The 72,089-nt window shown below is 48.1% G+C and overlaps 2 protein-coding genes and 1 pseudogene across 12 annotated transcripts in view; 1 reads left to right on the top strand and 2 right to left on the bottom strand.

The window, feature by feature from the left end:
• LOC147024721 (sister chromatid cohesion protein PDS5 homolog A-like) overlaps positions 1-2,625 on the bottom strand; it is a 197,904-nt gene extending 195,279 nt beyond the window's left edge. For 2 of the 9 annotated variants that reach the window (XR_015059167.1, XR_015059166.1), the window contains exon 1: positions 2,323-2,625. Coding sequence is in view for 5 of the 9 variants with exons in the window: in XM_085884895.1 (XP_085741021.1) it covers positions 2,323-2,382 (60 nt within the window). In the remaining 4 variants the exon portion in view is untranslated. Of the gene's footprint in view, positions 1-1,468; positions 1,727-1,746; positions 1,773-2,322 lie in introns of those variants that run through there. The other 7 variants (XM_085884890.1, XM_085884891.1, XM_085884895.1 and 4 more) reach the window with 6 other exon arrangements.
• Positions 2,626-25,593: 22,968 nt separating this feature from the next.
• LOC147024720 (uncharacterized) lies at positions 25,594-45,117 on the top strand. 3 transcript variants are annotated; one of them, XM_085884904.1, is made up of 6 exons: positions 25,594-25,733; positions 26,161-27,083; positions 29,465-29,592; positions 35,979-36,067; positions 39,908-39,984; positions 40,287-41,872. In XM_085884904.1, the coding sequence occupies exons 2-6, from the start codon at positions 26,269-26,271 to the stop codon at positions 40,414-40,416; spliced, it is 1,239 nt and encodes a 412-aa protein (XP_085741030.1). In that variant the 5' UTR covers positions 25,594-25,733; positions 26,161-26,268; the 3' UTR covers positions 40,417-41,872. The 3 variants fall into 3 exon arrangements, with proteins under 3 accessions (XP_085741030.1, XP_085741029.1, XP_085741028.1); XM_085884903.1 differs by lacking the exon at positions 40,287-41,872 and adding an exon at positions 42,634-45,117 and having other exon boundaries at positions 25,622-27,083; XM_085884902.1 differs by having other exon boundaries at positions 25,624-27,083.
• Positions 45,118-56,585: 11,468 nt separating this feature from the next.
• Positions 56,586-60,333, bottom strand: LOC147024719 (uncharacterized; annotated as a pseudogene).
• Positions 60,334-72,089: the final 11,756 nt, after the last annotated feature.

Below are 72,089 nucleotides of genomic sequence, written 5' to 3'. Positions count from 1 at the left end.
GCTCAACTCGACGGTGCAAATGTACACGGAATGGACTGCCTTGCATGAAAGCATGTGGATGCAAAGCCCTTTGTAGGAACCCGTTCAGTGTACAAGCCGATCAATAGCTCTGAAAATTGTACTTGGGTGTTCTCACAACACTTTTCTCTTCTGCAAAGCAACGTAATTTTGTGTTAGAAAGAATCTGACAGCTGTTGAAATAACCTTTGACTGACTGTAAACCCATCTCCATCAATAGTGCTAAACATTTTCTTTTTCACATTTGTTGCTCGTATGTGCATTTTCAATTTCGTCTTTAAGTTGTCAATTATGTGAAAAGTTGTGATCCAGTACAAAAATAAAGCACAAAATAGTGTTCCTCGTGTCAGATTACATAGTATTTCACAATCATGACAAATTTCTGGCTAGTACAATTTGCAGTAAGAAAAAGACTAAATCTGATGGCGGCCATTTTGATTACTGTCATGGCGGCCATAATATTCAGATGCAGACTTGGCAACAAGTGGAACTAGACTTGGTCATGCCTAGACTCTTCAAAAACACCAGTTGCACCATTCTAACATGAAATCAGCAGCGAACCTATTTTCTAGGCTAGCTACAGATTTTGGCTTCTAGACTATTTCTTGCATATTTCAACCTGGCTTTGCAGTGGCGTTTTTGAAGGAGGGGCTTCCTTTGTGCTCTGCAGCCTCTTAGTCAGTTTCGGTGTAGGACCCTCTGGACGGTGGACAGTGACACCTTCGTCCCTGAAGCCTCCAATTCTTGGTAGTCTTGGGGTTGAAGTGCACCTTTCTGACCAATGCCCTCTCATCGATTGCGTCAACTTGGACTTCCGGCCTGATCTTGGGAGGATTTTGGTTGTCCCTAGGTCCCTATACTTCCGCACAATCGTCTGGAAAGATGACCGTGGCACTTCTAATTGCCTAGATATAGCTCCTGGAGAAGTCTCTGACTTGTGCAACTGGATAATGCTCTTCCTCAGGTCTTGAGAGTATACTTTTGCCTTCCCCATGCTGGCTCAAGTGGAAATAGGGCCTGAATAGGAAACCTCGGCCCTTTATACAGCCATGGGAGCACGGGCTGGCCTATTACATAACAATTATAAACAGCAGAGAGTGGAGGACACAACACAAGTGATAGAAGGCCATTTCAGAACATTCTAGGCCTTTCGAAAGCCAATCATGCAGCAAGTCACCTTGGTGTATGTAAACTTTTGGGCCCGACTGTATGTACAGGACAGAATACGATACCATGTGGGGGCATTCTAAACGTTCTACCAACAATATACTCCGAATAGTGTAAGACGCCAAAAATACGTAAATTGAGAGGGGTATACAAACAAAAGATGCATTTATATATTTTCTTACCAACCCTATAGATTATACATGATACAGCACTGAAAAATATAAAAAATAAAAACCAAAATAAAAACCAAAAAAAAAACGTCGACTTGTCTTGGACAACGTACCACGTTCTCAGGATATTTTGAACGGCAGTTAAACGAGAGAATCTGGTTCAAGTTGAAACTGACATCATGACACAAAATAATATTACTGTTTCCCGTTGAGTCGCCTGGGAGATGAGATGCCCTCAACGTGCTGGACACAATTATATTAAAAAGGAGATATTTTGTATATTCTGGAGCTTCACAGAAAATCCGTCATTATAACGCGTACATAATTATTAAACTGTTAATTTACATGTCGTTATCAAGTTTATAAGACGAATATTAATCCTTTGTTTTACCACACGTGACGTCACGTCACGTGACGTGTCCAAGATGGAAAATGTATGAGCACGGACAAAATGCGTGGTTGGTTGGTTGGTTTTTTGTTGTTGCTGTTGTTTTTTGTTTTTTGTTTTTTTTTAAATAACATATTCATCGACGAACCGATTACAACACTCAGCTATTTAAAAACCCATGCAGAAACGTTAACAGTCCACAATCGATATATTTTCCAAAAAGAAACGGAAATAATTATATGCCCTTGAAAATGTTTTATTAACCATAATGAAATGATTCTTCGAATATATTATATTTCAAGCGCCATTTAAAGATTCAATGATCGTTCGACGCTTTCTTACTTGACGATTGCAAATTTAATTTATGTTTATCATTGTCGGGTGAAACGGCAGACGTACCAAATACACCGCCTGAGAACTCTTCTCCCTTGACAAATTAAATCCTCACGATAAAATCCGTATATTAAGTACTTATGATATTAAATGCTGTGTTTCTCACGATATTTTGTTGTTGGTGAAGCCATTGGTGAGGGAGGGTGGTTTTGAGAAGGCAAAATTATAAATAACAATCAAGAGTACCTTCCCGATGGACGATCTTGTTCCGAGCGAACGACACGTTCTTCTGACGCATACCCTCATTTTGGCGGTGTATAGGAAACTGACAGATCTACATGGCCAAAAATAAATAACCCGGATTTATTTAAATAACAAAAATAATATGGAATAGGCAAAGCCGAGAAGCGAACGTAGAATTCTTCTTACATTCGCTTCTGACTTTACCTATAACTTGTTCACAACTGTATACTTGCCAACTATACCGTGGTACATGAAAGCGCCGCACAGCTGATGATTTTGACGCAATTTCCGGTTACTTCGGCCTGGATTCGGGATCAGCGAACAAAGAATGTAAATCACGATTAAAAAATATTTTTGATGATCCGGGAGATATCTTTATTAAAATTAACTTTGGGAAAAAAATAATTGAAGAAATAAATAAACACTTCCGGTCATGATCTCCCGGCATGCATCATTCCCCATGACAAAAACCGGAAACAAAAAAAAATCAAAAACAAAACAAAAACGGAAGCAAAATGGTCATAGCCAACGACACGGATTCACAATTGCCAGGGTATTGTGTTGTTGTTGTTGTTTCCTATTCTCTCATGTGCACGCGTTAAGTAATATTCACAAGATAGAAATAAAACCCAATCGTGTTTATACACCGCACAGCGTTTAACAACAACCAGAAGCAAAAGGTCATAGCTAACGACACAGATTCCAAATAGCCAGGGGTATTGTGTTGTTGTTGTTGTTTTCTATTCTCTCACGTGCACGCGTTGAGTATGAAGCTCACTGTGTTCGCTAATAAGCGTGCATGAAGCAAAAACTTACCTACAGCTTAAAATTCAAAAAAACCTCACTGTTCTGGAAAACGTGGGGACAGAAACACTGGACTGTAAAATGGTGGAGACTTGTAATACCTTCCCCCACCTGTAGGTGGAGCTACATGATAGACATTTACATAGAGAAATTGCATGCCCCTCCAACGCCAAGACCACCAACAAAGATAAAAGCATCCCGATCCATTAATTGGGGTCATGCTGACCCTACGTAGCAAGCATACACACACACACACACACACACACACACACACACACACACACACACACACACACACACACACACACACGTACACGCACACGTACACACACGTACACACACACACACTAAGGGTAAACGCCTCTCCTTCCTTCGAAGCAAATGTCCAACCAAAAATATGTTAAGGGTTTTGTTGTAGTATCAGCTTTAATCACCACACGATAACATGACGATGAGCAATCAGGAGCACGTGAAGTAAATAACTCGGTAAGCCAAAAGAGAGTATGAGAAGGACATGGCTAACAATATAAGCAAAACAGCAAGGCATTCTTTAAGGATACAAGTAAGGTTACCATACAGTACGTCCGGTTTTTCCCGAACATGTCCTTTTCGGTCCTTAAATCTCTGTCCGGCCGAGTTATTTAAATACAGTAGATTAGGCGTAAGTCGTCACCATCGGGACCGAGAAAAAAGTGACGACTTAGAAATGTGACGACTTACACATATGCGAACATTCATGATGACTGTGGGGTGAAGGATGAAGTCGCGCGTGGCCTGGACACGTATGTGTGAGAGCCGGCTATTGTACCAAAAGGAAAACACAATCCTCGGGGCATAGGTGGGGGTTCATTGGTGAGTTGGAAAGTGATCAAGCAAAGATGGAATTCATGAATCAGTTTATCAAAAGTAAAGATAATGAACAACTGTAACACAACAACTTCGCCTGCTTGTCACCATGATGGGATTGACCAACGAACCGCAGAGACTTTTCTGGCAGCATCTGCCAGAAAAGCCCAGTCTCATCGGCATTGTACACGTCCCTAGGCTGATAACTTTCCAAGATGTCTTTCAATTTGCCATCCTTCCAGTGGTGCACCACTGCCGAATCCACGCTGCCTGATTCGCCGTACCTCTTGACCTTGCCGATTCCCCACCTCACTTTGAATCTGTCTATCCAGTGGATCGGCAAGGTCTCGGCATCATCATGCCCGAGGTCCGCAGCGAATTTACGTGCCTTCAGCAGCAACATTTCACCGTCCAACCGAATATTTGGCTGAGCCGACATTTGCCGAAACCAGATGATGAGCGCATCATCGACATCTTCAAAGGACACACATTTCACGCGTTTCACACTTACCACCGGCCTCACGATCTTCTCCATTGTCCAAATATCTTGCCCTTATTCTTCAAGATATCGTTCAATGTGTGCCGTTTGATGTCCAACTTCTCAGCTATGGCTGTTTTCTTCATCAGTGGGTTTGCTTCGCAAAACTGAATAATGTCGTATTTTTCTTGGTAGGTTTTAGTTGTAAGCTTACGCTTAGTCGCCATTGTCCTGCCTGCAGTGCGATCAACGTGTGTACGCAGTTATAAATAGCCTATCACTGGCGGTGTAAACCAATGAGCGAGCATCACGATTCCATGAAATCGGGATTCTCACGAGGCAGCAGTTCCGTGTGACGAGTTAGGAGTGGTAATTTACTTGAGTTTCCATTACGTGGAATGGACAACATCTGACGACTTAGACGAAGTGACGACTAAGAGATGACGACTTACAGAGGGATGACCCTTTATTCATAGGGATTTAACATGAGATAAATTTGGGACTTTTTGACGCTGCCGACTTACGCCTAGTCTACTGTATCTCGAAATATCTGTGATTTTGCCTTTTCTTTTCTTTTTTTTTTTTGCTTTTCCATTTTTTAAGGAATAAATTTCAAGATTTGGGGATGCTTTTTGACCTTATTTAAAGGGTTAAATTATTTTTGTACATTTTCTTTTGGTGATGAAATGTGGTCATATAATGTTTGGACCACGACAGTTTGGTACAAGTATGTACTACTCCGTCATGGCGTAATGGACACGTTTGAACATCAACACCAACTGTACATATCATTTAACTGTCCAACCTCGCAGTGAGAGAATGGTGTACTCAGTCCGTGATTCAGTGTCTTTTCTGAGTCCGTAGTGTACACACTTTTTTTGTATACCTTGTCGAGGCTCGTGTGAGAGCTAACACACAATGCACAGCAAGGGGGGCATGAGACAAGAGGGACGGGAGTGGGAGGGACAAAACAGTGGGGAACAGAAACATAAAGAGATCTGTGGAAGGGAGAAGGATGGGGCAGGGAACATGAGGAATACAAGATGGACATTACAGGGACTTTCACGAAGGAAAGCAGGGAATTTGAAGGAGGTGGGCTTGGGTGTGGGATGATAAGAGGTGGTGGTGAACAGCTGATTTGAAGGCCTGGAGGGAAGAATGGGATTGAACAGAGTGAGGGAGTTTATTCCAAAGGCGGGAAAAAGAGGAATGAAAGAGTGAAGGTGAGCAGTGATTCGTGATTTGGTAGTTTTACCAGAAAGGGGGTTGTTGGCGGACCTTGAGCACCCTGCGGAAATGTGGTGGGGACAAATTTCAGAGAGAGCGGGGGGGGGAGGGCGGTGGAGACTGGAGAGGAGACGGTAGAAGACAGAAAGACCACCGACCTGCCTGTGGTGAGAGCGTGAGAGGCCCAGAGACTCAGTGTCATCGTGGGATGCCTCATCGTGGAGGACTCAGCCTCATCGTGGAGGAGGCCCCAATCGAAAGGACTTGGACCCCAGAGCGACACCGGGAGGTGCGAGCTCCTGTACTTGTTTGATTTTCCTCTCCAAACGAGATGGTATTCATAGAATACTTACCCCACACAGTCTTGAGAAGGACTTGGTGCGAGCCAACTATTCTGGTAGCAAATTTGTAATCAAAATTTTTCAATTCAAATCGAACGAAACACCAAATCGGTACAGTCCTGCATTGGAATCATCAGAAGGAACCCGAACAAGCAAAAAGCAAAGATGAAGTGATCAGGAAGAACCTGGATAGGACTCGTGTTTCAACTACTACTCCTCTACCTTCAAACCCATCCAGGCACAGCCAAGTGAGGCTTATTCAAAAAAATATAATCAATAAGAACACAGATTCAAAAAATTGAATAATTATGGCCGCCAGACCATGCGTCCGATCAGGTTGAAATTTAAAACATATATTCTCAATCACGACTCGATCATAACTTTGAAGTTTCACGTCGATTGATGAAGCGGTTCAAGACAGAGAATTAAAAAATATATTTTCCTTCAATCCAATATGGCTGCCAAACTACGTCACCTATGACATCATAGGTGGGGAACTTTTTGTTCCTCGTGGATAGGTGGTCATACTTGGAAAGTTTCTCCTCGACCTATTCAACTGTTTCGGAGATTTTTGAAGGTAAAAAAAAAATTATGTGTATATGGCTGCCGAACCACTTGACCTTTTTTTTGACTTGACTTGACCTTTGAACCACTTGACCTGTATGACGTCATAATTTTTTTTTTTTCCTCTTTACCAATTTATCCCCAGATGACCCGGAATCATTTTCATACTGATTGGATGTAGCATTGTACGTATTCAATGATGGCATCATAATGAAGGCACCTATGACTTAATTAAGAAAAAAAATACTTATTCCCCATGAAGAGTACTTGACCATGTGCAAGGTTTCCACTTTTTCCATGGAGCAGTTTTTGTTTTGGATAAACAGAGGTCCAACAGTTCTCCTTTTTCCCCGACATTAAAACATTCCACATGAGTGTTTGTACCAATGGTAAAAAATTTTTGTGTTATTCCGATAAGCGGTCCCAGAGAAAAGGGAATAACAAATTGTTCGCACGTACGAGACCGATCGCTTAACCTGGTTTTCCCCCAATCTTTCAATGTGTAAACGGGAATTCCTAGTTGGACATGATTGCTTGATGGCGTCACGTGACTTTGGCATCCTCTCCCTGCACCATGACGCGGCGTGACGCTCCGGGAAACATCCACCCATCCACCCACCCGTTCCCCAAAAGCATCATGAATTACGCATACGGCTCCTGCACATCCAAATGTCCGGTGGCAACCACAGTAAGAGGAATGAATCCCACATTGTTGCAAACAAAAGTGAGGGACATGTTTTTCTGTGCATCAAAAATGAATGCATTGATCCTACGATGCAGACGTCATTAAATAATAAAAAATAATAATAATATTAAATAATAAATAATAAAAATATTAATAGCGTCATTAATATTAATAAAAATAATAATATAAATCTATTCGTTTTTCTGACTTGCGGTGGTAATTCGAGCACGAAATTGTGGCACAATAACGTGCTGCTGCTACGTACTACTCCATTATGGATTTCAACAGGATGAAATATTTAGGAACCCTTTATTCACGTACGATTTCCAAACATTATACGTGCAGGTAGATTGTACTTTTACGATGCACGTCTTACAATCCTGTACAACGAAACGGTATTTTTTGGAACTATCAGGAGAATTCTTCGGCGATGGAGCGTCTGAATTGGATGCATTTCGGTGATGATCGTTTGTACGTTTTTGAAGGAGGGGTGTGATGAATTAAAGGATGTGACGCGTGATCACGTGTCGCGCGGCTCGCACACGAGAAAGATAAAACCGTGATGCCGCGCGGTCGGTGGGATTGTCCCTGGGGCATTGTCATTTACGGCGGTGGTTCACTTGGTGATCGTTGAATGGTGAGAATTGAGAGTATACCGGACTCCGTGCTTATGCTGGCTAATTGCTGATTTATTTTGCGGTGATCGGCTGCACGTGTATTCCTTGCTGCACATGTATTCCTTGCTGCACATGTATTCCTCGCTGCACATGTATTCCTTTATGTGTCTGTAGAATCGGCTTCAATCAAGTGAAATAAAGTCTACACTCCGAAGGTTTTTCCCTCGCATTTACTTCAATGTATTTCACTTGATTCCTTCGGCTCCCTCAACCGACTATGGACAAGATCTACAAGCCGGAGAGGTTCGACGCAGACCCCAACGCTACTGACTCGGAAATGAAGTGGTCGCATTGGTTCCGTTCCTTCTCACACTATCTGACCATCATTGAAGAGGGAGCCGACAAACTGGCCGCACTTGTAAACCATGTCTCGCCAAGCGTATTCAGGCTCTTCTCGGAGTGTGACACTGACGACGCAGCGATCGATGTGCTGCAGGCGCTCTACATACGACATCTTCTCAACACACGCAGGCAAGAAGCCGGTGAGACAATCGATCAGTTCCTGCAAGCTCTGAGGCAGATGGGAAAAGACTGCAGTTTCCGGGCTGTAACCACCGAGGAACATCGAGATGAAGCGACCCGAGAGGCGTTCATCCAGGGGCTCCGGTCAGCCCCCATTCGGCAACGCTGACTGGAAAAAGCACAACCCACTCTTGAAATGGTAGCTGACCAGGCCCGAGGTATGGATACGGCTCAGCAGCAATCTGAGTCATATGGGACACCGGTGTTGCTAATGAACGCTGCTACGGCGGAAACTCAAAGAACCCCCGGGACACCTCCGACACTGAGGATGGAGATAAACCCGAGGAATCGGATACCCAGACCTCGTCAAACTCCTCAGCCACTACTTCGGTTGGTAAATGCTTCTTTTGTGGGTATAAAAGACACCCCTGTAATAAATGCCCCGCTAGGGATGCCACATGCATGAACTGTGACAAGAAAGGGCATTATGCCAGGGTATGCAAATCTACTCTTAGAAGAAATAAACCCACTTCTGCGGCTCTCTACTCACAAAAGAAAGTAACAGCAGCTTCACCGGGGAATCTATCCAAAGTTATCATCAACGTACGAATTAATGGGCACATGGCTGAAGCTCTGATTGATACCGGTAGCTCTGAAAGTTTCGTCAACAGCTCACGAGTGAAGGGCAGGAAATGGAAGATCCACCCGACAGACAATACGGTATGCATGGCCTCCACATCACTACAGTCCCGCGTACGAGGGTACTGCAATGTTGAGTTGGAATTAAAAGGCTACACGCATCGGGAGTAAGGGTACTGGTGCTTCGTGATTTATCCGCAGATGTAATTCTGGGTCATAATGTCCTCAAGCAGCACACGAGCGTCAAAATACCCTTTGGAGGAAGCAAACCTCGTCTAATTCTAAATGCTCTGACCACCGCAGAGGTATCGTCCCCCCTGCTGTTTGCTAACTTGTCGCCGGACTGTAAAGCGATAGCGATCAAATCGCGACGATATACCACCGTCGATATGGACTTCATCGCTTCCGAGACTAAGCGATTACTGGAAGAAGGTATTATAGAACCGAGCGATTCGCGTTGGCGCGCGCAGGTGTTGGTGACCACCAGTCAGAACCATAAGAAACGAATGGTTTTCGATTACTCTCAAACGGTCAATCGCTTCACCCATCTCGATGCCTACCCTTTGCCGCGCATAGACGAGATGGTCGAATGCGTGGCCAACTACAAAATATTCAGCACCATCGATTTGCGAAGCGCCTATCATCAAATTCCCATTCGAGAGGAAGACAAACCTTACACCGCGTTCGAGGCAGGTAGACGCCTCTACCAATTCAGGAGGATTCCGTTCGGTGTCACAAATGGAGTAGCTTGCTTCCAACGAGTTATGGATGACATCATCTCGGATGAAAACCTCAAAGACACTTTTGTTTACGTGGACAATGTCACGGTGTGCGGTAAGGATCGGGGGGAACATGATATGAATCTGGACGAACATGATATGAATCTGGACAGATTCTTGAGCATTGCTAGAAAATATAATCTGACTTTCAATTACGACAAATGCGTATTCTCGGCAAGGTCAATTGATCTTCTCGGCTACACAATAGCCGACGGCACGATTAAGCCCGATCCTGAACGATTGCGCCCACTTCGTGAGCTACCCCCACCTCATGACCTGCAGACATTGCGTCGAGTGATTGGGATGTTCGCTTACTATGCGAGATGGATCCCCCAATACTCCGAAAAAATACATCCCCTGGTGCATTGCAAAAACTTCCCGCCAGATGCCGCTGTTGTAAAAGCTTTCCACAGCCTCAAAGATGATATCAGTAATTCCGTGGTATTATCGATCGACAGCACGGTGCCGTTTGTGGTGGAAATGGACGCTTCCGATCACGCAATCGCCGCGACGCTCAATCAGTCCAGACGACCCGTCACGTTCTTCTCGAGAACTCTCTCAGGAAGCGAGCAGAGACACTTGGCGATAGAGAAGGAAGCGTACACTATTGTCGAAGCCCTACGTAAATGGAGACATTATTTACTGGGCAACCACTTCACACTCGTCACTGACCAGCGATCCGTTGCCTTCATGCTTTATGGGAAAAATAACGGGAAAATTCAGAACGAGAAAATAATGAGATGGCGGATAGATCTGTCTTGCTATAGTTACGACATTGTTTATCGGCCCGGGAGGGAAAACCCTGCTGCAGACACCTTCTCTCGGGTCTACTGTTCGGCGACAATTGGTCGGGCTTTGCAAGACCTTCATGTGTCTCTGTGTCACCCGGGGGTAACCAAAATGGCACATTTCGTGTGCAGACAAAACCTTCCCTATTCTATCGAAGATATTAAACAAATGAATGCTTCATGCCCAGTTTGTGCTGAACTAAAACCCAGATTCTATGGCGCCGCTCCCGGCAGATCGATCAAGGCTACTTCCCCCTTCGAGAGACTAAATATCAACTTCAAAGGACCCCTGCCGACTGAGACAGACAACAGATATATACTCACGGTTGTTGATGAATACTCAAGGTTCCCATTCGCATTTCCGTGCTCGGATATGACCTCGGGCACTGTCGTGAAATGTCTCTCTGACCTCTTTGCCATGTTTGGGAAACCGTCGTACATACATTCAGACAGAGGGCAGTGTTTCATGTCGGTCGAGCTCAAACAGTTCCTATATGAACACGGCATGGCAACTAGTCGAACGACAGGTTACAACCCACAGGGTAATGGGCAGGTGGAACGATATAATGGAGTTATTTGGAAAGCCGTAACCCTGGCGCTGAAATCGAGAGGACTGGGGCCCGAGCGGTGGGAGGTTACCCTACTCGACGCTCTGAATTCCATACGCTCTTTGCTCTGTACGTCCATCAATGCTACTCCTCACGAACGAATGTTTACTCACCAACGACGTTATGTTGACGGCCAATCGGTGCCCAACTGGCTAACCTATCCCGGAACAGTGTTCATGAAACGCCCGGTACGACAAAGCAAGTATGAACCAATGATGGAGAAGGTCGAACTCATCGATGCTAATCCTGAGTATGCCCATGTTAGACTTCCTGATGGCAGGGAGACCACTGTGTCGGTTCGCCATCTGGCTCCCACAGGTACTCCTCCTGCAGGAACTCCTCCATCCGGCACTCCTCCCTCTGACATTCCCTCCCCAGGTGTTTCCCCCCCAGGAACTCCACCCGAGAATGGTGGCGACGGAGCTACCGCATTCCACCCGAGAGCGATCGAGGAGTCATCCCCGGCACGAGTCGAGGCTCCCCAAGAGGATCGGAAGCCTCCCTCAAGTGAAACCACCATTTACTCCCGGAGAGGTCGACGGATAAAACCCCCTCGCCGACTCGATCTGTAAAGGGGATAATCGGCATCCCTCGATGGCACCTTACCATGCTCCTATAACTCAAAATAATCCTCACTGCTTGGAATGTATGCTTCTGTAGTTTAAATAGTTCGCGCTGCTTGAAATGTATACTCCTATAGCGTTGAAGTAATCATTGTGCGTTAGTTGAGCCTCTAGTTATATTTTAAAGACGGGGAGAATGTGATGAATTAAAGGATGTGACGCGTGATCACGTGTCGCAATGCTTGCACACGAGACAGATAAAACCGTGATGCCGCGCGGTCGGTGGGATTGTCCCTGGGGCATTGTCATTTACGGCGGTGGTTCACTTGGTGCTCGTTGAATGGAGGGAATTGAGAGTATACCGGACTCTGTGCTTATGCTGGCTAATTGCTGATTTATTTTGCGGTGATCGACTGCACATGTATTCCTTGCTGCACATGTATTCCTTGCTGCACATGTATTCCTTGCTGCACATGTATTCCTTGCTGCACATGTATTCCTTTATGTGTCTGTAGAATCGGCTTCAATCAAGTGAAATAAAGCCTACACTCCGAAGGTTTTTCCCTCGCATTTACTTCAAGGGGATTTCATCGAGATGATTCAAGTGAATGAAAGGTTGAAAAACAGAATATAGGTCGTACAGAGTTTTTCAGCAGAAAACACAGCGACAGGATCAGGAGCCACATCGAAGAAGAGGGTTAGGATGGTATTAAAGCTAGAGTCTTTCACTCTCAAGTAGTTAGTGCACGGAATGCTCGTCCTGGGAAGGTGGTGGCAACCAATAAACAGTGGGAGATAGGTTTAAAGTGGAATTTTTAGATTTTTTTTTAGAGTTTCCCCACAGGTATTGTGGATCGAGGGGGCAGAAATGCGCAGGCAAGATGACCCAAACACCCCCGGCTGAAGTCGCTTATATTTCTCTTTCATTAAACAACAACAACAACCCGATTGCGGAATTGATTTGGTGTGGTCTTTATCATTAAACAACAACAACCCGATTGCGGAAGTGATTTCGTTGACTGGTCTTTGTCATTAAACAACAACCCGATTGCGGAAGTGATTTCGTTGACTGGTCTTTATCATTAAACAACAATGAGATGAATTGAAGGACGTGACGCGTGATCACATGTCGCGCGGCTCACGCACGGGATCGATAAAGCCAAGATTCCGCGCGGTCTGGGGGATTGTCCCTGGGGCATTGACATTTACGGCGGCAGTCCACTTGGTGCTCGTTGAATGGTAAGAATTGAGAGTATACCGGAATCCGTGCTAATTGCTGATTTATTTCGCGGTGATCTACTGCACATGTATACATTGCTACATTTGTACTCCTTGCTGCACCTGTATCCCCTGATGTGCCCGGAGAAGCGGCTTCATTCAAGTGGAATAAAGCCTACACTCTGAAGGTTTTTCCCTCGTTTTCATTTCAATTTATTCCACTTGATCCCTTTGGCTCTCTCAACCAACGATGGACAAGATCTACAAACCGGAGAGGTTCGACGCAGACCCAAACGCGACTGACTCGGAAATGAAATGGTCGCATTGGTTCCGTTCCTTCTCACACTATCTGACCATCATTGAAGAGGGAGCCGAAAAATTGGCCGCCCTTGTGAATCATGTCTCACCCAGTGTATTCAGGCTCTTCTCGGAGTGTGACACCTACGACGCAGCGATCGACGTGCTGCGGGCGCTCTACGTGAAGCGCAAGAACGAGGTGTACATACGACATCTTCTCAACACACACAAGCAAGCAGCCGGGGAGACAATCGATCAGTTCCTGCAAGCTCTGAGGCAGTTGGGAAAAGACTGCAGTTTCCGGGCCGTAACCGCCGAGGAACATCGAGATGAAGCGACCAGAGAAGCGTTCATCCAAGGGCTCAGGTCAGCCCCCATACGGCAACGCTTACTGGAGAAAGCGCAACCCACTCTTGAAAAGGTAGCTGACCAGACTCGAGCAATGGATACGGCTCAGCAGCAATCTGAGTCATATGGGACACCGATGCTGCTAATGAACGCTGCTACGGCGGAAACTCAAGGAACCCCCCAGGGCACCTCCGACACTGAGGATGGAGAAAAACCCGAGGAATCGGATACCCAGACCTCATCAAACTCCTCAGCCACTACTTCGGTTGGTAAATGCTTCTTTTGTGGGTACAAAAGACACCCCGCAACAAATGCCCTGCCAGGGATGCCACATGCATGAACTGTGACAAGAAAGGGCATTATGCCAGGGTATGCAAATCTACTCTTAGGAGAAATAAACCCACTTCTGCGGCTCTCTACTCACAAAAGAAAGTAACTGCGGCTTCACCGGGGAATCTATCCAAGGTTATCATCAACGTACGAATTAACGGACATATGGCTGAGGCTCTGATTGATACCGGTAGCTCTGAAAGTTTCGTCAACAGCTCGCTAGCGAAGGGCAGGAAATGGAAGATCCACCCGACAGACAATACAGTATGCATGGCCTCCACATCACTACAGTCCCGCGTACGAGGGTACTGCAATGTTGAATTGGACGTAAAAGGCTACATGCATCGGGATGTAAGGGTACTGGTGCTTCGTGATTTATGCGCAGACGTAATTCTGGGTCATAATGTCCTCAAGCAGCACACGAGCGTCGAAATACCCTTTGGAGGAAGCAAACCTCGTCTAATTCTAAATGCTCTGACCACCGCAGAGGTATCGTCCCCCCAGCTGTTTGCTAACTTGTCGCCGGACTGTAAACCGATAGCGATCAAATCGCGACGATATACCACTGCCGATATGAACTTCATCACTTCTGAGACCAAGCGATTACTGGAAGAAGGTATTATAGAACCGAGTGATTCGCCATGGCACGCACGGGTGTTGGTGACCACCAACCAGAACCATAAGAAACGAATGGTTGTCGATTACTCTCAAACGGTCAATCGCTTCACCCAACTCGATGCCTACCCATTGCCGCGCATAGATGAGATGGTCGAACGCGTGGCCAATTATAAAATATTCAGCACCATCGATTTGCGAAGCGCCTATCATCAAATTCCCATCCGAGAGGAAGACAAACCTTACACCGCGTTCCAGGCAGGTAGACGCCTCTACCAATTCAGGAGGATTCCGTTCGGTGTCACGAATGGAGTAGCTTGCCTCCAACGAGTTATGGACGACATCATCTCGAATGAAAACCTCAAAGACACTTTTGTTTACGTGGACAATGTCACGGTGTGCGGTAAAGATCGGGGGGAACATGATATGAATCTGGACAGATTCTTGAGCATTGCTAGAAAATACAATCTGACCCTCAACTATGAGAAATGCGTATTCTCGGAAAGGTCAATTAATCTTCTCGGCTACACAATAGCCGACGGCATGATAAAGCCCGATCCTGAACGATTGCGCCCACTTCGTGAGCTACCCCCACCTCATGACCTGCAGACAATGCGGCGGGTGATCGGAATGTTCGCTTACTATGCGAGATTGATCAGCCAATACTCCGAGAAAATACATCCCCTAGTGCATGGCAAAAACTTCCCACCAGATGCCGCTGTTGTAAAAGCTTTCCACAGCCTCAAAGACGATATCAGTAATTCCGTGGTTTTATCGATCGACAGCTTCGGTGCCGTTCGTGGTGAAAACGGACGCTTCTGATCACGCGATAGCTGCGACGCTCAATCAGTCCGGCCGACCCGTCGCGTTCTTCTCGAGAACTCTCTCTGGAAGCGAGCAGAGACACTCGGCGATAGAGAAGGAAGCGTACGCTATTGTCGAAGCCCTGCGTAAATGGAGACATTATTTACTGGGAAACCACTTCACACTCGTCACGGACCAGCGATCCGTTGCATTCATGTTTGATGGGAAAATAACGGGAAAATTAAGAATGAAAAAATAATGAGATGGCGGATAGACCTAGCTTGCTATAGTTACGACATTGTTTACCGGCCCGGGAGGGAAAACCCTGCTGCAGATACCTTCTCTCGGGTCTACTGTTCGGCGACAATCAGTCGGGCTTTGCAAGACCTCCATGTGTCTCTGTGCCACCCGGGGGAACCAGAATGGCACATTTCGTGCGCAGACAAAACCTTCCCTATTCTATCGAAGATATTAAACAAATGAATGCTTCATGCCCTGTTTGTGCTGAACTAAAACCCAGATTCTATGGCGCCGCTTCTGGCAGGTTGATCAAGGCCACTTCACCCTTTGAGAGACTAAATATCGACTTCAAAGGGCCCCTGCCGACCGAGACAGACAACAGATACATATTCACTGTTGTTGATGAGTATTCAAGGTTCCCTTTCGCATTTCCGTGCTCGGATATGACCTCGGGCACTGTCGTGAAATGTCTGTCTGACCTCTTCGCTATGTTTGGGAAACCTTCGTACATACATTCAGACAGAGGGCCGTGTTTCATGTCGGCCGGGCTAAAACAGTTCTTATTTGAGCACGGCATAGCAACTAGTCGAACGACGGGTTACAACCCACAGGGTAATGGGCAGGTGGAACGATACAATGGAGTCATTTGGAAAGCCGTAACTCTGGCGCTGAAATCGAGAGGGCTAAAGCCCGAGCGGTGGGAGGTTACCCTTCTCGACGCTCTGAATTCCATACGCTCTTTGCTCTGTACGTCCACCAATGCTACTCCTCACGAACGAATGTTTACTCACCAGCGACGTTATGTTGACGGCCAATCGGTGCCCAACTGACTAACCCATCCCGGAACAGTGTTCATGAAACGCCCGGTACGACAAAGCAAGTATGAACCCATGGTGGAGGAGGTCGAACTCATCGATGCTAATCCAGAGTATGCCCTTGTCAGACTTCCTGATGGCAGAGAGACCACTGTGTCGGTTCGCAATTTGGCTCCCTCAGGTACTCCTCCCGCAGGTACACCACCATCTGGCACTCCTCCCTCTGACATCCCCTCCCCAGGTGTTTCCCCCCCAGGAACTCGACCCGGGAATGGTGACGACGGAGCTGCCGCGTTCCACCCGAGAGCGATCGAGGAGTCATCCCCGGCACGACTCGAGGCTCACCAAGAGGATCGGAAGCCTCCCTCAAGTGAAACCGCCATTTACTCCCGGAGAGGTTGATGGATAAAACCCCCTCGCCGACTCGATCTGTAAAGGGGATTACTGGCATCCTCGATGCTCATGCTCCTATATGCTCATTATATCATATATCGATGCTCATTACCATGCTTCTACAACTCAAAATAATCCTCACTGCTTGGCATGTATGCTTCTGCAGTTTAAATAGTTTGCGCTGCTTGAAATGGATACTCCTATAGCGCTGAAGTAATCATGGTGGGTTAGTTGGGCCTCGAGTTACATTTTAAAGATGGGGAGAATGAGATGAATTGAAGGACGTGACGCGTGATCACATGTCGCACGGCTCACGCACGGGATAGATAAAGCCAAGATTCCGCGCGGTCGGGGGGATTGTCCCTGGGGCATTGTCATTTACGGCGGCGATCCACTTGGTGCTCGTTGAATGGTGAGAATTGAGAGTATACCGGAATCCGCGCTAATTGCTGATTTATTTTGCGGTGATCTACTGCACATGTATACATTGCTACATATGTACTCTTTGCTGCACCTGTATCTGTGGTGTAGTCTGCGGGCCTACGGGGAGGGGCATGATGATGATGCATGATGGGCGTGATGATGGGAGGAGTGGTCGTGGTGGTCATCGTATCTGCAAGGGATATAAGGTGTGCGCGCCGCCTGAGGCGTCATAGTAATGCTGGAGTCGTCCGGCTCATGAGTGTGCTAATACGCAATAAAAGGAGAGCCACGAGCAGAGTACGCTCGCGCTCGTGCTTGTGCACCACAGCCCGGCTCGACTGTTCCTCCGCATCGTGTCTGCCTGCTAGGCGTCTTCCATTTCAGTACATTACAGTTGGCGACGAGGATCTTCGGATCGGCGTGGGGAGGGCGACAAATGACCCGTGCGCTTCCAGGCTACGGAGCCAAGGGTCTCGCCAGCACGAGCATGGCAGAGGGTCGGTGCACGGCAAATGTACGCGTGCCCGCCTTCGTCGGAATCGACTTCGGCCACGTTGAGTGGGCAACGGCCGCGCTTCCGGGCTACGGAGCCAAGGGTCTCGCCATCACGAGCATGGCAGAAGGTCGGGGCACAGCGCACGGACGTGTACCCGTGTTCGGGGGAGATGAGTTCGAGTTGTTTTCTGAACAGTTAGGTTGCTACTTTCGGGCGAAAATGAAGACCCACTTGGCGCCAGAGGAGTCGTTATATCTCGCGCGGTTCCAGTTCGATCATCTCGCTAAGAGTGGCGAGGAGCGCGTTGCGGACTTCGTAGCATGGGTGAAGCATTCGGCTGTGCCGTGCAAATTCACGACAGAGGAGCGTCGGCTCAGAGATCGTTTTATTTCTGGTCTGCGAGACGCAAAGATGGTAGCAGCCATCCTGCGGTTGACCGACATCACATTCGACTCGGCGGTCGCGACTGCTTCGTCTGTCGAGCAGACACTCACGGATGTCCGCGCCATTGCTGGCCAGGACGTAATGAGTAGCTCCAGCTGGGGCATGGCGGCTAATCCCGAGGTCCACGCGGTGACCGCACAAGTGCCGCAAGTTGCACGCACGCCTGGCGGTGCGGGACGAGGGCGCGCACCGCAGCACGGTCGCACCGGGAGCGAAGGGGCACCGCAGCACGGTCGCACCGGGAGCGAAGGGGCACCGCAGCACGGTCGCACCGGGAGCGAAGGGGCACCGCAGCACGGTCGCACCGGGAGCGAAGGGGCACCGCAGCACGGTCGCACCTGGAGCGAAGGGGCCTCCGTTGGAGTCTTGGATGACGAGGTGCGGGAGGACCCCAGTGACCTGGAGATCGGCCTGCAACCGGGGCATGACGATGCCGGCGAGCCGGAGCAGTAGATGCAACCACGGTTGAGTCTGTTTTCCGTTGGTTCGGAGATGACGACGCCTTTCACGATTGAGGTCGAAGTGAATGGCCAACCGACTGTGTTTTGCGTGGATACCGGGGATGCAGTGTCGGTCATGGGTGAGCAGGCGGCTCGTGGTCTTCGCGGTATTCGCCTGGTCAAGACGGCCTTGTCGTGGCTGGCGCACCTCGGACTGGATCTCCGGTTCTTACCTCCAGATGTGCCAGTGCTCTCTTCGAGACCTTCGTCGAGTACCGAGGGCGAGGCTCTGGCGGCGGGGGCCGCGTCGATGCAGCGGGAGCGACCGTTCGTTGCTGCCTGCGGCGGTGATGTGCGGTTCGGGAGCGGAGAGAGCCGTATCAGCTCTCGCGATGAGTTCCCGCGCGTCGGCAGCATTCGTGAGGCCATGCGCGTCGGTGTTGTTCGGGCAGCATCAACAGGTGGCGGTGAGCCCGTGGCGTTAAAGGGAGTCGCGAGTCACAACATCGAGTCGACAACCAAGAAACGGACTCGTGATGTGGGTTGTGGGTTGTTGTTCATGGCATATGTGTTTTTCCTTGCTCTAGTGATGCAGTTTAACGTTGTTGAAATAAATGCCAGCAGTTCTCGTGTGAAAGTGGATTTGGCGGAGATCAGTCAATGGGGTTGGTATTATGATCAATGTGATGTGGGGGCAAATAAAGACGGGTTATTGGCCTCCAGTTGCCCCAGGCCGCAGGTGGTTGCTTTGTCATGTGCTGGGGGGTTATCAAAAGACCGCGCTGTACGGAAAAATGAGTTTGCAATACTTCAAGTAATATTCGTAGTGATTTATAACGAGTCTATGATTGAAGTGTGGTTTAAATGGAATTGCGCCCGTCTAGCTGCCGTGGGGGTCTCGGGGATCGACTTGAAACCAAGACTGGTGCACTGGTCGGCGTTACCCCCACCTCTGGTTGCGAGTGCAGCTCTCTGTGTTCGCTCAAGGCCGTTTGGACGGGCGTTGGCGTCTCAACTGATTGGGGTGCGTGGGTTGTTTTGGAGCATTAAATGCGTACAGCCAGCGGCGCTGTTCAGCGCCCCCGGCCAAGGTCGATCAAGGCTGGCGCCACGGCTTCCAGACAGCGGGCTTCCGGCCTCGGAATGTTTATCTACGTCGGGTCTGCCTGGGGGGAGTGGGCCGAAGGCGTTTGATGGTGCCGGGGGAGGTTGGCTCGAAAGGTCGCCACGACCTCGGCGAGGGCCATGTCAGCATGGGCCGCCTGGGGGCGTTTTTGCTGCGTAGTGCTGCTGTGCTTCTCGTTTTGCTGCTTCATATCGGTAACGCGGTCAGAGTTTGGTGGGTGCTTTGTGCACCTCCATCTTTGGAACCTGGCCTTTGCTGCTCCACTCACTCGCATCAACACATTACATGATGTGGTGTGCTGTTATACTTCGCTGTTTTCATTTTTGGTGCCTTGTTTATGTCGAGGTTTATGTTTATGCTTAGGATGAGGGTGATCATTTAATAATCATACTTTTAGGAGGGAGGAGTGTGGTGTAGTCTGCGGGCCTACGGGGAGGGGCATGATGATGATGCATGATGGGCGTGATGATGGGAGGAGTGGTCGTGGTGGTCATCGTATCTGCAAGGGATATAAGGTGTGCGCGCCGCCTGAGGCGTCGTAGTAATGCTGGAGTCGTCCGGCTCGTGAGTGTGCTAATACGCAATAAAAGGAGAGCCACGGGCAGAGTACGCTCGCGCTCGTGCTTGTGCACCACAGCCCGGCTCGACTGTTCCTCCGCACGTGTCTGCCTGCTAAACGTCTTCCATTTCAGTACATTACAGTATCCCCTGATGTGCCCGTAGAAGCGGCTTCATTCAAGTGGAATAAAGCCTACACTCTTGAAATGAGAGCGAGAGAAGAACCTTCAGAGTTTAGGCTTTATTCCATTTGATTGGAGCCGCTTCTGTGGGCACACCGGGGAATACAGGTTCAGCTAGGAGTACATAAGCAGTAACGTATACATGTACGATTAATCATTGCAGACTAAATCCGCGTAAGCACGGAGTTCGATATAATCTCCATTCTCACCAGTCAATGAGCACCTTCAGTTAACGAGCATCAAGTGAACAGCCGATGTAAATGGCAATGCCCCGGGGACAACCACTCGTGCCGCGGAGACCTCCCCTTATACGCGAGATGCACAACATGTGATCCCGCGTCATGTCCCTCAATTCACCACATTCTCCGCACCTTTAAAATGTACCTAGGGGCCCATCTTACACACCATGATTGCTTTAGCACTATAGGAGTATACATTTCAAGCAACGCGGACTAATAGATCTACAGAAGCATACATGCCAAGCAGTGATTATTTTGAGTTGTAGGAGCATGGAAATGAGCATCGATATATGATATAATGAGCATATGGGAGCATGAGCAGCGAGAATGCCGATAATCCCCTTTACAGATTGAGTCGTCGAGGGGGCCTTATTCGTCGACCTCTCCGGGAGTAAATGGCAGTTTCACTTGAGGGAGACTCCCGATCCTCTTGGTGAGCCTCGACTTGTGCCGGGGATGACTCCTCGATCGCTCTCGGGTGGAACGCGGCAGCCCCGTTGCCCGGCGGAGTTCCTGGGGGGGGAAATGTCAGAAGGAGGAGTGCCAGAAGGTGGTGTACCTGCGGGAGGAGTACCTGAGGGAGCCAGATGGCGAACCGACACAGTGGTCTCCCTGCCATCCGGGAGCCTGACATGAGCATACTCTGGATTAGTGTCAATGAGTTCGACCCCCTCCACCAGGGGTTCATACTTGCTTTGTCGGACCGGGCGTTTCATGAACACTGTACCGGGATGGGTCAGCCAGTTGGGCACCGTTTGACCGTCAACATAACGTCGCTGGTGAGTAAACATTCGTTCGTGAGGAGTTGCATTGGTGGACGTGCAGAGCAAAGAGCGTATGGAATTCAGAGCGTCGGGAAGAGTAACCTCCCACCGCTCGGGGCCCAGTCCTCTCGATTTCAGCGCCAGAGTTACGGCTTTCCAAATAACTCCATTATACCTTTCCACCTGCCCGTTTCCCTGTGGGTTGTAACCCGTCGTTCGACTAGTTGCTATGCCGAGCTCTAGTAGGAATTGTTTTAGCCCGGCCGACATGAAACACGGCCCTCTGTCTGAATGTATGTACGAAGGTTTCCCAAACATAGCGAAGAGGTCAGAGAGACATCTCACGACAGTGCCCGAGGTCATATCCGAGCACGGAAATGCGAAAGGGAACCTTGAATATTCATCAACAACGGTGAATATGTATCTGTTGTCTGTCTCGGTCGGCAGGGGCCCTTTGAAGTCAATGTTTAGTCTCTCGAAGGGGGAAGTGGCCTTGATCAGTCTGCCAGATGCCGCGCCAAAGAATCTGGGTTTTAGTTCAGCACAAACAGGGCATGAAGCATTCATTTGTTTAATATCTTCAACAGAATAGGGAAGATTTTGTCTGCGCACGAAATGTGCCATCCTGGTTACCCCTGGGTGGCAGAGAGACACGTGTAGGTCTTGCAAAGCCTGACTGATTGTTGCCGAACTGTAGACCCGAGAGAAGGTATCTGCAGCAGGGTTTTCCTTCCCGGGCCGGTAAACAATGTCGTAACTGTAGCAAGCTAGGTCTATCCGCCATCTCATAATTTTTTCATTCTTAATTTTCCCGTTATTTTTCCCATCAAACATGAATGCCACGGATCGTTGGTCCGTAACGAGCGTGAAGTGGTTTCCCAGTTAATAATGTCTCCATTTCCGCAGCGCTTCGACGATGGCGTACGCTTCCTTCTCTATCGCTGAGTGTCTCTGCTCGCTTCTAGAGAGAGTTCTCGAGAAGAACGCGACCGGCCGCCCAGACTGATTAAGTGTAGCAGCTATGGCGTGATCTGAAGCGTCGGTTTCCACCACGAAGGGCACCGAGCTGTCGATCGATAAAACCACGGACTTACTGATATCATCCTTGAGGTTGTGGAAAGCTCTTACAACAGCGGCATCTGGTGGAAAGTTTTTGCAATGCACTAGGGGATGTATTTTCTCAGAGTATTGCGAAATCCATCTCGCATAGTAAGCGAACATCCCGATCACCCGGCGCATTGTCTGCAAGTCCTGAGGTGGTGGAAGCTCACGGAGCGGGCGCAATCGTTCAGGATCAGGCTTAATTGTGCCGTCGGCTATTGTGTAGCCGAGAAGGTCAATTGACCTTGCCGAGAATACGCATTTCTCGTAGTTGAGAGTCAGATTATATTTTCTAGCAATGCTCAAGAATCTGTCTAGATTCCTATCATGTTCCCCCTGATCCCTACCGCACACTGTGACATTATCCACGTAAACAAAAAAGTGTCTTTGAGGTTTTCATCTGAGATGATGTCGTCCATAACCCGTTGGAAGCAAGCTACCCCATTCGTGACACCGAAAGGTATTCTCCTGAATTGATAGAGGCGCCTCCCTGCCTGGAATGCAGTGTAAGGTTTGTCTTCCTCTCGGATGGGAATTTGATGATAGGCGCTTCGCAAGTCGATGGTACTGAATACCTTATAATTGGCCACGCGTTCGACCATCTCGTCTATGCGCGGCAGGGGGTAGGCATCGAGTTGGGTAAAGCGATTGACCGTTTGGGAATAATCGACAACCATTCGTTTCTTATGGTTCTGACTGCTGGTTACTAACACCTGTGCGCGCCATGGCGAGTCGCTCGGTTCTATAATTCCTTCTTCCAGTAATCGCTTGGTTTCTGAAGTGATGAAATTCATGTCAGCAGTGGTATAATCGCCGCGATTTGATCGCTATCGGTTTGCAGACCGGCGACAAGTTAGCGAACAGCTGGGGGGACGTCACCTCCGCGGTGGTCAACGCATTTAAAATTAGACGAGGTTTGATTCCTCCAAAGGGTATTTCGACGCTCGTGTGCTGCTTGAGGACATTATGACCCAGAATTACGTCTGCGCACAAATCACGAAGCACCAGTACCCTTACATCCCGATGCGTGTACCCTTTTACGTCCAATTCAACATTGCAGTACCCTCGTACGCGGGATTGTAGTGAGGTGGCGGCCATGCATACCGTATTGTCAGTCGGGTGGATTACCCATTTCCTGCCCTTCACTAGCGAGCTGTTGACGAACCTTTCAGAGCTACCGGTATCAATCAGTGCCTCAGCCATATGCCCGTTAATTCGTACGTTGATGATAGCCTTGGATAGATTCCCCGGGGAGGCTGCAGTTAATTTATTTTGTGAGTAGAGAGCCGCAGAAGTGGGTTTATTTCTCCTTAGAGTAGATTTACATACCCTGGCATAATGCCCTTTCTTGTCGCAATTCATGCATGTGGCATCTCTGGTGGGACATTTTTGACGAGGGTGCCTTTTGTACCCACAAAACAAGCATTTACCAACCGGAGCAGTTGCTGAGGAGTTTGACGTGGCCTGGGTATCCGGCTCCTCGGGTGTTTCTCCATCCCCTATGTCTGGCTGTGTCTGTGCCAGTGGGGTTCCTTGGGTTCCCATCGTAGCAGCGTTCATTAGCAGCATCGGTGTCCCAAATGACTCAGATTGCTGCTGAGCCGTATCCATCGCTCGAGCCTGATCGACTACCTTGTCAAGAGTGGGTTGCGCTTTCTCTAGTAAGCGTTGCCGTATGTGGGCTGATCTGAGTCCTTGGATGAATGCCTCCCGTGTGGCTTCCTTTCGGTGTTCCTCGGCGCTTACGGCCCGGAAGCTGCCGTCTTTTCCCAGCTGATTCAGAGCTTGCAGGAACTGATCGATTGTCTCCCCCGCTGCTTGCTTGCGTGTGTTGAGAAGATGTCGTATGTATACCTCGTTCTTGGGCTTCACGTAGAGCGCTTGCAGCACGTCGATCGCTGCTTCGTAAGTGTCGCACCCCGAGAAGAGCCTGTACACGCCGGGCGAGACATGATTCATGAGAGCGGCAAATTTGTCAGCTCCCTCTTCGATGATGGTCAGATAGTGTGAGAAGGAACAGAACCAATGTGACCATTTCATTTCTGCGTCAGTCGCGTTTGGGTCTGCGTCGAACCTCTCTGGTTTGTAGATCTTGTCCATCGTTGGTTGAGAGAGCCGAGAAAACTAAATGGAATAAATTGAAATGAGAGCGAGAGAAGAACCTTCAGAGTTTAGGCTTTATTCCATTTGATTGGAGCCGCTTCTACGGGCACACCGGGGAATACAGGTTCAGCTAGGAGTACATAAGCAGTAACGTATACATGTACGATTAATCATTGCAGACTAAATCCGCGTAAGCACGGAGTTCGATATAATCTCCATTCTCCCCAGTCAATGAGCACCTTCAGTTAACGAGCATCAAGTGAACAGCCGATGTCAATAGCAATGCCCCGGGGACAATCACCCCGTGCCGCGGAGACCTCCCCTTATACGCGAGACGCACCACATGTGATCCCGCGTCATGTCCCTCAATTCACCTCAATTCACCACAACTCTGAAGGTTTTTCCCTCGCTTTCATTTCAAACAACAACGCGATTGCGGAAGTGATTTCGTTGACTGGGCTCTGTCATTAAACAACAACAACCTGATTGCGTATGTGATTTCGTTGACTGGTCTTTGTCATTAAACAACAACAACCCGATTGCGGTAGTGATTTCGTTGACTGGTCTTTGTCATTAAACAACAACAACCTGATTGCGTATGTGATTTCGTTGACTGGTCTTTGTCATTAAACAACAACAACCTGATTGCGTATGTGATTTCGTTGACTGGTCTCTGTCATTAAACAACAACAACAACCTGATTGCGTATGTGATTTCGTTGACTGGTCTCTGTCATTAAACAACAACAACAACCTGATTGCGTATGTGATTTCGTTGACTGGTCTCTGTCATTAAACAACAACAACAACCTGATTGCGTATGTGATTTCGTTGACTGGTCTCTGTCATTAAACAACAACAACCCGATTGCGGAAGTGATTTCGTTGACTGGTCTCTGTCATTAAACAACAACAACCCGATTGCGGAAGTGATTTCGGTGTCTGGTAGTAGGCCGTACGTCTTGTTGAAAAAAAATAATAATAATAATAATAATAATAATAATACAGGGTAGGAAAAGGTGAGTTTCAAATGAATGAACCGAAACAGTTATTTTTCAAATTTTAATTGTTTCTAAACGATTTTAGGTCTTGGTCGGAAGATTTTCGACAGATTTTGGCAATTGTTACAAAAGGACCGTTTCGCGTTGTTTAAGCTCCTAAAGCGAAAGGCCGTTTACAGTAGTTTCCTCTTGTGTACGTACAGTACCGCGGGAGTTTTGCGAGAATGTCGTACAGTAATTTACAGTGCAAGCATAAATACAGATAGTACCTTCCATAACTGTCTTGTAAAGGTATTAGCGATACATTCGAACCAAGGACTTTTTATCTATCGCCTCCACCGGCTCTTGTAATCCTTCCGAACTTCCTTAACGGCTAAAAGCGATGACCGAATTTTCAGAAGGGACGTTGCAAAAGCTCGAAAGTTTAACAGAACGGAATGAAAAGTGTGCCGCAGATGTCGTCAGCAAGACTGAAGACGATGAACAAAGTCCCCACTCGAAGGACCTGCTCTCCGGTGAATCATCGCTAGTCGGTCAAATTGAGACTGATGGCATGAAAACGCATGAACATTCAATACCAGGTTATTCGAGGAAGCACGGGCCTTGCGAAGCTGCTGCTTACAACGGTGCTGGGACTCCAAAAGGAAGCGACGATGAACCTGCGGCAAAGAAACAAATGGTTTCCGGGCAAACAAAGGATCCGGAAGATGTACAAACCATGAAATGCTTGCACGACACCTTGGATGATGAAATGTTAAGATTTTACCGAGAGATTGAGCAAGTGAGCAGGGATGATGAAATACAAGCACGGGAGGGAATTGGTCTGAGATTGTCTGCGACAGAGGCCGGTGGAATGTCTGAGTGGAATGCGCGACGGCGATGTCCGAACGGTGGCGATGAACGGAGCAAAAAAAACCTTGGGTACCAACTTCCCGCAAAAGACTGGGGGAATTGGCTGGACCCGTATGGTAAGAGGAGCATTTCGAGAGCACGATATTTTCCTCGCTTCGGGGGTCACCTAGACCATTGGGCTCCTACATTTTTTGGTGCTGGACATAGTGACGCCTGGTATTGTGGCTTTGGGACAAGAGGGCATCCTGAAGACTTTGTGGGATTTTCACGTCCTCAAGCTGCTTGTACCATGGAAAGATATGCAGACCTGGAAGGTGAATTTGGACAACAGTCGCACTGTGGACGAGGCAAAGGATTCCACGGTGTTTGGGGTGATTGCCATGGAGGAGACGTAAGGCAGGAATCGAAAGGATTGAACGGTCCTTTGAAAGATAAACAGAGCTCTTCGGTTTGGCCAGTAAAAGAACTGTATCTGATTCGTGGCCTTCCTGGCTCGGGGAAATCCACTTTCGCCAGGTGAGGTGACAACCGTTTGTTATACATGGGGATTTGTCAGAGGAGGAGTTGTTGGTCTGTTTCCCCCCCCAACAATTTTTGAAAATAACGGGGGGATATTGTGATCGGCTCTGAATGTCTCGTCTGTCTGTCTGTCACGCTATCTCATCCTAAACTGTTGGACAGAAATTCACTCTCTATTGGGTGCAACCTGTGGCTGCTGGTTGCATCATTGGTTGGGACGCAGCTATACCGCTGATGCAGTGCCCCCCTTACCAGTACACTGGTACTCATTTTTCCGACCTTGGAAGGATGACAGGCTGAGTCAACCTCCTGGTGTATTTTAATTCAGCGGCCAACGGGGCTTGAACTCAGGACCCTAGGATCCCAAGCCACCACCTTAACCACTAAACCAAGACCAGGCTAGAAATTCACTAAACTTGGTAGTTATGACCACCACATGGCAAGAAGGCCGGATCTGCTGACCTGAACCAAAATCTAATTGGCTTGTTTTTGTCATCTAAGCAACTCGTCCACCAAGTTTTGTCATAATCCATCTGAAACTTTTCGAAATATCATGCTATCGTTTTTGGCTTCATTTCTCAATGGTGAAGAATCACTTAAAAAAAAATCTTCGTATCCGGTTGTGGATTTTCACCAAAATCAAATCATTTCATCCTTGTCACACACACACCCCACCTGTCCACCAAATTTCGTCTGAATCTGTCCACAACTTTGAGATATGCTGTTCACAGACAAACAAACGGACAAGCCGGTCGGCGACATGGGTGGTCGCTATATAATTGCATACTAGTCATACAGTTTTTGACGGATCGGGCTGAATTTTTTTGACAAAGAGGTTGATTATAGTGCGCATAAAAGCACGGAAGCCGATTTTTGATTTTCGAAAAAAAAATAAATTCAAAGTCCCTTTGCTGGGCAACAGTGGCATCCATAGCAACGGTGCTCAAAAGCATACAACTAGATCCTGGTATGAACCTACCAGTCAAGTTTCATCAAAATCGGTTGACTCCTCTGGCCTCCAGAGCTGTCCATTACATACATACAGACAGACGGAAAACCTGAGAAAAACGGTAGTCGAGCGACCACCCAACAGGGGTGAAAAACATTACCTCCGTCTACCTTATGAAACTTTGTATATGCAATCAACATTGGGAGACATGATATATGCAACGATGTTTTTTGGGATTTGACCCCCAGGGTAGTGACTTAGGGTCACAGGGGTCAAAAGAGGGAAAATTTTTTTTAACTCATTTGATATTGAGTCATTCCCAGTGGAACGTTTTGCAATCTTTTTCAACTTTGCTTTAGGTGGGAAGTGTGGGGATTTGCGATGACGTTTGCTGTAGTCATAAATTACCCTAAGAAATTGATACTTCTTTTAAAAAAAACATTTTCATGATGCACTTAATGATAATCAACGACCTGTCATTTTGAAGAATTTAGGTTGGCCAACATCAGCTTTTAATTATGATTACACATTGATTGTCCTCTGCTCTGAGAGGCTAGCTACATGTTAGGCTTGCATGAGGTGGGTGAGAGGACTAGGTTACAGCAGAAAGAGAAGGGGCATTCCATGTCAAGTGTACACACCCTCCCGACACTAATACCTCATTTTTTCCCCATGTGTTGGTCATTTATTCACTTGGGTGAAAAAACTCAAAATACCCCAAAAAAAAAAAGCACGTGCATGTGGAAAATTTATGCACAATATATTGATATAGTGTATTGGAAATCTTGTGTTCAAATATTGTGCTGTGTATTGTGGCGTATTGTGTGTCCAGCACCCGAGTCCCCCAACATAAATCTTTGCCATGCGTGAACCCATTGGGATCCCATTTTCATTTATGCTGAGGTGTTGGAGTATATGAAGAGGTATTCTCACACGAAAAAAAATCGGGATCATCGGTTTGGCTGGGGAGCGGGGGCCCGAGGTCAAAGGGCACCCCAAACTATAACTTTTTGAATTACTGTTTCGGAGTGATTTTACTTTACGTGATTCGAAAGATCTCGCTTTTACGAGCATTTTGATACCAAGATCAGCCAAATCGGACCACTACAACCTGTGATATGGCCTCTGGAAGATTGTGGGGCAGCCGAGGGCACCCAAATTTGGGGGGCCCCTAAGATGGGCCCCGATGGGCCCACAGGTCTAAAAGTTGGTATTTTGAGTTTTTTTCACCCAAGTGAATAAATGACCAACATATGGGGAGAAAATGAGGTATTAGTGTCGTGAAGGTGTGTACACTTGACATGGAATGCCCCAGAAGTAAGACAAGAGGCAGAGGATGTGGGTGGGTCGAGTCACAACCCACAATTTTGTGTCTATAAAATGTAGATGTCCTCTGCAGATGATTTGCTGACCATGTGTTCTGATGCAGCTGGTTATGTGAACGAGGCCCCAACGGGATAATTTGCAGCACGGATGATTTCTTCCGTTCTGCTGATGGGAAATATTGCTACGATAAGATGCGTCTTTCAGAAGCCCATTGCTGGAACCAGGACAAGGGTATGGTTACTAAAGTGTTGTAGCAAAAGGGAAGCTATTACTTGATGCAAGCTGGAAACTCTCTTAACAAAATGAAACTTTCTGCTTTTCTTACTTTGATTCTATTTATTTATCATCTATATATTATTTCTTTCCCAACTGTTTCCCATATTCATTCACCGTGTCTCCATCCGCTCTGTCCCATTTTTATTTATTTATTTTTGTATACCATGTCGAGGCTCGTATGAGAGCGAACACACAACGCACAGCAAGGGGGGCATGAGACAAGAGGGGTGGGAGTGGGAAGGACAAAACAGTGGGGAACAGAGACTTTAGGATATATGTGGAAGGGAGATGAATAGGGTGGGGAACATGGGGAATACAAGATGGACATTACAGGGACTTTCAGGAAGGAAAGCAGGGAATTTGAAGGAAGTGGGTTTGGGTGGATTAACAGGGGAAGAAAAGATTGAGGATTTGGATGGGGGGTGATAAGAGGTGGTGGTGAACAGCTGTTTTGAAAGCCTGGAGGGAAGAATGGGATTGAATAGAGTGAGGGAGTTGATTCCAAAGGTGGGGAAAAAGAGGAATGAAAGAGTGAAGGTAAGCAGTGATTCGTGATTTTGGTGGTTTTACCAGAAGGGAGTTGTTGGCGGACCTGGAGCACCCTGCAGAAATATGGTGGGGGTCAAATCGCAGACAGAGCAGGGTGGCGAGGCTGGAGAGGAGACGGTACAAGACAGAAAGACCACCGATCAGCCTGTGGTGAGAGAGTGAGAGGCCCAAAGACTCAGCCTCATCGTGGGAAATGCCAATGATCCCAAATGCCTTGGTTTCCACAGCGTGAAGCCGAGAAAGGTGGGAGGCAGGAGCACCAGCCCAGAGGGGAGAGCAGTACTCCATCAGGCTGTGGTCAGGAGCTCAGGTGGGCCGAGGAAGGACTTTGCACGACGGAGGATTCCCAGTCGGAGACTGACTTTAGAGGCCAGGTTTGAAATGTGGCTTTCCCAGGAAAGGTCATGGCAGATAGTGAGACCCAGAGGATTGTTGAGAAAGTGGATGGGGTAGCGGGGGGGGGGGCTTCCAAACGGTCCTTTCGGAGAGACATAGTGAGAGTGTCAGATTTGTCCGGATTGAAAGGTATGTTCCACGTGTTGGACCAGTTTTTGATTTTACCCAGATCTGCAGTGAGCGAAGAAGCTGCTGCTTGCCGGTCTGAAGGATGACCGATGGTACGGCAGAGGGTGGAGTTATCAGCAAAGAGATATAGAGGGTTTTCCAGAGAGTCGGAGAGATCATTGATGAAAACCAGAAAGAGAACAGGGCCCAGAACGCTACCTTGAGGAACTCCAGCTTGGACAGGAAGAGGGGATGAAAGAACTCCATTTAGGGCCACACGTTGACTGCGACAGGAGAGGAAGTCTGCGAGCCATGAGTGGAGATGGCCTTGGATGGATACCATAGGAAGAGAGTTTGGTGAGCAGGGCAGGGTGCCAGACCATGTCAAAAGCACATGATATGTCTTGGGATATGGCTCTCATTTCATGTCCGGCATTGAGGACCTCCATCCATTGTTGTGAGAGCAGAAGCAGCATATCCAGGGTAGAGTGACCTGGTCTGAAACCAAATTGATGATTGCAAATCAGGCCATTGGAGAAGAGGAAGTATTTAATGATTGAAGCGATGATGGATTCCATCACCTTGCTGATGATTGGCAGAAGGCTGATTGGTCTATAGTTGCAGGGATCTGTTTGTGCACCTTTTTATGCAGGGCATTATTCACCACCCTTGCTTGAATATCTTCCTTTTACCTTCTGTTTAATAATATTTTTTTTTTAAAACGCCCAAAAAAACTTTCTTTACTTTTGGTTTTGTTTATTTTACTCAGTTTTCTGTTGACCATGAGTTCCACACGCCCTGTCCCCTTACCCCCGTCTTGTTAAATACCCCCCTCGTCAAACCCATCCCTTTGTAACCTGCATCAAAATTCCCTTTTTTCCTTTCTTCCTTCTCAAAACGACCTCAAATTATAACAATTAAATGTCATTCATCATCATTAATTCTCAACTGATTTCTTAATTAATTTAGTTATGAACTTTTGTTTCTCTCCATTTTTCTTCCTCCCCCCCCCCTCTCACTTCATAAATTTAAACCTTTTAAAATGACAAATTAAAATTGTTCAATCCTCCTACATACTTGCTGTCAAACATCTTTCTCCCATTCTGCTTTCTCTTCTCCCCTTCCTTTTTCCTCCATATCTGCGCTCATTGGGGGAGGGGGGTCTACAGGATGGTTTTTGACCCCCCCAAAATAGGTATTTGCTCTCTTCTCCAAAACTACGCACACAGTTTCAATGAAACTTGACCACCTGACATGCACCGAAGTTTGTTCACGGCATAACAAAGAAATCAGGGTTGAAGGGTGTTTGCGGCGGATTGGGGGGGGAGGGTTTAAGCTCCCCAAAATATGCATTTGCTCTCTTCTTGGAAAACTACACACACAATTTCAATTAAACTTGAAAACTCTCTGGAAAATCTTCTTTATCTCTTTGCTGATGACTCCACCCTCTGTCGTACCATCTGTCATCCCTCAGACCGGCAAGCCGCAGCTTCTTCGCTCTCTGCACATGTGGATAACATCACAAACTGGTCCAACACGTGGAACATGTCTTTCAATCCTTAGCAATCTCACACTCTCACTATGTCTCTCTGAAAGGACCGTTTAGAACCCCCCCCCCCAACCCCATCTACTTTCTCAACAATCCTCTGGAAGAAGTCCTTTCTTTCAAGCTTCTGGGTCTCACTATCTGCCATGATCTTTCCTGGGAAAGCCACATTTCCAACCTGGCCTCCAAAGCCAGTCACCAACTGGGAATCCTCCATCAAGCAAAGTCCTTCCTCGGCCCACCTGAGCTCCTGACCACATACAAAGCTTTCGTCCGCAGCCTGATGGAGTACTGCTCTTCCCTCTTGGCTGGTGCTCCTGCCTCTCACCTTTATCGGCTTCGCGCTGTGGAAACCATGACATTTCGGATCATTGGTATCTCACGCGATGAGGCTGAATCTTTGGGCCTCTCACTCTCTCACTGCAGGCAGGTCGGTGGTCTTTCTGTCTTATACCTTCTCCTCTCCGGTCTCACTCCCCTGCTCTGTCTGCGATTTGTCCCCACCATATTTCCACAGGGCGCTCAAGGTCCACCAACAACCCCCTTCTGGTAAAACTATCAAAATCACGAATCACTGCTCACCTTCACTCTTTCATTCCTCTTTTTCCCCACCTTTGGAATGAACTCCCACACTCTCTTCAATCCCATTCTTCCCTCCAGGCCTTCAAAACAGTTGTTCACCACCACCTTCTATCGTTCCCCATACAAAACCTCGATCTTTTCTACCCCCGTCAATCCACCCCAAACCCACCTCCTTCAAATTCCCTGCTTTCCTTCCTGAAAGTTCCTGTATTACATGTAATATCCATGTAATATATACCACATGTTCCCCGCCCCATCCCTCTCTCTTCCAAAAATCTAATGTCTGTTCCCCACTGATTTGTCCTTCCCTCTCCCGCCCCTCTTGTCTCATGCCCCCTTTGCTGTGCATTTTGTGTTAACTCTCATACAAGCCTCGATAATGTATACCAAAAAAAAAAAACTTGACCGCAATCTTCATTGCACATGATGTACCAAAGTTTGTTCACGGTATTTAAAAAAAACAGGGTCTAAGGGGTGTTTGAGTGACTGTTGCTCCTGATCCTGGTGAGCTTCAGGATGCACGATCCTATTTATGTGTGTTGTATTACGGTTATAAACTCCCCTCAGGTCAGTACTTTCTCCCATGCCATCTTCACACCTGGGTTCCCCTACACCTGCTGTGCTCCCACAATTCTGTGTCGCTCTACTCCATGCCTCGAACCCCTCTCTGCTTCCCTCACTCTCCACCCCACATTGCTCCCTTCATGCCCCGCATCCGCTTTGCATCCTTTACATCCCATCCCCTCTCTTCTTCCCCTGCGTCACGGTCCCTCCATTCTTACCCTGTGTCCTGGCCCCTCCCTTCTTCCCCTGTGTCCTGGCCCATCCCTTCTTCCCCAGTTTCCTAGCCCCACTCTGCTTTCCTATCCCCACTCTGCTTTCCCACTGTCGCCACCCCTCTCTGCTTCCCCATCATCGTGGCCCCTCTCTGCTTCCCCATCATCGTGGCCCCTCTCTGCTTCGCCATCGTCGTGGCCCCTCTCTGCTTCGCCATCGTCGCGGCCCCTCTCTGCTTCGCCATCGTCGCGGTCCCTCTCTGCTTCGCCATCATCGCGGCCCCTCTCTGCTTCGCCATCGTCATGGCCCCTCTCTGCTTCACCATCATCGCATACCCTCTCTGCTTCGCCATCGTCGTGGCCCCTCTCTGCTTCGCCATCGTCATGGCCCCTCTCTGCTTCGTCATCGTCGTGGCCCCTCTCTGTTTCGCCATCGTTGTGGCCCCTCTCTGCTTCTCCAGCACCGCGGTCCCTCTCTGCTTCTCCAGCACCGTGGTCCCTCTCTGCTTCTCCAGCACCGCGGTCCCTCTCTGCTTCTCCAGCAACGCGGTCCCTCTCTGCTTCTCCAGCACCGCGGTCCCTCTCTGCTTCTCCAGCACCGCGGTCCCTCTCTGCTTCTCCAGCACCACGGCCCCTCTCTGCTTCGCCATCGTCGCGGTCCCTCTCTGCTTCGCCATCGTCGTGGCCCCTCTCTGCTTCGCCATCGTCGTGGCCCCTCTCTGCTTCGCCATCGTCATGGCCCCTCTCTGCTTCGTCATCGTCGTGGCCCCTCTCTGTTTCGCCATCGTTGTGGCCCCTCTCTGCTTCTCCAGCACCGCGGTCCCTCTCTGCTTCTCCAGCACCGCGGTCCCTCTCTGCTTCTCCAGCACCACGGCCCCTCTCTGCTTCGCCATCGTCGCGGTCCCTCTCTGCTTCGCCATCGTCGTGGCCCCTCTCTGCTTCGCCATCGTCGTGGCCCCTCTCTGCTTCGCCATCGTCATGGCCCCTCTCTGCTTCGTCATCGTCGTGGCCCCTCTCTGTTTCGCCATCGTTGTGGCCCCTCTCTGCTTCTCCAGCACCGCGGTCCCTCTCTGCTTCTCCAGCACCGTGGTCCCTCTCTGCTTCTCCAGCACCGCGGTCCCTCTCTGCTTCTCCAGCAACGCGGTCCCTCTCTGCTTCTCCAGCACCGCGGTCCCTCTCTGCTTCTCCAGCACCGCGGTCCCTCTCTGCTTCTCCAGCACCGCGGCCCCTCTCTGCTTATCCAGCACCGCGGCCCCTCTCTGCTTCTCCAGCACCGCGGTCCCTCTCTGCTTCTCCAGCACCACGGCCCCTCTCTGCTTCGCCATCGTCGCGGTCCCTCTCTGCTTCGCCATCGTCGTGGCCCCTCTCTGCTTCGCCATCGTCGTGGCCCCTCTCTGCTTCGCCATCGTCATGGCCCCTCTCTGCTTCGTCATCGTCGTGGCCCCTCTCTGTTTCGCCATCGTTGTGGCCCCTCTCTGCTTCTCCAGCACCGCGGTCCCTCTCTGCTTCTCCAGCACCGTGGTCCCTCTCTGCTTCTCCAGCACCGCGGTCCCTCTCTGCTTCTCCAGCAACGCGGTCCCTCTCTGCTTCTCCAGCACCGCGGTCCCTCTCTGCTTCTCCAGCACCGCGGTCCCTCTCTGCTTCTCCAGCACCGCGGCCCCTCTCTGCTTATCCAGCACCGCGGCCCCTCTCTGCTTCTCCAGCAACGCGGTCCCTCTCTGCTTCTCCAGCACCGCGGTCCCTCTCTGCTTCTCCAGCACCGCGGTCCCTCTCTGCTTCTCCAGCACCGCGGCCCCTCTCTGCTTCTCCAGCACCGCGGCCCCTCTCTGCTTCTCCAGCACCACGGCCCCTCTCTGCTTCTCCAGCACCACGGCCCCTCTCTGCTTCTCCAGCACCGCGGCCCCTCTCTGCTTCTCCAGCACCGCGGCCCCTCTCTGCTTATCCAGCACCGCGGCCCCTCTCTGCTTCTCCAGCACCGTGGCCCCTCTCTGCTTCTCCAGCACCGCGGCCCCTCTCTGCTTCTCCAGCACCGCGGCCCCTCTCTGCTTCTCCAGCACCGCGGCCCCTCCCTTTGATCTCACTCTCATTCTCCTACTCTGCTTCTGGTGGTCCTCCCTTTCCATTTTGTTCCGTTCCGTTCCATTCTGCTCTTGATTTTCCACCAGCTTCAACCATGTATATATATAAAAAATATAATCTTTTCCTTTTAACTCACTTTTCCTTGTATTTGATTGCTCTTCCGTTGCACTCCTCTCACCTTTGTGTTATTACTTTCCTCCACACTTTTTTCTCGGTTGCATTGCAGTTATGCTGCAATTTTATGCTTGATGAAAATGGAGTGGGTGAAGGAGAGGAACCGTCTTTAAATGATGTTTCTGTTGCAGCTGAGCGAGCGATGGCATGCGGACGTTCACCTGTTATCATCGATAACACCAACACCCAAGCTTGGGAGATGAAGCCTTATGTTTCCCAGGTTTGAAGAAATCCCATTTTGTCCATGCAGTGGACCAAAATAATGTGTTTGAAGTGAAGTCTCCAGTATTTGTTTATGGTTAATTTTGCATTTTTATGATTATGCTTTTGCATAATATAATCAATTATGATTACGATCATGATAATTATTATAATGGGATGGGAACAGAGGAATTGAACTGCATTGGAGATACTGTTGGACCCCTCTATTCACGGAGGATACGTTCCTGGAAAACGCTGCTAATGTCGAATCCCTGAATGTCCGGGCATTGTTTCAATGGAAAAAGAGGGGGGGGCGGCGGATAGGTTCCCAACAGTTCGTGAATCATGACGGAAAATCAAAAATCCCGTTTAAAAAATTGCAAATCTTTGGTTCCACCTATCAGGTAATCTCGTCCTTTCTTTCTCTCAATCAATCAATGTTGAGGACATTACATTGTAACTTTATAAATGAGAGTTTGGTACTACTACTTCACCTGCTTGTGATTTTATCCTGAGGAGTGCAAGTCAAAAAGCTTTGATAAGGTCTATTTTATTGAAATGTATATTTTGAATGATTGTGCTAGGCGGATTCATTTGATCAATTTTTCATGTCAAGAAAGACTTTTTAAATATACTTGAGTCCCATTGTAAAGGCCCAGCCACACCTTGACGTTTTAGCCAGCTTATGCTGATTTTTGAAAAAAATGGCTAAAACGCTGGCACACGTCGAATACGTTATAGGTAAGCTTTGGAAACATTGAGAGCACACTGAAAAACACTGCCATACGTCGTAGTACGCTGGCTTTCATCGTTGTACTTTGTGGTGTCCTCAAATTTTAGCATGCTTGAAATTTTACGATGTATGCCAGCGTATAACTCACAAGTTCCGCTATGCTGGCCATAAGTTGTAGGCACGTTACTTGTAAGTTACTCATAAGTCGAAACGCGTCGAGGTAATGTTTAGCGTACCCGAAATTTATTTGTAACTTATGAGTAACGTGTTGTAGGCACGTTGCGCGATCGTTGACACATGGCGACACATGTTACTTGTAAGGTACTCATAAGTCGAAACGCGTCAATGTAATGGTTAGCGTCAGTGTTCCAGAGTCCCTGGTTTTTTAATTTTTTTCTTCTTCGGTATGAAGGTGATGTTGACACTTCGATTTCTAGTGTGGTTATGATTTAAATTGTTGAGCGGCAGCCTATTAATTATATTATATTATAACCGCACTAGAAATCGAAGTGTCAACATCATCGTCATACAGAAGAAGAAGAAAAAAAAAAAAACAGGGAGTCTGGAACACTGACGCTAACCATTACATTGACGTGTTTCGACTTATGAGTAACTTTCAAGTAACTTTTGTCGCCGTGTGCCAACGATCGCATATCGTGCGTCCAACTTATTCCCATCGCATGCGGAACGTGTGAGGCATACGGCAAGTACGTCGTAAAATGTTTAACACGTTTAAAAGTACAAGACGTACTCCACTTCCTACGACATATGATAGCGTACTTTAGCATTCTATTCACGTATACCAAACTTACCCATACCGTATTCGATGTGCACCAGCGTTTTAGACGCATTTTTCAGAGGTCGGCATACGCTGACAAGATCGCCAAGGTGTGACTGCGATGTTGACACTTCCATTTCTCCGGCGGTTATGGTTTGAATCATTGTGCGGCAGCCTTTTAATTGGCTATGCCATGTGATCGTCGGCGATACGTGCAGCGCGCTATGTATAAGTTAGACTATCGTTGGGCATAGATTGTGAACGCCGACAACAGGCTAAGCATTCGTTAGTATAAGTTATCTATTAGACAACGAAACGTTCTGTGTCCGTTACTAATATGTTATGCATACGACCAACTCGTTATGAATACGTCCGAATGTTAAAAAAAAAAACATCAAAAGTTCAGCGTAAGCCAGCGTTTTACATACATTTTAATACGTTGCCATTGCTGGCTAAAACGTCAAGGTGTGACTGGGCCTTAAGGAACATCCATCCATTGGGACCATACTCTGTGCAGAGCGTTGGTGCTGCCTAAGCAGTCTCCTTGGCTATTGGGCACAATCCTGTACGGGTCGCCACTCCGACACAGTATACCAACAAGCTAGCACTCATTTTGCTGACCTTGGAAGGATGACAGGCAGAGTCCACCCCACCTGGTATTAATTCAACAGCCAAGTGGGGTTTGAACATGAGATCATAGGATCCCAAGCCCACCGCCTTAACCATTAAGCCAAAACCAGGCATATGGTAAGGAACCCTCATAACAAATTTAGATATAATAAATAGCACTTTTGATGGACAATCCCCTTTTAACAAATTTCAACTTGATATCATGAACAATGAAATGTATAAATTATTTCATTGAAAAAGTGTTAATTTTTTTGACCAAATTCGGAGACATTCATTTAAACTATTTTTGGCCAATGAGAAGTCTGTGTCGATTTGTTTTCAGGAAAATTTGGAATTTCTCAATATATTGTCAATGAGCTGCAACGTTTGTCATGCCTGCGTGCCCTGAACGCTAATAAGGAGGGCATCATTGTTTAAGTTTTTGAGTCAACTACCAGCCCACATATCTGTTCATTATAAACGAGGCCCAATTCCACTTTTAAAACTGGTTGTTGAGAAATATATATATATATATATATATATATATATATATATATATACATATATTTGGTGCAGCATTCATTTGCCATTAGATTATCCAACTGTGAAGTGAGCTCACTTGAGAAACAACCAAAAAACAATGTGATGGTGACCAAGTGGCAAAGACAATGTGTTGGCAACCCAGATATTGTGGGCTGAAATCCAGCTTAATTTGACATTAATTTGGACTCTAAGCTACTCAAGAACAAGCCAGTCTCAAGTGAATTACCATGCCGTGACTGCATGCTGAAAAGTATGACAAACTATTCTTTTTCACCAAAATAGGTGAAGATATTCGAATGAAACAAAGCACAGGCCACACATTTGTTATTCATGCCAATGGGTGCGAAGTTTCATGATTCTGACACTAGATGTATCAGTGCAGCATTCATGAAGATGTCAGGAGGGCATCATGACATTGTCATTGTTGTGAAGCATGAAGTGCTGGAGATGAGAGTTGGGATGACTGAAGATGAGAGTTGGGTGCACCATTACGATCCTGAGAATAAGAAATGGTCATTGAAGTACCACCACAAATAAGCACCAGCCCCGACTTGGCTCTGTCAGATTTTCATCTCTTCCTCAAACTTAAGGAACATGTCCGTGGAGAATATTTTTCTTCCGATGATGATGTCAAAGCCACTGTGAAGCACTGGTTAAGTCAGCAGGACGCTCAGTTCTATTGTGACAGCATCACAAAACTACTTGAACATTGGCAAGAATATGTGGACCACAATGGTGATGATTATGTTGAGAAATAAATATGCACCATGGTAGAATAAAGATTGATGTTAGTTACTGTCTTTGTTTCATTCCAATATCTTTTCCTGTTTTGGAGGAAAAGAATAGCAGGCATTACTTTTCAACACACCCTCGTAGATTTTTATTGAAAACCTAGCTGGCTCAATCATGACCTTCTCGGAGGCAGTAATGTGCCTTGGCGACCTGTTACAGTGTACGTGTGACTTCAGTCCCTGCAATATGCCTGACTTAATGCCCTCAAGCAACTCGGGGTCGGCATGAAAACTGTTTATGACGATGTAGTGTTGCCCAAAATCCAACAAAGTGAATGCAAGAAAAAAAAAAGATTCTTGGAACTGTGTTTCTGTTTCATTTAAAAATGAATTTCATTTGTTGAATAATTTACCGATGAATGCTTTAGGTATAATACTGGTTGCTTGTTTATTTCTGTTGTCTAGGCTCTTGACCTTAGCTATCACATCCGATTTGTTGAACCTGACACATGGTGGAAGACAAATACAGAAGAGCTGGAAAAGTATTGACTTTTGTTTTTCCTTCAAACTGAACTTTTAAATATCTGATTATTTTGTTGTTTATTTGTCAGCACAAGTGCATACTTATATATTTTAGAAAAGTGAAATGAGGGGAAAGAAAAGACAGCATGTCTTTAATAGAAAATACAGGGTTACTTCACTAATCATAACCATTTTTAGCATTCACTGGTTTAACTGGATATTGCAAGCCTATAATTGAGCATGCAAATAATTATTATGTTGTTGTTTCACCAACTCTGTCTTTTTCTCTCTTCACTCCGACTGTCTGCTCTATTATGTGCAGGAGGAACAGCCATGGAGTGGATCGTTTTCATATTCGGTCCATGCTTTCTCGTTTTGAACGAAATGTATCCGTCGATTCAGTCTTGCGATCCCAAATTCCTATACGCAAAAGTCAAAAAGCCAAAACTTAGTCATGGACGTCTCATACCCAGCATCCAGCACAGAATGTCCTGCACATCGATTCCAGCACTTGTGCCTTGTATCGTGCACCTGGATCATATCTTGCTACCCAGAATACAGTAGTGAATTGCCATCGAGTTTGAAATGGTGTTTTCATGAACACTGAGCCAGACTCACTGTGTCCTGCACCTTGTATTCAAATCATGGTGGTACAAATAGATCAGACACGTAGGTTATTTTGGCATACACAATCGTATTCATAATTGATAACATATGCTTAAGGTGCATAACATTTTTTTTTGAAACTTGGACTTGAAGATTCAATTGCTATATGGATGATCCAGTAAGTTGTTCAAACAATCGTTGCTGGGATCCGTATTTCCTCCAGAGCACTGCAGTTTTGAAAATGACAATGCAACATTGTTTCTATAATGTAACACCAGCGAATTGAGTTCCAACCTCAAACCTACAGCTATCTGTTGCCTGGTTTTTAACTCTAAAACATTGTTAGCACTGCCCTGGCATGAATGCAATCTTTATGCCATGTTATGCATTTTAACTTTTATAACTACATGTTACTAGATTTTCAGGATCTGTTCTCACCATTTCAAATGTCAAAATCTGAGACTTACTACGGGTATATCCAATCGTTGTTGAATTTTTAACTTCACATATTTGTATGAGAATCAAATCGATAAACTCCCGCAGTGTTTTTCATATAGAAGTAAAATCTCAATCTGTTTAAAAGTCTAGCTTTAGCAGCAAATGAAACTGAGTGCCTTTTTGAGTAACTTCTGTGTGGGCAGCCATGACTTTGTTGGTCATTGCTTGGTTATGAAATGTCACAAGCTTTTCGTAGGCAATCGTTGACTCAACGGAAAGACATGCCTCCCTCCACATAAAATACTACACTCAGAAATTATTTGAAGTTGCACTTGCTGATTACTGTTTAATATATATATATATATATATATATATATATATATATATATATATATATATATATATATATATATATATATATATATATTTTCTTTTTTTTTAATTCTCAAAATATTCAACAATGGTCAGATCAAGTAATTCTCAGTTTTTTGAAGTTTGAGTTTACTTTCCTTTTAAAGATATTTGAATTCGTCTTTTTGGTTGTTGTCATGCATGGGAGTGCTATCGTTATGTTCCTGAATGTTAAGTTTTTTTTGGCTCAGATTGTTTGAGAACAGGAAGTCTTTTTATCTTGCATCGACTTTTCTGGTGGAAAACAACCATAAAGCATTGGTTCATTTGCTCAAAACTATTTTTTCCCAAACTGGAGAATAATCTTTAATACTTTGATGTAAATCCCTTTGTTTTGTGCAACTATAATTATTTTGCTACTAGTGCTTCCAAAGTGAAGTCGTTTCTCGGATATTCTTGTGGAGAAGCCTATTCTTGTGTAAATAATTAGTATTAAATGACATTTGTTTATCATATTATGTCCTTTGCGGTCCTTTAATGTAATGTTTTTTTTTACTGTTGAAATGTATTGTTCCAGTTGCCCGGTTCGTCCCAATTGACGTTTCAAATCCGGCGTGTCGCTTCAATGTGACCATAACGGTCGACTGTTTCTGGGTCTTCCCCGCCAGATTATGTGCCGAATGTCACGATACTGTACAGTTTGGAAGTCCGAATCGGCCCAGCATTACTCCATTTAGGTGTCTTATGTGACTTGGCTGGAATGTGCTGTGTTGAGAACCATAGCCAATTAGCTCTTAATGAGTCTGAATCACCCCAGGAGAACCACGACAACCAGAATTCACCCTGAGACCAGGTATATCTAATTGCAAATGGCACTGGGAATGAAACAAAATGAAGCAATACAGTACGTAATAAATTGATAATAAAACCCCTTACCACGAAATCAACAAGCAGAAATCCTTATTTATGTATGTTCTTGTCTGGGTCCTCCGAGACAACAAAGACGATCGCGAGGATCACAAGACAGAAAGAAAGTTGCAGGCAAACATGGTAAACTTTGGCAGGACGGGTCTGCATGGCCCTGGCAGTTTGAAAGTGAACATCCTCTTTGTGGCTGAGGGGGGGGGGAGGTGGGGAGAGAGAGAGAGGTGTGGCTCAGGCTTGTTGGGGCGTGACTCAGGCCAGGATTGTAGTGGCGCAGACTGTGGCTTTCACGGAGCAGATTCCGGGCATCTCCTGACTTCTGTTGTCACTCCACTTTTATATTCCCTCAGGAAGAGGAGGAGGAGGTTGGGACCATACTCTGTGCAGAGCGTTGGTGCTGCTTAAGCAGTCTCCTTGGCTGTCGGGCACAATCCTGGACGGGTCGCCACTCCGACACAGTATACCAGCATGCTGGCACTCATTTTGCCAACCTCGGAAGGATGACAGGTCGAGTTAACTCCACCTGGTATTAATTCAACAGCTGAGCAGGATTTGAACTCAGGACCCTAGGATCCAAAGCCTGCCACCCGAACCATTAAGCCAACACCAGGCATATTCCCTCAGGCCTGTGCAACATTACTGATGTACTCTGCTCATCCCCTCCCACTCACCCTTGGCCAAGAGGGCCGGTTGATAGTCGAATGGACCACCCCCTGTTGCTGTTACAGGATGTCTGAGTGGCTTGGAGGGACGGTGTCAGGCCATGGCATTTCCTGTACAGCTCGTGTTTATAGGCCTAGCAAAATTCAGAAAAGCCACATATAGGCCAGATTACAGAGGGCAGAATGATAAAATTGTGTTGAACGGGTTGATAATTTGGGAAAGGGAGGCATTGTCTGACGACGTATAAGCGACGCATATCTAATATCACAATTAATTACTTTATGCTTATTCTAGAGTCTAGATATTCACTCGAAGGAAATAACTGCTCTATTCTAAGCACTATCAATCCCTATGAGCCATTTCCACAACAATATTGTTAATGGTTAGTTCCACACTGGTTCAAGTGAACCATGGTGATATTCGTATCTTCATTCGGTTTTACTGTAATTTTATTGTTAAAGAGCAGGTTTTGGGTAGCTGATGACTTCGCGTGATTAAAAGGTTGTAATCACATTAATAATTATCGTTGGCCAATTATTTTCTTACATTTGAAACTCAAAATATGCTAAAATTAACTTTTAAGTCAAAACTTTTGTCAGTGATCAAAAAACAGACCGGAATTTACTGAAGATGTGATGATGTCACGTTCTCCGAAAACTTCGTGAACATTCGGAAACAGCGTGTGAACAATGGCGAGATGCGAATCAGAGAGTGATTTCAGCGATGATGAAATTGAGTGTTTTCATTCCGATATTGCCGAGGACGAGTCAGAGGATGATGGGAATTTATACTATGGAGTTTCTGGCCCGCGCCATATAAATTTGAGCCACTTGCAAGTGCCAGAAAACTGCCTATTTCGTGTACAAGTGGCAGGACTGACTGCCTGGCAGTTCACACTGACAGACTCCACCAGACAGATTGGTTTGTAGATTTTCATTTTTGTGTTCGATGCATAAAATAATGTAACGTTTGATTCGTCTGTGACTTGATATAATACTTTTTAACCCTCTAGTCACTCAAGTCAGAAATAGAATGAATCAAGAATGGACCCAAATATATTATACACCGTAGCCTTGGCGTTGAAGTCTTTCTGACAAATGAGCTTGACACCAGCGAAAGTGAACAGTTAGAACAAACCCCAACTTTAAAGAGACTGTTGTGGCATATAAATACCAAAACATGTTTAGCCTCATTGGGAAATATTCTACCAAATTTAGAAAAAAACTAGCCGAAACACCGTCACAGACGGGGCACAAAATTGGTCCTTCAGTATTAATTTTGATTATCTCTCGAATGGCGTTGGTCCCGTCTCGATCGGATGAAATTGAGAAATTGAAGTTACCCGGTGACCTTGACCCCTTGACCCCATGACCTTTGACCTTGAACTTGACCCCCCCATGTCCGTTCTCATGTCCCAAGGATCACTCATGCCAAGTTTCATCTCATTCCATCCAACGGTTCGGCCACCTATAAAGGATGAACAAACACACACATACATACATACAAACATATTCTATTTTTTTAGTATAGTAGAAGTGGAAAATTGATAAATTTTTTACAATTGAAATGAAATAGCCCAATTTGCTGATGCTGTTAAAAAAGTAATTTAATCAACAATAAGTTGATTTGTTGAGAAATTTTTTCATGCTTGTGTTTTTCAGAAAGTTTATTTATGTGTTTTTCCATGTACTCTTTAAGAATACATTTCAAGGTTTTTCTCACTTAAACTCAACAATTGTTTCTGTGGCAGAGCAGTATCTGGAGAACTTGTCAACCAACAACTCGTATTCAGAGTGGTGATCAGATGTGTTTATGCCTTCGTAATCCTCGGCTGTGAAATGGTCACCACAAATGACAAGTCTATCCAAAGGGTCCTCTTTACCCGTTTTCTTTGGGGGAAAATTTGCCCGTTTTGTTTGTACATATCTTATCCACTGCCGGCGAATGTTTGATTCCTTTGGGAATCGGTGGGAGCAATTACCTGTTTTCCAGCCATTTTCGCAAAACATGACACATGTACGAGGCATGATGTACAAATATCCAAATAACTTTGTTCTACAATAATTGAAAATAAAAAAGGATAATATAGACAGTTGCAAGCTCAAAAAAAAGCGAAAGAACGGCCTGCTGAACTGGACACTTCTTCAATGAGCGAGTGAGCGTCCGCTTTGTTTTGGAGAACGTGACGTCACCATCCATAAATGGTACACGGATGTTTTTTTCAACAGCCTCGAGAAATAACAACTTCGGAGTTAAATTTCATTAATCTTCTCGATAGGCAACCACAATAGTTTGCATCGAACCATTTAATGCACATATAATCATATTGATACATTTTCAGAACATGTTTGGTGACCCACAACCTGCTCTTTAAATGGCATTGGGAACGATTTTTTTATTCCCTTATTTTAGTATATCTGAGTGCTGTACAGCATCACAGCAAATACCTCTTTGTTTTGAGCTAATGTCAGTGTTCCGTTATTAAAATGAGGAGAAAAATATTTTGACAAATTCCAACAACAGAGTTCTCAACAGCAACAAATTCCAACAACAATAGAAAACTGTTCGTCAGTTATTGACTATCTGCAACTTAAAAGAGAATAAATATCCACCACCGATACTAAATGAGTATACACATCCCATTTCCTCCAATAAATGCTCTGGGTGTTTATTTTCTCAACCCCCTCCTCAGAGGCAGCAATCAAGGCAGCAGTCTTGGCATGGGGCTCCCCCTGCTGCCTATACATCGCCCAGGTTCAATTCTTCGTCTGATTGAAAAAATCATAATTTTCACTTAGATTTGGTTTTATTTTAAGAAACTTTTACTGAATAATTCCTTCTCTCCAAGGAGCGGTTCCGTGTTTCAGGGTAGGACAGACATACAGCATGAGCCTAATTTAGCCTAAGAAAAGGGATATTTATTTATAATGGGGCAGGGGACACGCAAGAAGGCAGAGTTAACCGAATAATGAAGGAATAGCAATTTATGTAAAAGCACTTATGCAGTTTTACTTAATAGACTGGCGCCACAAACACACACACTTACACCCAAAAATAAACGGACCAGTCAGGTCTTTATTGGAGGTCAGAGCCTATTCTTGGACCTTTCCGCCTCGTGCGGTCTTCGACGATCCAGTGTGGCAGGACTCGAACCCACCACACAATTCCGCTCCAAGCCCAGGCAGGCGATCCTCGTGGGACAGGCACACAGGCCACAAGAGAAGACGCTCTGTTGGTGGGACCCCAGGAAGGCGACGACTGGCATCAGAAGACCACCGGACGTCGGAAGACCAGAAAACAATTCCTCCGAAGACCAGAAGACAACCACTCTTCGAAGACCAGAAGACAACCACTCTTCGAAGACCAGAAGACAACCACTCTACTTTTGGCCCACGCGTGCTTCTCTTATCCCACGCTCGCACTCCCTCATTGGGCAGAGAAGTTTTTTGACACTAAACTTTCACATGCCTCACACTGTGGACCTCTACCCCTCCCCCCCCCAAACTCTATGGCCATATTTTGAGCCAAGCCAGAACGAAATGCTTGTGCCCATATTTGGGGCGAAGCCAGAGCGTAACACTTGTGCCCATATTTTGGGGCGAAGCCAGCACACCAACGTCCAGAGAAATCCCGCCTCGCACACTGGACTCCGCCCACGTACGTGCTGACACGCACGCGTGCAATGGTGCCGATGGATGATGGTGGAAGGAAGCGAGGGCAGGTGTCGTTGTTGTTGGTAATTTAAATCCTAACTATCAAAATAACTCACAGCGCATGTACAATTAATCACCCATTAAACATAGGACGGGACCCTAACTAGAAACACATACTTACTGATATAGCTGATCTATAGGACCTGGCTGTTGTGTGCAGTAAGCTTCCAAATTCGCAACACTACCCCTCCCTTTTTTACAGACTCGTCCCGAGTCGTCAAATTTGCGTGTGACCAGCATGTGTAAGCTTTCCCCTCGTAGGATTTACCTACGGATCCCTGAGTGCGACATTTTTTTCATACATGTCCCAAAAATAAATTACCGCGTGCGCTGCGTCACTAAACTATCAGACTCACACAAACGACTTAACTACATTGCCGGCGCTAAGGCAAACAACAGGTGGGTCAATAACTGATTTACAATTTTAACTATTTACACGAACCATGGCCCAGGACCTGTTATCTGTGGGAAAGAAGCATAGTAAGTCAACAGTCATTTTATGTGGGTGAGTGCACAGCAGCTGAAGATCAGTCATCCTCAGGGCCTGCTCAAAAGGTCCCCCTTGGGTGTTCCTTTCAGTGAACATTCTTCTTTGTTCCTTTCATACCCCAGCTGCTGGAGGCAACTCACCCAAACACGGCAGGCCATGCGCCGTCCCACAGGCCATTTGAAGTGGCCTTTATGCAAGAACAGGGAGGTAGCCGGCTGCTCGATGCAGTTCGTGGCTCTTTTGAATGAACTGGATGGAAAATGGAGATGATACAAACACATAAAATGATGAATGATTGAGGCTGCCTGCAGGGTAGTCCTTGCAAAACACTTGCTGGATGATCCTGGCGCACATGGTGGAATGGTTGACACAAGGGCAAATGCAAATAAGGGCAGCAGGCATGGGGTCAAAGCAAAAGGCAGGCAATAAGGCATGGCAAATGCGGACCAGCAGATGTAGCACAAACACAGGCCGGCATATGAAGCTGGCCGGCCTCTGGTCTGGTCCCGTGAGGTTCTGGAGGGAGTGTGGTGGTGCCGGCCGCTCCAAAAACGGGCTCGGACCTAACCTACCGTCTCCCCCCAACCTATCGCCTTTGCCTGTCTTTGTCCATACCCACTCCCTTAATTTGCAACAACGAAACAACAAAATTATTTTATTTATTTATTTTCTCAATAATTTTGTCTCCCAAACCCCCCTTTATCATCTTTGTCCAGCTAACCTATCCTGTCCATCTCCTCCCAACCCCTAAGCTCCTTTTTTGGAGGGGACTAAGGGAGAGACTAGCATCCTGTCTCGAGGCCCAATGAAGCCCCAGAATAGCCTCCTACATAATTCAGCCATCTTACCAAGGTGGGTCCAGTGGCCTACGGAGAGCGAAGGGATGGATGGTGTGAAGGGGTACATTTCCTAACTATCCGAGCATTTATTAACTTTAAACTACCCCGGGGCTTTTCCATACGCCTGGCTCTTTAAACTATAGGTTCTAACAACCATGATTCCCATCACCTGTGTTGGTGTCCATTATTAATTTTGGCCCTGCCCACAAATTTTCACTCGTGCCCTTGCACAATTTCATGGCTGGGCAGCGTCGCTCACTTGGCAGGGATTTCCCTCCTGCCGGACTCTAACTCCGGCACCCCCGGGCCCTGAGGCTCTGAGCCTAACTGCTCCCTATGAATGCGGGGGGGGGGGTTGCCCTTCCTGGCATTGCCCCCCTTCCATGCCCACGTGGCATTTTGGTGCTCCGAGTCCCTGTCCGAGGGTCGCCCGTGCCCACTACACTATCCCGGTCCCTTGGGCCCTTGGCCTACTCTGGCCGACTAGTCCAGTGCCCAGGGTGCCCTCTACTCATTGCGCTCATTACAACAGCCACGCTCCCAGCCGGTCAATGAACTCTTGCACCCTTTCAAATGGGTTTTCGTGCCTTCATACACCACCAACACAGAACGACCTCCTTTTGATAAATTTAACTAACCCACTAACAAACATTACACTGGCCCCGGGGTCCCTTGAGTGGGATTCACTCCTCCCACTCCCCACCCCAATCATTCATTCACACCATGCATTCCATATTCACTCCACTCACACACTTGGACCGCTGACCCACACTCACTCAACATGCTTCTTTCAATTTTTCCATTCACTCCACACTCTACCTATGTTCCCCTAACTATCTCGTGCTCCCTCGTCATCCCTTACTCTAATGCAAGTTCCATTTCATCTACGTAGCTAAGCTACATCCGCCCTACACATTCCATGTCCGTCCATGTCTCCCAAATCCATTCTGAATCGAAATCTAACCTAAATTCCCACTAACTAGTCCAAGGGCCCCATGGAGGACGGCTCATGCCCCCATGAGGCTGGTCTAACTAAGCTAAACCCATCTCGCTAACTAATGCTTCTATGCCCAAGCAAGATGTCTACTACATCCCGGCCGGGGCCGTGTACTCGGGGCAAGGCCCCACGAACCTTGAAACTCCAGGGCGGCGGTCTACGGCACGCCCGTTCGTCCCTTCCGTCGGATGATACCTGGGGCCTTGTCGTCGCCCTGCGCATCGCAATCAGCAATCGCTTTGGAGAGGTCCGCCATGCGAGCCAACGCGCGCCGCTCGCCCACAACTTGTGCCGCGAGGTCACCGGTGACGTCACCCACGCACCGTACCTGCGCAGTTTCCCCGTGCAGGCCCGCACGAGTGCATCGTCCCGGGAACCCGCCCCACGCGTTCGGTGAACAGAACACGCGGCGCGCAGCATGGGGAGCTTCACACGTGCCCGCATGTGGACCCGTCCATTCCAAATTCACACAACACTCACCTACATTTTTGCCGTCCATGTGGCCGGCTTGTATCCAACGCGGAGCGTTCTCGCGCCGGATTGCGATCGCGCAGACGCGCGCGTGTGGGCCGTGTGCAAAATGTGCCATGGACCCCATACGCGCCATCGCGCGAACCCGGCACGGTTGTCAAATTAGCCCTTTGCGGCCTTCCAGGCTCGCCACTCCCGACTCCCGTCCAGGTCGGTCCATCGTCCGTCTCCATGCACGCACACACGCACGCCATGTTACTCACACCACTCGCACGTTTCAACACACTTGCACCACTCATACACTTTACCACACACACTGGGACATTAACATCGGGTGTTCAGGTTAACTCAAGGGTTCCCGGGATCTCTACCCCCCCCCAAACTCTGCATGGACCCCTCCACATCATGCACCCGCTCAACCTCGCTTGGCCAGACCAGACTCACCTGGTAGCAATCCACTTCGAGGGAGCATACCGTCTCCCTCTGTTCTTGAGGGAGGCTATCCTGATGCTCGAACTGGGTCTCAACATATTCCACCAGCTCGACCCCATTGTCCCTCACTAACTCTACTTGTGTGTGTCCCTGTTCAGTTTCATGCAATTCGTCCCCCTCTTTTGATTCCTGCGTCTCCGTCACCTCGTTTATTATTTCCGTTAATTCCTGGCTTTCCATCTCTTTTATTTTCTGCGTCTCCGTCACCTCCTTTAATTCTTGCGTCGTCCCCTCGTGTCCGAGTTTTTTTAGTTTCCCTGATAATTGTAGTGGCGTCTCTCGTCATCCCGACCTCACCCGTCTCCATTGTCAGGTCAGGTCAGGTATGGGAGAATGTGCCAGAACAGCGCGTCACTGCATCCACTTTCCGCCGGTACTCCAGGGGCCTCCGTCTGGCCATCCCCCAGGCAGATGCCAGGCCCATCCCCATCTCCTTGAGATGACGGTCAACCTGTTGCAACGAGGCACGTGGTCAGCCCACTGGCCTCCTCCACTCATGAGACTCCCTCGCTGAGAGAATCTGGTGAGCAGGATCAGCGTCAGGAAAACGAGCAACATGTCCATACAGCCGCAACTGACGCTCACGGACTATGCAGGGAACAAATCTCATCTGAGTCTCTCTCAGCAACCGCTCGTTGGACACAAAATCCGACCAGCGATAGCCAAGGATTCTCCGAAAAGACCTGGTACCAAAGGAATTAAGTCTCCGTCTCAGATCCTTGGTCAGAGTCCAAGTCTCGCATCCATAGAGCACGACTGGAAGTACCAAGGACCTGAAGACTCGGACTTTCGTCCTCCCGCACAGGTACCGGCAGCGCCACACCCCATGATCCAGTGAATCCGTGACTCCCCAGGCCCGACCCAGACGTCTATTGACCTCTGACTCACAGCCAGCAGAGACATGAATATCACTGCCAAGGTAAGTGAATCTCTCCACGACCTGAACATCCTCACCCCAAACAGACACAGACAGGACAGCAGCATCCAAGATGTCACGGAAAGCCTGGATCTTAGTTTTGACCCAAGAAACCCGTAATCCCAGCGGCTCCGACTCCTCGGTTCAGCACCTCGAGGGCCCCCAAAAGGATATCTAAAGTCTCTGCAAAGATGACTGCATCATCTGCAAAATCAAGGTCCGAGATCTTGACATTCCCAAACGATGCACCGCAGCTTGATCTCTCCGACATCCTCCCTAAAATCCAGTCCATACAAGTGCTGAAAAGTGTGGGGGCCAGTACACACCCCTGACGAACTCCAGTAACAACTGGAAATAAGTCAGAGATGGTACCACCACACTTCACAGCACTCTCAGTACCAGAGTAGAGTTCAGACATCAGATCGATCAGTTTTGGTGGTACCCCACGAAGACCAAGAATCCTCCAGAGGACATCCCGATTCACTGAATCGAACGCTTTACAGAGATCAACATAGGCTGCAAGCAGCCCCTGCCGAAACTCTCGTCTGTGTTCGGTGAGGACATGAAGAGCAAGGATACGGTCAATCGTTGACCTCTTTGGTGTAAAGCCTGACTGCTCTGGATGCTGGTGCTCAAGCAGATGGTGGCAAACCCTATCAAGAATTATCCGAGCAAAGGCCTTGCCCGGCACTGAGAGCAGCGTCACCCCTCGGTAGTTGTTGCAGTCTTGGCGATCACCCTTCCCTTTCCAGAGAGGAACAACAAGGCCCCTCTTCCAATCAGTTGGGATGATGCCTGTGTTCCAGGCAGAGCACAGAACTGCATGCAACGACACGAGTGCAGCATTTCCACCAGCCTTGAGAAGTTCAGCATGGATGCCACAGATCCCTGGAGCTTTGCCCCGTTTCAACTGGTTCACCGCAGCCCGTGTTTCCACAAGCGAAGGTGGACCACAGTTGATTCGAGGGTCAGCAACAGGAATTGTAACACCCTTGACGTCCAACTCGACAGCTGGGGGATCAGCCTGGTACAACCGCTCAAAGTAACCGGCCCAGCGGGCCTTCACTTCAGACTCCTCTGTCAAGAGCCTACCACTCTCTGCTCTAACTGCAGTGCTCCGAGGGATGGGCTTGCATGAATGCAATGCGCGAATTCCCCTGAAAGCGGGACGAGAATCACCTGTCCACAGGTGATGCTCTACCCCCTCACAGATTCCTCGCACATAGGCCTCCTTGTCCACCCTCAGTGCACGTATAGTTTTACGCCTCAGCTCCCTGAACAGCTTTGCTCTGCCATTCAGCCTGGCCCTGCGACTCTGGTCAAAAGGCGACTCTGGTCAATGTCCCTTGAGAGACAAAATTCTTCTTTGCCCTGCGGCGAGTTCCAAGACATCCACCGGCAACATCAAGGACAGTGGTCTTGAAGGCACACCACAACTCTTCAGGACCTCCCAAAGCACTCAGACCCCCCCAAGTGTCCACTCAGCCTGTTCGCAAACTCCTCAGCTACTCTTTCATCCCTGAGCTTGCCAACATCCAGCCTAGGCTGGGATGGTACCATTCTCTAGGATTTAAGGTGCAGCTTTAGAGTTGCAACAACAAGCCTGTGGTCAGTATTGAGGAACTGAGCACTCCGGTAGACCCTGCAGTTCTGGATTATCCTCCGACCGTCAATGAGGACATGATCAATCTCCTTTGCCACACCGCCAGCGTTGGAATACAAAGTCCAGCGATGAGCTTGTGGGCGCTGAAACAATGAACCAGCCACCCTAAGTCCATGACTTCTTGAAAAGTCAAGGAACTTAGTGCTATTCTGGTTCATAGTTCCTGACCCATGGGGACCAACAACACACCTCATAACCATCCCTATCAGTTCCAGTCGATGCATTGAAATCCCCCAAGACTAGAAGTGTATCTCGTCTGGGGCACTGATCAACCACAGACTCGAGTGTGGCGTAGAATGCATCCTTCACGGTGAGATCACTCGCCTCAGTCGGACCATAAACAGAGACTAGGGAAATGACACCTAAGGAGTGACGAATCCTTAATCTCATAATACGCTCGTTGACCGGTGTTACCTCAATTATCATTGGAGTCAGCTTATTGGACACAGCTACAGCAACTCCTTGGGCATGGTAACCATCAGAGCGACCAGACCAATAGTAGGTGTAACCACCCACCATTATCTCGCCGCAATCCGGTCTCCGAAGCTCAGAGAGAGGTGCAATCCCGAAGTCCAAACGCTTGAGCTCAGATGATAACAGAGACAGATGATCATCCTCTCTTTGGGATAGGACATTCCAGGCACCCACCCGAAGGGACCGCCTCAGGTTAACCCAAGGAGACCGCCGTCTGGTGGACGACGAGTCCATTGTGGGCCGAACACATTTTGCACTCCTGGTCGGTTCGGTCACTCCGCCTTGTGGTGCCGCCATTATCCCTTTCATGCCCTCCAGACCTGCCTGTAGGCTTAACCCCATGCACTGCATTTCACCCCTGCCTTCATCCATTTTGCGCTCCAAATCCTCCTTCATGCTTTGTGCGCTCGCATCCATTTTGTGCTCCAAATCCCCCTTCATGCTTTGCGCGCCCACATCCATTTTGCGCTCCAAATCCCCCTTCATGTCATCCATGAAGGGGGGGGGGGTGTTGCTCCACGCACCCCCGCACTCCCGTGAATTTCTCTACGGAGGCGTAGGGACCGAATCGCACTCCTGAACACCAATTGTTACGGGGCTGGGTATCGGTGACGAGCACGACCGCGAGAGGGAGCAGTAGAGTTGACTCCACCGAACACACTGGAATTGATGTCGTGCCTTTTGGATAAGTCCGATAGGCACGGGTCCTTTACTGGACCGTGGTTCGTGACCGTCTAAGACGAGCCATTTGTTGACACTTTCTCTCCATTTATCCCATCTTACAGGCGTAAAACGTTTGACTTCTTCGTTCGCTACATTGTCCTGGTCAATAATACACTGGGGAGCATCCTCACTCCCCAGTGTATATTCATCAAAAATTACCGATAAATCACCGATCAGCTGTTCATGATTTCCTCCCTGCAGAAAGCTGCCATCTTGGACAACTTAGCTGGTCACATGACAGTCTGACGAAATTTGCATTCGATGTCAGCCGATCTATTGGTTGTTGAGGCGTCACGTGGCCCACACGTGATCCGAGTGGAGAAAATTCAAATGAGAGAGCGCGGGGAATGCATCGATTTTCAAGATGAATAAATACACAATAACTGCAGCTATTTGAGTGGAGAACTTTTGCATACGTATGTGTTTGGATGTATACTATCATATTATCAAGGTTTTGTCTACCCCCTCCCCCCCCACCCCCCCCCCCGATGAGTGGAACGAAACTTGATTTTCAGGCACTTCCTGAGCCATGGCTGATGGCCTAACTGAATGCGAAGTTTGTTTTTACGATTTCATGTTGATATCCACTTTATGCCGACCATGGTGGTATAGTTTGGTGTGGCGTATCTGGTTTCAGGTTTTTTCGGTGGAGTGTTTCCACGAGTCAGATGCTAACTATCTGGACAGCATGTTTCGTCGAAGATTGTAAAAAAAGATTAAATTATTGAGGACCCGAACGTTTAATTATTTTTCTTCTGATGACGTCACCTCTAAATAGGAACTACTCCATTTTGTGACATCCATTTATTAGCGAACGCAGTGAGCTTCATACTTAACGCGTGCACGTGAGAGAATAGGAAACAACAACAACAACAACAACACGATACCCCGAGCTATTTGGAATCCGTGTCGTTGGATATGACCTTTTGCTTCCGGTTGTTTTTAAACGCTGTGCGGTGTATAAACACGATTGGGTTTTATATCTATCTTGTAAATATTACTAGACGTGTGCACATGAGAGAACAGGAAACAACAACAACACACTACCATGGCAATTGTGAATCTGTGTCGTTGGCCATGACCCTTTTGCTTCCGTTTTTTTTTTGCTTCTGGTTATTTTTTGTTTCCGGTTTTTGTCATGGGGAATGATGCATGCCGGGAGATAAAGACATCGTCGGAGACATGAAAGACCCAAATAATATCAGATATGGTGTATATTTCCTCCACTGATTTTAATAAAGATATCTCCCGCATCATCAAAAAAAGAATTTTTAATCCTGATTTACGTTATTTGATCGCTGATCCCGAATCCAGGCCGAAGTAACCGGAAATTGCGTATACAGTTGTCAACAAGTTATAGGTAAAGTCAGAAGCAAATGTAAGAAGAATTCTACGTTCCCTTCTAGGCTTTGCCTATTCCATATTAGAATACAAATGATGAAGCTGCATCTGCAAATACACAAGAATATAACTGTTATTACCTTTACCAATGTTCGTGTTCATACATTACTCTCTATCTCCCTCCAACTCGTTGTGATGGACAAGGAACAAGGACTGATATATTATGAGCATTTGTACCTGATGTGTAAACGTAACTGAACGAAATGAGAGTTTATATGGATGTGTAACATGAAGAGAAATAAACCGTGCGATCATGTGGGGTGGACTACCCATCACGCAAGACATGGACCGGGGGATTGTTCTGCCCCAAACACGACGCTGGTCATGTCGTAGTCACCCGATGTTTACCATGCAGGTGGACGCCGAGTACATGAGCTTCTTGCAGCGGTGACTGGAGTGGCAGGTGTTTTGACCTGTGAGGCAGGTTCTCGTAGATGCGAGGTGTTGAGTGGCGTCCTATAGTCCAAAGTCATCGAGTCATCGTTCATCATTGGTGGGTCCTGGTATGCAGGAGTATCACCAGGGAGAGTTGGTGACAATGGCCCCATGAGGTCTGTGGAGGGTGGCGTTGTTTGATCCGGTGTTGAAGTGGTTAGATGGTTGTCCTGTTTGCACTGGAGCTCTGGGCCATGGTGATAGAGGTCATGTACGATGGAGTGACGTGGAGCCTGAGTGTGGACTGGGACGTATTTCCAGAGAAATTTCCTGTTGCGGAGCGTCGCTCGCCCTGAACAGTCGACACGTAGGACATATTGGTTGTGCTGGCGGACTTCGATCACCATGCCTGTTTTGTCCCATTTGTGAGGATTGTGGCCAATCAGGTTTTGGATGCGGACGTGGTCTCCAACAGTGAGTTGTGGTAGCCTTCTTCTGTGCTCTGACCAGCGTTCAGCAGCTTTCATGTGGCGGTTGCGGAGAGCAGCTTCCCGGTTGGCTAAAGTGTCTCTCCATGTTTCATGGGGTCTGTATCTGCCTGGGAGGATAGGTACGAAGTCCTTTATCGGCCTGCCAAACACGCACATGGCGGGGGATAGCTTTGTGTCCTTATCAGGACAGTTCCTGTATTGCAGGATCGCACGCTGGAATGAATATGTGTCCAGCTCACCATGAGGGCCGGTGTTGTCAGTGATCATTCGCTTTACAGTTTTGACTCCAACTTCTGTCCAGCAGTTAATATGGGGGAATGCGATGGATGATAGGCGGTGGTGGACTCCCCAGTTCAGTAGGAATTGGTGAGTATTGCCAGCGATGAATTCAGGGCCACCGTCGGAAAAGATTTCATCAGGTATGCCATCGGTGACGAAGCACGACGCAGGGAATCCACCAATCCAGACGAACCTCCTGTCCTCTCAACGACAGGCCAATTGGAGTATCTATCGACGATGAGCAAGTAATGAAAGCCCTTGTATTGAAAGTAATCGGCGCATATGCATGGAACGGGTAGTCTGGAAGGATCTGGTTCATGGGTGGTGCGCTGGGTTGTGAGGGAGCCATGCGGTTGCAGTGGTTGCAATTGTTCCTGACGTATTTGATTGCAGGGGTGATTCCAGGCCAGAACACAGACAATTCAGCTCTGGCAATCATGGATGATACGCTTTGATGTGCAGCATAAAGAGCTTCCAGGCAGTCCTGTCAGAGGGACGGTGGGATGACAATGCGATTCTTGTAGTATAGGTGATTACTCCATCCACGGTATGTAGGTGATCCCAATATTGGTGGTATTCTTGGAGTGTCGATGGGATATCTTGACGAGAGATCGGCATGCCTGATTCAATGATGTTCACCAACCTGTTCATATTCTCATCACTACAAGTAGCCAATCGAACCTTGTTCCAGGTGATGGTCTCGAGTGTTTTGAGGGATGAAACTGCAGCGGTGTGCGATGAGGATGAATCAGTGTTTGATGTCTCGATGCAACGTATGCCAGCAAAGAAGTCTTGCCGTACTGTAGGGTAAGGAATGGTGTTGTCACTCTGGGGCGTAGATGCCATGGATGATATGTCATCTGTTAGGTGCATCTTCTCGGGATTGTCGTCACCTGTAGGGTGGCGGGAAATGGTGTCCGCCGCTCTGTTCTTTACACCACGGACATGGAGCATGTTAATCACGTAGCGAAGTGTTTTTTCTTTGAGGTTCCAGAGTCGGTTGTTTGGGATTTCATCGAGTGATCTGTCGCCAAAGAGCTTGAGAAGCGGTTTATGGTCGACCGCGATAGTGAGATCCTTGCATCCCAGGACAAAATAGCGAGCTTTGTCCAATGCGTCAGCCACGGCTAAGGCTTCCCCTTCAATAGGGGCATAACGAGATTCTGCTGAGTGTGTGAAACGACTTCCGACTAGTGTGATCTTCCATCCTGTGGGACAGCAGAACAGGGTGGTTGATTGACATGAGCAATGCTTCTGGAAGAGCCAGAATCCGATGCCGACTTTCGACCAATCTGTGGCGAGGCATGTTGGTCTAGACTTGTCGAATATCTGTACGCCAGACTCATTCTCATCGACAATGACCTTCTTAGATTCATGAAACAGTTCGTCCAGGCGGTCGTCCCAGGTAAATGTGGTGCCAAGCTTGAGGAAGGCTCGAAAAGGTAGCATGCGCTCTGTCATACTGAATGCATATGAAACTTGATTTACCAGCCCAAACCATGAGCGGATATCCGTGATGTTTCTGGGCAGAGGGAATTCCATGATAGCCTGTAGGAATCGTTTGCAGGCCGAACGCTATCCTGTGTGATCTGGAATCCAGCGAACTCCACAGTTTCCTGGCCAAATACGAACTTCTCTGGGTTGAGGGTGATGCCGTTTCATCCACAGATATTCATCCACTTACAAGCCTGGAAGAAACTTTCTTCTCAGTTATCAGTTCATAGTAGAGTGTCATCTATGCACTTTGTTTTGTTTGGAAAGTCAGAGGCTATCTCATCAAAACGCCTTGAGTATCCATCGCCAGAGGCGATATACCCTTGTGGAGCGGTACGGTAGCGGTACCTGCCCCAAGGTGTGATGGTCATGAGGTGTCTGTCACCTTCTTCCAGTGGAATGCTGTGATACCCATTCCATGCATCAAATACTGTCTTCAGTGTTCCTGAGGGTACAGACCGTGCTTGGTGGAAGGGTGATTGTGCGTGATGGGTTTCGCATGTAGCGTGGCAGTTCAGAGGTTGCGTGTCTACGGTACGACGAGGTTTGCCGTTTTTCTTTGCACACACAAACATACGGTGGCACCACGTAACTGGCTCTCCGATTGGGACAGGTTTGAGAACACCTAGCCTAACATCGCGATCCAATCCAGCTTTGACTTCATCGTGCCAGTGGATGGGGACTGGTACTGGTGTGTGGTGGGCCACGGGTGTGGCATCTGGGTTTATCATGAGATGTAGTGGTGGTCCATCCATCATTGGGAGGGGTTGATGCTCGCAGGTATTAAAAGTGCTTGATCTGTAGTGATCCAGGAGGAATTGATGAAGTCTCTCACGGTTCGCTGGCGTGGCTGGGAAAGGCAATTTTATGGGCATTAGTGGTGGCTTCTCCCAAGGAGGACAGTCACATTCAGATGTAAGTCCATTGTCATTTCTGGGTAGGGGGTCTAGTACATCTGAGGTGGCATGGACTGTGTCTCTGTCTATCTCACCAACTGTAGGGAAGGTGTCGGTGATCATGCCCAGACTGATACGTGCATCTCGACTGAGGAAGAACTTGTCTGAACTGTCAGTGACGTAGGTAATCTGTCGAGTCTCCAGGTTGCTGCTGCCATCTTTGTCTTTGCCTGATATCCTGAGAATGACAGCACCGATGATTTTGATCCCCTTGTTGTTGGCAGCGTGCATCCTCATTGTGACTGGGATTAGGTCTTTGGTCTTGAAGCCAAGGCCGGAGATAGCTTTCATGCCAGCCAAACAGCTTTGACAACCAGTATCCACCATACAAGTGATGCATTTGGACTTGGTCTTGGTGTATAGATTGTATCCTAGGTGCTTGTAATCAACCTGGAACGCTCCGATCATCAGTTTAACGAACGGTTGGGGCTTTGATGATTTCCGGATCCAGTTGTCAGACAGATGATTGTACAGTTGGTGGTCCAGGCTCATAGATTTGGGGAATGTTGCATCAGTTGCGACTGTGCACAGGGAATCAAACACGGCACCTTCTGATTCATTAGCGTTGGCCTTGGTGGTTGATTTGTTCTTGTTTTTGCACACATGATCGAAGTGATTGGTCTTCCCACAATGCACGCATGTATGACCATAGGCGGGACACTCCTTCTTTCTGAACTTGGCGAGAGATCGGTGCCCGTGTCCTTTCTTTCCACAGTAGTAGCACTGCTCTGACTTGTCTGTTGTTTTGTGATCATCGTCATGGTAGCCTCTTTGTATTTCATTTTTGTGACGTCAGTAGGAGCTCCTGGCGGCATCCATCCCATGTGATTGTGACTGGAAGAGGCGTGAGGCTGAGCGTTTGCCAGATTCTTTAGCTTCGCCAAACTGGTAGATTTCTTCGAGTTTCATGTTCTGGTTACGGTCGCCCATTAGGTCGAGTTGAATGTCCCAGTCAATGAGCCCAGGAGTTACAGAGTCACAGAGAACCGGTTCTGTGGAGTTCACTTCTTGATTACAGTTGAGGGCATTGAATGACGAGTTTACATACACTTGCTTGACCACGGAGACGTGCCCCGAATGATCTGACGGGTTCATCGTGGTCCTGGTGCATATCATGTAGTGTAGCGTGAGCAACCATGATGTTCTCTTCTCTCACTGCAAGTCGCTTGATAGCCTTAAGGACATCATCCTCTGAATTGTTCGTCCGTGTGCCGCCAGCATTGCGAGTCAAGTCTTTTCTTAATTGTTGATCGCAACATTCCAGCAGTTGGATGACCTTGTCTTTGCCCGTCACTTTGGTTGCATCTGCATAGTCGGACCATCGCGATTGGAAATAGGCCCATTCCTCACTTGTCCCAGCGGATGAGATCGTGGGACGTTTCACCTGCTCAACTTTAGCTGTAACGACGTTGACATTGGCAGCTGTGCGAGTCGTGGCATGAGTCGTGATGAGCGACGCAGCCAGGACTGCTTCAACATCGGGGGTGTTGTACTCGCAGTCAGTGATAGGACAGCTTACGGTGGGCATCCTGGGGGTTGGTTGCCTCAGTGGTGATGTGTTCAATGCTCAGCTTCATCATAAATAGGAACTACTCCATTTTGTGACATCCGTTTATTCGATTACAAATGATGAAGCTGCATCTGCAAATACACAAGAATATAACTGTTATTACCTTTACCAATGTTCGTGTTCATACATTACTCTCTAACGTCCATGCTTTGCTGTTTATGTTTTGTAGCTGATGCTTCCTTCAACACATTCGCTGGTCCGTTATGGACATTTGAATCCGTCAAATGAACAGTCGAAATGTTTGTGTGTGGTGTGCTAAAAGCTATCTATAAACCTGTACATACTGTTCGTGATCTTTAAACACCACTTAAAGGTTATTTGTGCTTTAAAAGGTAATGTGGAGGCGTGATCATCACATTCCATTCGGTGATGTCGTGTCGTCGTGTCGTGTCTGTCGTATTAAGAGATTTGTACGAGGAAGATGCCCCAGCTGAAATGGTTGAACCAGTTGGGAGTCGCCATGAAGACATGCGGCGCTTTGGTGTGCGTTTGGTGCGCCCGGAACAGGGTGCGCGACCCCCTGCATCGAGGGACCACGTGTGAGACTCGGACTCGAGGCCTCGAGCTGCGGCAATCCGTGGTGCTCTTGCGTCACGGACTCCCCTCACCGACTTGCCTTGTCTTCCCGAGGTCATTGTCAGCGCACTTCTCATGGCGGGAAAGTTGTACCAACGGGTCTATTTACCACTGAGCTGGATGTGTGCTCGCTTGGCTCTTGAACCAGGACGACTTGTTGTGGCCTCGTGTTGGCTCAGTGGTTAGGGAGGTGGCTCGGGATCCGAGGGTCCTGTAGTGGTTGGGGAGGTGGCTCGGGATCCTTGGGTCCTGAGTTCAAGCCCCGTCGGCCGCTGAATTAATACACCAGGGGGTTGACTCAGCCTGTCATCCTTCCGAGGTCGGCAAAATGAGTACCAGTTCCAGTGTGTGTACTTGGTAGAGGGGCACTGCATCAGCGACAGTCACGCTTCAAGAAATGATAGCTACCCCGGCAGCTAAGCTGCCGTACGACCACCACCACGAGTGGTTGAATGCCCTTTCGTTGGAGGTTCACCGTTTGTGAGGTCCACCCAAGCAAACCCGACTGGAAAATACTGCAGTAGTACTGTAGTATAAATGACAGAGTTTTTGGCAAATAGTGCGGTGGAGTTTGATGAAAGGATCACGTGTTGATGTGTCATCTTTGTACCTACCCACACATGCATGTGACATGTGACCCACACATGCATACAAGGGTGCTTGGAAGTGAATTTTAGTTGGAGTGGTTTTATTTGTTCGTGTGCATCCTGCTGTGGCTGGCAGTGTCATTTTTTCTGGCTGGGCGTGGCTGTGCCGCTGATGCAGTGCCCCGTGTTTACCAGTAAGCTGGTACTCATTTTGCTGACCTTGGAAGGATGATTGGCTGAGTCAACCCACCTGGTGTTAATTCAACGACAGGGCCTGAACTCAAGACCTTAAGATCTTAAGCCAGCCAGCCACCTTCACCGTTATAAGCCAACAGCAGGCATGGTGGAGTGGTTCAATACAAAAATGGTTTTTTTCAAAATAGCCAGCCTCGGTTGCATAATGGTTGGAGCATCCGCTCAGAATCTGGGATGTTGTTGGTTCAAATCCAGCCGAGTCATATGATATACTTAAAAATGGTATTTGCTGCATCCTTGCTTGACCCTCAGCATTTAAAACAACAGAGCACGGACAAAGAACTCTAGGCTGGCAGCGCTAATGCAGTGTTTGGTGTGTCCAATCCCTTCTTGCTGCATCAAAGTTCCTTGTAAGTATTCCTTTTGGTAAAAACTACTGGTTTCAAGTGTCCCCAAGGAAAATGGTCAAGTGTCATTAAATCTGGACCAAGTGGGGGCCATTCTATCGGTTCCAGACGTCCTCAGTCCTCACCACCTCAAAGGCATCGTCTAAAAATATTTTTATTTAAAAATATATCCTGTGATTCGGGACTTTTGAAACTGCCTGGATAATGTAACCTTGGCAAAGTAAGTGATTTGTGCATTTAAGTCAAGGAAATAATTGAATGATTTATTTTTTTGCTGCTGAGGTTGCACATCATTCGTTACAATTATTACCTCCACCACCGAAGGTGAAGAAGGTTGTGTTTTCACCCCTTTGTTTGTTTGTGTACAGGATATCTCAAAAAGCTGGGCACGGATCCAGATTAAATTTTGTGGACAGGTTGGGTGTGTGACAAGGACGAACCGATTAGATTTTGATGAAGATCTGGATCTGGATATGAGAATTTTTATTTCGTTTTATAAGTGATTCTTCCCCATTGAGAGATGGGGCCAAAAACGATATGTAGCATGGTATCTCAAAAAAGTTATGGAGGAATTCTGAATTTTGGCAATAATTTGGTCTCACAAATGAATATTTTATATGTATATATATATATATATATATTTATATATATATATATATATATATGTATATATATTGTTGCGGATTCCGCGCCCGCCGGCGTGCGACGGCCACGTAACTCGAATCGCGGCACGTCGCCCACCGGACGGACAATCCAGTCGTGACCCTCTCGGACTAACGCCGGGAACCAGTCACGGGTGGACCTTTCGGTCTCACCGCGATCGAGCCAATCAGCCCCCGTGTGGGATAGGGTTGCTCGCCAAATTCGAACTACCTAAGTACCCACGCGGAGGGTAGACCGGGCGATCGCACCTCGCCGCAGGTCGACTTCGGACACGGGCCACTTAAGCGACCCGTTCCGTACTATCAGAATAACCGAGCGGTGTTATCGTCGACCTCGACGGTTCGATTAATTATCGGGCGTATTCAGCCCACTACCAACCCTTTACGTGAAGCAAGATGGGGATTCAATAGAGGAAAAGACGAAGCGAAGCGGGAGAACAGTTCAATAATAAAGCACATTTATTCGCGACGAACGGAAAGCACACAAATACAATTCCACCAAATGCACACAAAAAAAAGAAAACACAATTCCATTTACACAAAAAGCAAACATAAAAGTGAAAACACAGTGCAGAGCTAATACCGACTACCGAGCACACGGCAACACTTATACAATTCTACTTCACAGACGGCGCCGACAACACATACCCAAAACCAAGGAAAAGAAATCCCCCAAGAATGGGGCAGGCCTGAGGCCGAGACCGGGTCGGGCCTACCCGTCTGGTGATGAGACGCGGAGCGGCGATGGCCCCGCAACCCGCGGGCCTCGTGGACAGTGCCTGGCAGGGGGTGGGAACGGGGCCCCCTTGGTCGCACTATCTCAGCGCGGGGGGGGAAACAGGAGGGGGTTGCTGATGCTCGGGGTATAGAGGATCTTTATTATATGCGACGAGCGTCTCCACCTCGGCCAGGTCGCGCTGTCGGCCTCCCTCGGGTGCAGCTTCCTGCACGACGCGAGCACCCCCTCGTCTGGTGTCGCCGCCTTTCCACAGCTCCGTCCCCTCCGTTCCGACTCCAACGCACACGACGAGCAGCTCCACCGCCCGCGAAGTCTTGACCCTCTGCTTCCGACTCTCCTCTTCTTGACTCTCCGACCTGTTCTTGTTTGCGACTCTTCGTTCTCGTTCTGCTGACTCTGACTCTTTCTGACTGGCGAACACCGTCCTTTTTTTTTATTCCCCCGTAACTTCGCCTTTGACCCCCTCCCTTTGACCTTTCACCTCGCTCCCCATTGGCCCGAGAAAAAGTGGGCGTGAAGGCTTTTTGATCCACAAATTTGCATATATCGATCGCCCTGGGGGCGGGGCCAATTCGCCCCTCGCTCACCGATTGGACGGCAAAAAGTGGGCGTGTGTCGTTTTTGATCCGTTTTTGAAGCAGAAAATCCGTGATTTTGTACACGCTGTTCAACGTGCGCCCTACACGAGTCCAGCATCGGTGCCCATGAGTGGCGCGAGATGACGGTGATGCGATGGTGGCGAGTTGTGACGGTAAAGGTCATGGCGGTTGTGGTGAAGCGGCGTTGTGGTTGGTGGTTGTTGTTGTGGTTGTGATGGTGGCGATTGGTCCAAAATAAAGATAGTGAAAGAAAAACGGCTATCCTGAAGAGTCGCAGCACGTATAAATGACATGTATTCCCACTAGACAACGGGTTTGGGCCTAACTACACATGCACTTACCGAGATACCTCACCTAAGGGACCTGAATGGTGGTTTGCGAATCTGGTAACCACAACAATATATATATATATATATATATATATATATATATATATATATATATATATATATATATATATATATATATATATATATATCACAAATATATACATAATGTATGTACACTGTACAGTATATCATGATATTTCAAAACATTGTGGATGAGTTATGGCACAACTTGGTCGATGAGTTAGGTTAGGTGAGAAGGTTAGGTAGTTAGGTGAGAAGACCAAGCCAATTCGATTTTGGTTCAGGTCTGGATGCAGATCTGGCCTATCAGTGGAATACAAAACGTAAACTGTTCAGCCGAGGGGAGGTATGTGCTCTACCGAGTGCCATCCTAGTATTTCAGGTGCAATGGCATCAGAAACCCTTTATAAGTACAAAAGTGCTATATAGGCTACTTTCTGCCCATAGTGTTTTCACTTTTAATAACTGTGTTTTCCAGATGCAATGGAGCTCAGATCTTCTGCAGACACCAAGTTATACTTTGTTTGATTACGTTACAACTGATGAGCATGGTGTTCAACGTTCTGTTAACACCAGCACTGCAACTCTGCTTCCGTTCTGTATTTATATGTGTCTATACATATATATTGTTACAGATCTGAAAACCATTTGCATTCAACAAATTGATGTCCCAAAAGTCAGTTGTGTCGTTAAGTATGTGTGTCGTCAGATCCCCTTCCTTTTGTCTAGTGGGAGAATCAAAGGCGTGCGTTGCGATTTCTTTTAGTTATGTTATTACATCGAATAAACCATCCCTTCTGCATGATCCCTTCGACCCATCACGCTCCATCATCACCCGCTGGCTGCTCGTACCTTGACTTGCCGAGAGGGGGTCTCGCGGTTCCAGTTCTCGGCTTGCACAAACGTTGTAACTCTTGTACGATGACCTTCGTGGCGCTGACACTGTTACTCGAGAGCGAAGCCACGTGGAGGAGTAACTGGGGTCTCCTGGCAGGAGCAGAGGCTCCGCCCCGGAAAGGTGGGCTGGAGGACCCTGTCCAATCAGAGGCGGACAGCGAGGTGCGTTTTCGCCAAGGGCCCCTCCCCATGGAGAGAGGCCAATAAAATCTCGGAGACTCTCTGTAAAAAGGGTCCGGTCGAGTTTGCTTTCACGGTGGCTGTAACGGGTCGAGTTTGCTTTCACGGTGGCTGTAACAGGTCGAGTTTGCTTTCACGGTGGCTGTAAGCAGTCAGTTTTGTTTCACGGTGGCTGTACGGGGTTCTGGAGTTTCACGGTGGCGGCTACGAGGAGTTTTAAGGAAGGACAGAGCGACCCTGACCTCCCTCCGTGGACCCCGATTGTTCACCACCCGAGCTCCATCACAAACCACGAGTCCCTACGTGCGACTGGGGACCGAACCAACGAATTTGTCAGGTGCTGCATCGTGAAGCACGCCCTTCCTCCGATGGTCAGGTACACCACCGAACTCTGACCCACAGCTTGTCTCTCGCCACGGCTGCGAGGGTCCAATTAAGACTGGGTTTCTTTTCATTTTGTTTGTGTGTCTGCGTGTGGGCACATCTTGTAAGTAGATCTGAATATTCCTTCTTGCATATTCGTGTGAAGTCTTGCCTTTGTCTTTTTATTGCAAATAAACATTTGTAGAAATATTCCCAGTCCGTTTCTGTCCCTTCTTGAATTGGTCCAGCATGGTTCGGATCTGAGTTTAGGCGGGATTTTATCCCCGATAATCCGTTAATTCCAGCCGGCACGACTTTGGCAGTTTCCGCTCGGCTGCACCCGAACCGGAGTTGGTAGTCGGAACTCTACCGCAGTCGGTAGAGTGACCCGGTTTGAGCAAGATGTGCTGAAGGCGTGGTTTCCCCGGTAGTCAAAACCGCGTAGTTAATTAAGTAAATTGGTTACAGACAAATAGACCCTACACTACGCGGTTGAGATATTGGCGAGCATGGTCGGTTAAGTGACCCGCCAGCTCGCGGAGTTATCCGAGCGACGACCGACAATTCCGGGGAGATTGGTGGGAGACGACGCAAGCTTTCCCCACCTTGTCGTTCTCGCCACCGACCCCTATCCCAATATATATACAGTCAACCCCCGCCTCATCGCGGTTCACCTATCGCGCCCCCGGTTCATCACGGGTTTTCCCTTGGAACGTAACAAATTTTTTTCTGCGGATTCCCCCGGTAATAATATATAAAATATAAATGATTTAAGGAATAAATTATAACGCGTGGTGCTCGACCAGTCACACAACGCACGAGACAAAGTTTCGCTTATGAACTTCGAATATTTTCTACGTTTTTTTTTCTCCAAGCCCCACGATGCCGCCCAAACGCCCTGAACCTTCTAAGGCTTCTGGCAAGGAACCGAAGCGCCAGAGGAAGGTCCTGGGAGGCTCCAGGAGAAGGTTAAGGTAAAGGTGCTCGATATATGCTTCGGGAAGGAAAAAGGTTTGGCGCTGTTGGACGAGCACTGCTCATACCCAGCACCTCAAAACCGACCAGACCAGTCGATCTCCGACACCTCAAACCCAATCACTGCCAAATTGACCAGACCAGACTAGTCGATCTCCGGCACCTCAAACCCAATCACTGCCAAACCGACCAGACCAGACGAGTCGATTTTTTGGGGGAGGCGTCCATTCATCGCGGATTTTCACTTAGCGCGGGGAGGTTTGGAACGTAACCCCCGCGAGGAACCGGGGATTACTGTATATATAGATATTGTTGCGGCCGTGGAAATTGGCACTCCACCATGAAGGTCCTCAGATCAGTGATACCGATAAATATATGTGCAGTTAGATTTCCTCACCGTTGTACAGACGGAATATCCATGCTCACGGGCTGCAATCCTTTGAGATAGCCGTTTTTCTTTTCTCTATCATTATTTTGGACCAATCATCCCCCAACAACCAAATCGACACCACCCACAACGCCCCCAAACAACGACAACCAAACCCCCACCACCTTCGCCTTTCTCCCTCCCCGACCATCAACAACGCTACCCCACAAACATGGCATCGCCTTCGTCCCAGAGACAACGCCGAAGTCACGCTATCGAAGTGGCCGTTTGGTGATTTCTACCACGTCCGCTCCGCCGACGACGACGAAGCCGCGCCGAGAGGCAAAAGCCTCGGTGACTCTCACACACACACACACACACACACACACACACACACACACACACACACACACACACACACACACACACATCGGCTCGTCGGGCGGGATGAAGCCACGTGGCGGCCAGACTCGGTGTATTACACGCATCGGTTTGGCGGGCCAAAGCCCCGAGACACATACACACATCGGCTGGTCGGGCGGGACGAAGCTGCGTGGCGGACGGACTCGATGCATTACACGCATCGGTTTGGCCGGACGAAGCCGCGCCGAAAGGCAAATGCCTCGGTGTGTTACACCCATCGGCTCGTCGGCAAAACGAAGCCGCATTGGCGGACGGAGATTCCGTGATTTACACACGCTGACTCGCGGGAACGAAGCCGCGCTGAAAGGCAAACGCCTCGGTGTGTTACACCCATCGGCTCGTCGGGACGAAGCCCTGAGACTCACACACACACACACACACACACACACACACACACACACACACACACACACACACACACACACACACACACACACACACACACACACACACACACACACACATCGGCTCGGCCGGATCGAAACCGCGCGGTCGAGGCAAAGCTTCTGGGCTAAACACCACCATCAGCTTGGCGGGATGAAGCCGAGCCGACAGGGCGAGGCTTTGGTGATTCCTACCACATCGGCTTTGCCGGGGTCAGGGGTTACGCTGACAGGGCGAGGCCCTGATGATTTCCACCAGGTAAGCTTTCCAGAGGCTGGAGGTCAAAGGTCAGGGCTCGGATTCTTCCACTCCCCCGGCCTATATAAGGGCGAGCACAACGGAGCTCGCGGCAGACGGGGCAGACGGGGGCCGGTCGATGGAGAGGAAGGACGAACAGGACGAAGCTCGGGTCAGAAGTGAGAGGCGAGAAGAGCAAGAGTGGTGAACGGAGCAGGGACGCGGAGAAGGGCTCAGGGGAATGCCAGAGAGCTGAGTGGGGACCACCGCCGGGAAAGGGGCGTCGTGGAGGCCACAGCCAGGAGTTTTGCCGGAGCCAGTGCATTCCAGAGTGCTCACGGAAGGGAGCGTCAGCAATTCCCCTCTCCCATACCGAGCTTTGCGCTGAGAGAGCGCCGGTAACCCCCATCTGGCCAGGAGAGCGTTGACGTGCTGAGAGAGCCTCAACAATCCCCCTCCCCATACCGGGCATCAACAACCATCCCCAAACCGGGCATCAACAATTCCCCCCCCCCCATACCGAGCATTCGCGCTGAGAAAGCGCCGGTAACCCCGTCCGTTCCCCTCCCCAACCGTGGTGCCGGCTGTGTAACGCGAGCCTGCGCGGAGAACGCCGGAGAGATCTCACCGGCCACGCCAGGGGCAGGAAGTCAGGCGCGGCTTCGCTGAAATTGCGGCTTGCCCGCCATCGCACCACGAGGGCGCGGGTAAGACCCTTCGGTCTCGTGGACCTGGCCGCTCATCCAGGCTCCACGTACATTTGGTCCACGGACCTGTCTGCCACCCTCGTCTTTGAGGGTGGCTTTTCTTTGCTTTTGTGTAAGTGCATGTGGTGGCGCCGTCTTGAAAAGTAGACTTGTCTAAGTAACTGTGTGTGAATAAAAGGCCATTTATTCGGTTGTAACTTCAATTGCTTGCTTTCACTGCATCACTGTATATACGTGCATGATTCACTGTATGGCTGTAAATACGTGCCTTGTCTGAGTGTGTAATAAACGTGCTTGTTGAACTGTTCCCCGTTTTGTTGCGTCCTTTTCCCTTGTTTGAAAGTGCCATCTTGCATCACGGAAGGAATTGGTAGAAGGGTGTAAGCAGCCAGTAAATAGAATTACATCCGTCGGGGTTGGTGATAACACCGCTCGGTTATCACTGCAGCACGGAACAGACCGCTTAAGCGGTTCGTGTCCTCGGCCGGCCTGTGGCGAGGTACGATCGCCTGGTTAACTACTCGCGCAGGTACATAGGTAAGTCAAATTTGGCGAACAACCCTATCCTGCGCGGATGGCCAATTGGCACGACTGTGGTGAGGTCAAAAGACCCACCCGTGACTAGCTCCCGGCGTTGTTCCGTGAGGGTCAGGACTGAATTGTCCGTCCGGTGGGCGACGTGCCGCGATTGGAGTTACGCAATCGCTCGCACGCCGGGCGGACCGAAATTCGTAACAATATATATATATATATATATATATATATATATATATATATATATATATATATATATATATATATATATATATATATATATATATATATATATATATATATATATATATATATATATTGTTGCGGATTCGCGCCCGCCGGCGTGCGAACGGCCATGTAACTCGAATCGCGGCACGTCGCCCACCGGACGGACAATCCAGTCGTGACCCTCTCGGACTAACGCCGGGAACCAGTCACGGGTGGACCTTTCGGTCTCACCGCGATCGTGCCAATCGGCACCCGCGTGGGATGGGGTTGCTCGCCAAATTCGACCTACCTAAGTACCCACACGGAGGGTAGACCGGGCGATCGCACCTCGCCGCAGGTCAACTTCGGACACGGGCCACTTAAGCGACCCGTTCCGTACTATCGGGATAACCGAGCGGTGTTATTCGTCGGCCTCGACGGTTCGATTAATTATCGGGCGTCTTAGCCCACGACCAACCCTTTACGTGAAGCAAGATGGGGATTCAATGAAAGAAATGACGAAGCGAAGCGGGAAAACAGTTCAACAATAAGCACATTTATTTCGCGATGAACGGAAAGCACATATATACAATTCCACCAAAAGCACATGTAAAAGAAGAAGACAAAAAGCAAATGCAACAATGCAGATCTATCCGACTACCGGGCACTCGGCAACACTTATACAATTTTACTTCACAGACGGCGCCGACAACACATTCCCAAAGCAAAAGACAAGAGAACCACCCTCCAGGATGAGGGGGTAGGCGGGCCTAGGGCCGAGACCGTGTCGGGCCTACCCGTCTGATGATGAGACGCGGAGCGGCGGTGGTGCCTCAACTCCGCGGGCCTCGCGGACAGTGTCTGGTAGGGGGTGGGAAGGGGGGCCCCCTTTTGTCGCACTATCTCAGCGCGGGGGGAAACAGGAGGGGGTTGCTGATGCTCGGGGAAAGGAGGATTTCACAAAATCTCGGGTCCCGCGACGAGCGTCTCCACCACGACCTCGGTCGCGCCGCCGGCCTCTCCCTCCGCAGTTCCCCGAATCCGACGCGAGCACCCCCTCAACCGCCTTCGCCGCCGCCGCCTCTCCACAGCTTCGTCCGATCGCCCTCTCCGTCTCCTCTCTTGACTCGTCCCAACTCTTCACTGGCTCCGCGAACTCCCAACTGCGAACTGCCAACTGCGAACTGCTAACTGCGAACTGCTAACTTCAACTGCCAACTGCGCACTGCCCTCTTCTGACAAACGCAGTCGTTTTTATAAGCCCCGTGGCTTCGCTCTTTTACCCTTGACCCTCTGCCTCCGACCCTTCACCTCTCTTGCTGGCTCCCCATTGGCCCGAGGAAAAGTGGGCGTGAATGCTTTTTGATCCATGAATTTGCATATAGCGACCGCCCTCCAACGCCCAGGAGGCGGGGCCAAACCACCCCTCGCTCACCGATTGGACGGAACAAAAGTGGGCGTGAGTCGTTTTTGATCCGTTTTTCTGCGGAAAGTCCGTGATGTTTTTGAACACGCTGCTCGGTGCGCGCCCCGCACGAGTCCAGCATCGGTGCCCACGAGTGGCGCGAGATGACGGTGATGCGATGGTGGCGAGTTGTGACGGTAAAGGTCGTGGCGGTTGTGGTGAAGCGGCGTTGTGGTTGATGGTTGTTGTTGTGATGGCCGCGTTGTGGTTGGTGGTTGTTGTGTGATGGCTGTTGAGACGTGGTTGGTGGTGGTAATAATGGCGGCTGGTCCAAAATAAAGATAGTAAAAGAAAAACGGCTATCCTGAAGAGTCGCAGCCCTCATGAATGACATTTATTCCCTCTAGACAACGGGTTTGGGCCTAACTACACATATACTTACCGAGATATCTCACCTAAGGGACCTGAATGGTGGTTTGCGAATTTGGTCAACCACAACAATATATATATATATATATATATATATATATATATATATATATATATATATATATATATATATATATATATATATATATATATATATATATATATATATATATATTGTTGCGGATCCAGGGTGGCGGGATTCTCACCCGACTCTTGGCACCACTCTCACCACCGCGGTCTCCGGGGTTTATATTGCTGGCTGGCTCGGCACAGGCCTCGGGTTACGCGTCTTCAATCGCGATACCAACGTAATCCTGAACCTTACTAGTTGGGGTAATAGAACCCCGGTTACAGACTGGTTTTGTCAGATGCCGAGCGTTTTCTGCCAGTCTGTAACATTTTGGTTTTATATGCCAATCGAACGGATCGTTCGATGCGACACAAATTAATCCATAGCGGCAACTTCATACGAACCAACCAGATTTATTGGGGAACATCTGGGAACACAACACAAGCAAAACATTGACGACAATATTTTTTTTAACAATCTTTAACCCGTTCTTAACTAGGGAGCTA

Source organism: Eptatretus burgeri, chromosome 6 (assembly GCF_056783735.1).
Source record: "Eptatretus burgeri isolate ZD-2024b chromosome 6, Ebu_testis_v1, whole genome shotgun sequence".
Lineage (NCBI taxonomy): Eukaryota > Metazoa > Chordata > Myxini > Myxiniformes > Myxinidae > Eptatretus > Eptatretus burgeri.
Note: the sequence above shows the minus strand (reverse complement) of the source record. Positions and strands in the feature narration are given on the sequence as shown.

Bases quoted from the DNA above. Each gene is read 5' to 3' on its own strand.
- LOC147024720 (XM_085884902.1), top strand. From the start codon at position 26,098: ATGACCGAATTTTCAGAAGGGACGTTGCAAAAGCTCGAAAGTTTAACA. The intron at 29,593-35,978 runs GTATGGTTACTA...TTTCTGTTGCAG, and splicing joins TTGCTGGAACCAGGACAAGG to CTGAGCGAGCGATGGCATGC. The intron at 39,985-40,286 runs GTATTGACTTTT...TATTATGTGCAG, and splicing joins AATACAGAAGAGCTGGAAAA to GAGGAACAGCCATGGAGTGG.